At 38.7% G+C, this 71,729-nt stretch overlaps 2 non-coding genes across 2 annotated transcripts; both read right to left on the bottom strand.

Annotated features, from left to right (window-relative positions):
- Positions 1 to 29,447: 29,447 nt before the first annotated feature.
- On the bottom strand, positions 29,448 to 29,551 carry LOC112774917 (small nucleolar RNA R71). The gene has a single exon (XR_003189371.1). It is a non-coding gene; the product is annotated as a small nucleolar RNA R71 (small nucleolar RNA).
- Positions 29,552 to 46,783: 17,232 nt separating this feature from the next.
- Positions 46,784 to 46,891, bottom strand: LOC112773900 (small nucleolar RNA R71). Its single transcript, XR_003188424.1, has one exon. It is a non-coding gene; the product is annotated as a small nucleolar RNA R71 (small nucleolar RNA).
- Between the last annotated feature and the right edge of the window lie 24,838 nt (positions 46,892 to 71,729).

Here is a 71,729-nt window from a genome sequence, read left to right as displayed (position 1 = left end):
ACAATAACTAAGTAAATCAGCAACATAAATAATATACCCAAACCTCACTTCACAAATACCATTCCTCAATACTTTACTAAGTTCAAAGCATCAACAAAAATATATAATCAAACACACAAGCAAGTCACCAAGACAAGCAGCACAATCACGAAGAAACAAGACAAGCAACACAATCAAATGCATATGCACAAACAATATGATGCATGTCTGTCCTAAGCAGGCCATGAGCTCACTTGTCGGTTTACACCCTGCAGCCCGACATTACCTAGGAACAAGTCCCAGATATGGCTTCCCTTTGTGTCCTTAGTTCATATGTGTCGGTGGTAAGAATACCACTCTTCGTGACTACCGGCAGTCGGCACAAAGCCCGACCCCATAATATACGCACAACGGAAAACAGTGATCCTCAGTTCGTGGGCATCCCCGAGATCAATTCACAAACTAAACAATGATCCTCAGTTTGTTGGTTTCCCCGAGATCAACATACAACAACAAACATGATCCTCAGTTCGTGGGTTATACCCGAGATCAATACACAACAACACAATGATCCTCAGTTCATGGGTTATACCCGAGATCAACATAGAACAGTTCGTAGGTTATTCCCGTAATCAATGATTATCAATTCGTGGGTATTTCCGCATCTAAAACAAATAACAATTTATAGGTTTCCCCGAGATCAATGATCATTCAGTTCGTGGGTACTTCCCGAATTTAACAAATCATCAACTCGTGGGTCTTCCCCGTAGTTAAACAACTAACGGCTCCTGGGGTTTTCCCGCCTTTTATTACTTTTCATTTTCCTTTCTAAAACTCAACAATCCATATATTAGTTCCCCATTCTCTTTTCCCCTTTAAATTCTTAATAATTTTCCTTAAACCTTTCTTAATTCCTCAGGCATTTGTCTATAAAAATCTTAATCATCAAATCATTTCATAATTTATACTTTAGCAAATCTTAACCCGAACCAACTTTAAAACTGTTTTCCAGTTTAATTCTCTATCAAAAGACTAAAGAAAATCATCTTTCTCTTTACTATTCCAACTCAAATGTTATAATATAAATTCACAAGTCTCTAAAAGGTTATCCTTTACTTTAAGTCCAAATCATAACCTTTTCATATTAAATTGATTTCAAAACATAGCTCCTTTCTTAAATAATTCAAACTTGAGACATAACCCTTTCCTTGGTATTTCAAATTCAAAATAGTATAATTCTTTTCTCATCTAAATAAATCTCAAATAATATAATCTTCCAAGTTCAAATCTTCTAAAATAACTTCTCAAATAAAACCTCAGATTTTATAAAATTTCAGCATCACCTCCCCTAAAACTCAGACTTAGCCAACCTTACGGGTCCCTTATTTCTCAACAAATCACCAGCCCTTTTCTCAATAATTTTCAAACAGACAATTCTCAATCAATCGGATATTCGCAATTCATAATAATTAACAAATTAATCATACTCCACAATTTCCGCTAATCCATCAATCCAATCTCACCAATTCATATTTACTTTTCAAATATCATAGAATCCTTTCAAAATTAAACACAATCAACTCGTAATCCCAAAAATCAGCCTTTCATAATTCTAATTATTTTAATGTCATTTACTTTTTAGCAAAGTCACTATTTTGTTTTACAAGTCAGATTTGAAGAGAATAATTTTGTAGTCAAATTTCAATCTTGTAATAGTTCTCGCGCTTAATTCTAATTAATCATGAATTAACTTTAACAACCATCAAAACCAATTCCAACTAGTCGTAACTCAGTATCACAGCCATTCTGTTACATCAGTTAACTGAAAACAACAACAAACACTTATTCTTAATAATTAGAATACAGTTACAACTCAACTAATTCAGCATAATCACATAAATTCAGAATTTTCAACAAGTCCATCAAAATCAGAAAACCAATATCAATTATAGCCTCAACCAGAACTAATCTTATCAATTAATCAATCACTCACAACAAGAACACCCAATGATATTCACAGCCACACTCTAAAATCAATAAATTAATTGAAATACTAGAAAATCATCTCAATACCAAGGTTAATCTAAATTTCACAACCTCAAATCAATCAAGCTTATTCCATTCAATTAATCATAATTATGAATTATTTGCAATTACTCACTAAACCTCATTAGCATTCATAAGTTAAAACTGTTAATTTTGAAATAAATCCCTTACCTCAATTAGCCGTAATTGAAGAATTTAAACGCGGTAAACCCAATATTACGAATCCACAGCAGCAGCGGTGCTCCATCAAATTCCAGCACCTGTTCTTAGCTTTTGGTGGTGACTTAGCAGCAGTCTCCAAATAGAGCCAGCAACTACCTCCAGTAATGGCAGTGGCAAGGTAATTTACAATAATCTCTTTATACAATACAAACAGTTTCAGGGACAAGCTTCAAAGTAAAAACAAATTGGTAGGACAAGGAAGCAGAAACAGGGGGCAGAGCTTACAAAAACAGTAGTGGTTCTAATGGTGGTTTTCTGGGCAGCTCGAACGTTGGTTCCCGGTGGCAGAGGGCTCCTGGAACTCGTAAAACCCAAAGGCAGAGGCAGAACAGGGATAAAAATGAGCACTAACATGGATGAATTGCTTTAGAACCAGAACAATATCCTCAGCAAGCTCCAACAACCTTCCCGGAGATAGCTACGACGGTACGGTGGTTTGGCGACGGCGCTACAGCCCTTGTCGAGCTCCGACGTCAACAACTGTGATGTCTCTCAGTACTGTCGCGTTCTGTTTGGTGATGGCCAAGCCTCCTTCCCAGCAATGGCGTTCGAGCTCCCTTCGACAGCGGCGACTGAAGCTTCATCGTCGGCGATAAACCCTAGTAGCAGCGGCGGTAGGAGTGGCTTCAACAGCAGCACCCAGGCGCGACAACGGCGAGGTGGCGATGCAGCAGAGACTCCCTCCCCCCTTCGGTCTCGTGCGGTTCCTCCTTCCTCCTTGAACAGCATCGATGACGTCCCTCTTCATCGCCAATAACGGCGGCAGTGGTGGCAAGGCGGGCTGGACACGATGTAACTCCGTTCACAGTGTGTGGATGTGAGATGGAAGGAGTGTAGGCTGAATGAGTGTGGTGTCCTAAGTGTGTGTGTGTGCCGCGGTGAAGCTGAGGGAGAGATGGTGAGTCTGTATGCTTGTGATGAGGGTGACAGCGCTGAGGAGAGTGGGGGAGGGTTAGGGTTTCTGATTAGGAACTTAGGGTTTCCAATTAGGGAAATTAGAGTTTCTGAGTTTGATATGGGAATTAGGGTTAGAAATTAGGGATTTTATAAAAGAATATGGATAGATATGAATAGATATTTTGATAAAATTGAAGGGTAGAGTAATTTTAAAACCAAATATACTCTATTAAAAATATTTAGAAACATTATTTATCAATATATTTCTAAGCTCAATAATTTATTTCTAAAATATAAAATGAACATATTAATCACATGTTTATAAAATATAACTTAAACTCAATATTAATTCTTCAAATTAAATGATATAACTTTTCATTAATTTTTTATCACTAGAATATTAATTTCAAGTTATAAAATAACTAATTATAATAAAAATTGTGCATAATTATTAACTGATTTAAACTTAAAGAATTTATAAAAATTAATCTAATCATTTCTAGTAAATTAATTTCTAAGAGTTCAAATTAATAACATAATTCATTCAAAATAGAATTTATTTATATTAAATCATACAATTCTTTCTTATTTTTCAATTACCAAAATTATAATTTCAATTATACCAAATATCTAATAAAGATTATACAAAAATTCTAATTAATTTAAACTGCAATTATCATGAAACTCCATTTAATTACCTTTAGTAAAATAATTTTCTTAAAATAAAATTATCAACAAATATAATAAATCACAAATAACTAATTATTTGATTTTCAAAAATAGGGTTGTTACATTCTACCCACCTTAGAAAAAATTTTGCCCTCCAAAATTGCTAGAATAAAATAAATTCAAACTTAAATCAAAGAAAACAGAATATATGAACAGAAACATAGGCTTTGCCAAGAATGAATATTCAAAGAGTCAGATTCATAGGTAAGCAAAGGTATACAAGAATGACAAAGTATGGTTGGGAAACAATCAAATCACATTATAAGGAAGAAATTCAAACCAGAGAAATCGACCAAAAACAATGAAGAAAGTGATAGCACGAGTTTGCGTGGCACGAATAAAGATTATACGTCGAATTGAAGCCAACTTTATAAACTCTAACGCTCCTAAACCCCGTGAATCGCATTACCTATTACTTCTATTTCGTTTATGATAACCTGTTAGTGTTGCCATGTACATAAATCATTAGTATAAAGTTGGCCAGACCTAATACCATGAGGCATGCAATGGTAGACTAACAACGTTAATCATCAGATAGTCATGTATATAAAACTCAAACTCTTGTTATCAGAACAAGTCACAAAGCATGACAGACACTCAGAGTATGCAATGAAGCATAGTCAGTCCATTCAAAAGGCTCTAACAGGAACGAACTGCTCTGATACCATTTATAACGACCCAACTTCCAGAACGTCATGATAGTACTGAAAGTAAGGCGTTACTAACTTTCTTTCCTTTATTAACTATTTACTATTGAGCCTTTAGTTCGATATCGCGATTTAGTTTTATAGAAAATTCCAGAAAAATTTTGTTTTTGATTATCAAAATCGTATATCAAACATTTCAAAGTAATAATAATCACATAATTATTAATAATAATATCTGTCATACAAAAGATTTCACATAAAACTCAGATACAAATCCTATCCCTCTGTATAAAATAAAAATCTTAAGCAATAAGGGCGAGGGAACTCTATGAAAGCAAATTAACTCACACTTAACTCATAAATAAATTCTATAATCGCCCGCAACTTCAAACTGTGTCTTCGAACCTGTGTCACTGAAAGGGTGGAAGATTTTGGGGTGAGAACAAACCACACGTTCTCAGTAGAGAATGGGAATGCCGTAAAAGTAATGATTAACATGCAAATAATTAACTCAAGTTTCCAATGTAGTTTTCTTTATCAAACCTTTTAAAAAATTTCTTAAGACTTACATGAAACCGTTTAAATCCCTTTCTTTAAATCATATTACTTAAATAAAGTCTCAACGGCATTAGCAACTCTTCAGCTACAAATAGCATTCCTCAACCATCACAATAACTAAGTAAATCAGCAACATAAATAATATACCCAAACCTCACTTCACAAATACCATTCCTCAATACTTTACTAAGTTCAAAGCATCAACAAAAATATCTAATCAAACACACAAGCAAGTCACCAAGACAAGCAGCACAATCACGAAGAAATAAGACAAGCAACACAATCAAATGCATATGCACAAACAATATGATGCATGTCTGTCCTAAGCAGGCCATGAGCTCACGTGTCGGTTTACACCCTGTAGCCCGACATTACCTAGGAACAAGTCCCAGATATGGCTTCCCTTTGTGTCCTTAGTGCATATGTGTCGGTGGTAATAATACCACTCCTTCGTGACTACCGGCAGTCGGCGCAAAGCCCGACCCCATAATATACGCACAAGGGAAAACAATGATCCTCAGTTCGTGGGCGTCCCCGAGATCAATTCACAAACAAAATAATGATCCTCAGTTCGTGGGTTTCCCCAAGATCAACATACAACAACAAACATGATCCTCAGTTCGTGGGTTATACCCGAGATCAACATAGAACAATTCATAGGTTATTCCCGTAATCAATGATTATCAATTCGTGCGTTTTCCCGCATCTAAAACAAATAACAATTTATAGGTTTCCCCGAGATCAATGATCATTCAGTTTGTGGGTACTTCCTGAATTTAACAAGTCATCAACTCGTGGGTCTTCCCCGTAGTTAAACAACTAACAGCTCCTGGGGTTTTCCCGCCTTTTATCACTTTTCATTTTCCTTTCTAAAACTCAACAATCCATATATCAGTTCCCCATTCTCTTTTCCCCTTTAAATTCTTAATAATTTTCCTTAAACCTTTCTTAATTCCTCAGGCATTTGTCTATAAAAATCTTAATCATCAAATCATTTCATAATTTCTACTTTAGCAAATCTTAACTCGAACCAACTTTAAAACTGTTTTCCAGTTTAATTCTCTATCAAAAGACTCAAGAAAATCATCTTTCTCTTTACTATTCCAACTCAAATGTTATAATATAAATTCACAAGTCTCTAAAAGGTAATCCTTTACTTTAAGCCCAAATCATAACCTTTTCATATTAAATTGATTTCAAAACATAGCTACTTTCTTAAATAATTCAAACTTGACACATAACCCTTTCCTTGGTATTTCAAATTCAAAATAGTATAATTCTTTTCTCATCTAAATAAAACTCAAATAATATAATCTTCCAAGTTCAAATCTTCTAAAATAACTTCTCAAATAAAACCTCAGATTTTATAAAATTTCGGCAGCACCTCCCCTAAAAAAACTCGGACTTAGCCACCCTTACGGGTTCCCTATTTCTCAACAAATCACCAGCCCTTTTCTCAATAATTTTCAAACGGACAATTCTCAATCAATCGGATATTCGCAATTCATAATAATTAACAAATCAATCATACTCCACAATTTCCACTAATCCATCAATCCAATCTCACCAATTCATATTTACTTTTCACATATCATAGAATCCTTTCAAAATTAAACACAATCAACTAGTAATCTCAAAAATCAGCCTTTCATAATTCTAATTATTTTAATGTCATTTACTTTTTAGCAAAGTCACTATTTTGTTTTACAAGTCAGATTTGAAGAGAATAATTTGGTAGTCAAATTTCAATCTTGTAATAGTTCTCGAGCTTAATTCTAATTAATCATGAATTAACTTTAACAACCATCAAAACCAATTCCAACCAGTCGTAAGTTAGTATCACAGCCATTCTGTTACATCAGTTAACTGAAAATAACAACAAACACTTATTCTCAATAATTAGAATACAGTTACAACTCAACTAATTTAGCATAATCACATAAATTCAGAATTTTCAACAAGTCCATCAAAATTAGAAAACCAATATCAATTATAGCCTCAACCAGAACTAATCTTATCAATTAATTAATCACTCACAACAAGAACACCCAATGATATTCACAGCCACACTCTAAAATCAATAAATTAATTGAAATACTAGAAAATCATCTCAATACCAAACTTAATCCAAATTTCACAACCTCAAATCAATCAAGCTTATTCCTTTCAATTAATCATAATTATGAATTATTTGCAATTACTCACTAAACCTCATTAGCATTCATAAGTTAAAACTGTTAATTTTGAAATAAATCCCCTACCTCAATTTGCCGTAATTGAAGAATTTAAATGCGGTAAACCCAATATTATGAATCCACACCAGCAGCGGTGCTCCATCAAATCCCAGCATCTGTTCTTAGCTTTGGTGGTGACTTAGCAGCAGTCTCCAAATAGAGCTGGCAGCTACCTCCAGTAACGGCAGCGGCAAGGTAATTTACAATAATCTCTTTATACAATACAAACAGTTTCAGGGACAAGCTTCAAAGTAAAAACAAATTGGTAGGACAAGGAAGCAGAAACAGGGGCAGAGCTTACCAAAACAGTAGTGGTTCTAATGGTGGTTTCTTGGGCAGCTCGAATGTTGGTTCCTGGTGGCAGAGGGCTCCGGGAACTCGTAGAACCCAGAGACAGAGGTAGAACAGGGATAAAAATGAGCACTGACATGGATGAATTGCTTCAGAACCAGAACAAAATCCTCAGCAAGCTCCAACGACCTTCCCGGAGACAGCTACGGCGGCGTGGTGGTTTGGCGACGGCGCTACAGCCCTTGTCGAGCTCCGGCATCAACAACGGTGATGTCTCTCAGTACTGTCACGATCTGTTCGGTGACGGCCAATCCTTTTTCCCGATGACGGCGTTCGAGGTCCCTTCCTCAGCGGCGACTGAAGCTTCATCGACGGGGACAAATCCTAGTAGCAGCAGCGGTAGGAGTGGCTTCAACAGCAGCACCCAGGCGCGGCAATCTCGAGGTGGCGATGCAGCAGAGACTCCCTCCTCCCTTAGGTCTCGCGTGGTTCCTCCTTCCTCCTTGAACAGCATCGACGGCGTCCCTCTTCGTCGCCAATAATGGCGAAAGTGGTGGCAAGGCGGGCCAGACACGATGTAACTCCGTTCACAGTGCGTGGGTGTGAGACGGAAGGAGTGTAGGTTGAATGACTGTGGTGTCCTGAGTGTGTGTGTGTGTGTGCCGCGGTGAAGCTGCGGGAGAGAGGGTGAGTATGTATGCTTGTGATGAGGGTGACGGCGCTGAGGAGAGTGGGGAGCGTTAGGGTTTCTGATTAGGAACTTTGGGTTTCTAATTTGGGAAATTACAGTTTCTGAGTTTGATTTGGGAATTAGGGTTAGAAATTAGGGATATTATAAAAGAATATGGATAGATATGAATAGATATTTTGATAAAATTGAAGGGTAGAGTAATTTTAAAACCAAATATACTCTATTAAAAATATTTAGAAACATTATTTATCAATATATTTCTAAGCTCAATCAATTATTTCTAAAATATAAAATGAACATATTAATCACATGTTTATATGATATAACTTTTCATTAATTTTCTATCACTAGAATATTAATTTCAAGTTATAAAATAACTAATTATAATAAAAATTGTGCATAATTATTAACTGACTTAAACTTAAAGCATTTATAAAAATTAATCTAATCATTTCTAGTAAATTAATTCCTAAGAGTTCAAATTGATAACATAATTCATTCAAAATAGAATTTATTTAAATTAAATTATACAATTCTTTCTTATTTTTCAATTACCAAAATTATAATTTCAATTATACCAAATATCTAATAAAGATTATATAAAAATTCTAATTAATTTAAACTTCAATTATCATGAAACTCCATTTAATTACCTTTAGTAAAATAATTTTCTTAAAATAAAATTATCAACAAATATAATAAATCACAAATAACTAATCATTTGATTTTCAAAAATAGGGTTGTTACAGAAATGGCAATAATGTAAAGTGCAGAAACATAAATGACTTAATAGTAAATGGGAATGAGGATTGACAAAATGTAAAGAAAGCTATAAAGAAGGTGGAAGATAAGCATAGGGGGAATTCACTGAGATCAGGAGATGTTGTTCTCTTTTGATTAAATCAAGTTCATCTTATCTTCAATCATGCAACTCATTGACCTCTTGGCAATCATGATTGATTGAACCCCAATCCCTTGGTGATTCAATCTCTCAGATCTTGATTAATAGCCAATTCCTTAGTCTAATTGCTCATGAAGAGAGATATGCTTGGTCCCTGATTATACCATACATCATCCTAGGTCCAAGTAGAGGGAGGATTATATGTCACCATATCCAAACACCAAAACCTAGATCCTACTCAAATGTGAGAAGGGATTTCTAGCATGGTTTCAAGTTTCCTTTTCCAAGTTTCCTTTTCCAAGGTTCCCAAGTGGCATGCCCAGGCCTTTTCCTTCTTCTTCTCCTTTCTGGGAAATTGAACCAGTGTGGCACACCTAGGGTCTGGCATGCCATGCCCATTACGTGTGCTTGGTTCTTCCTTCTGGTCAATTGAACTAGCGTGGGGAGTCTTGGGTCTGGCGTGCCACGGCCCTTGTATGTGCTTCACTCTCTTTTCTGGATAATAGAACTAGCGTGACATGCCTAGTGTGTGGCGTGCCACACCCAGCATTCTTCCTTGGTCCAGTAGCTGGCGTGCCACGCCTGGGTCTTCAGGTGGCACGCCCAAGTAAGGATTGAGAGCTGGTGTGCCATGCCTTCGACACCAAGTGGCATGCCCAGCTTTTTTTGGACCTTCAACCTCTTCTCTGGAAACTTGTACTGGCGTGCCACGCCTTGATGCTCAAGTGGCACGCCCACTTTAATGTGGCTACTTTAAGCTTGGCATGCCACGCCTGGGTCTTCAAGTGGCACGCCCAAGTGATGATTTGAAGCTGGCGTGCCACGCCTTCGATACCAACTGGCACGCCCAAGTGACGATTTGAAGCCAGCGTGCCACGCTTTCAATACCAAGTGGCACGCCCAAGTGAGGATTTAAAGCTGGCGTACCATGTCTTCAATACCAAGTGGCATGCCCATAGTTTGTAGTGGGCTTGGCGTGCCACGCCCAGCTTGGCGTGCCACGCCCCTTTTTGTGGCTTTCAGCATTGCACTCTGGAAACTTACACACTAGTGTTCCACGCCCAGCTCCTGCCGTGCCACGCCCATGTAAAAGATCAACTCATGCTTATTTGGAAAACTATACTGGCGTGCCACGCCCATCTTCTGGCGTGCCATGCCCATGTAAAGGCTTTGAGGATCCTTTATGGAATTCAATACTGGGGTGCCACGCCCAGCTCCTGGCGTGCCATGCCCATACATTTTCATGGCGTTTGTTCCAAGTAGCACGCCAGTTTCACACGCCCAGCTTTGTTTTTTTGTTTTCTTCCCTTTTTGTTGCTCTTTTCACCTAAAATTCAGCACAAACCTATTTCATAAAAGGTGCATAATCATGTCACAGAAGAAAGGGTAAATGATGCAACCTTTGAGAAGTCTCTAATGAACCTTCTATAGAAGCCAGCATGTCCTAGAAAACTTCTAACTGCTTTGACATTGCAAGGTAGGGGTAACTTTTCAATCACCCCCACCTTGGCCTTGTCCACCTCTATGCCTCTTTTTGAGATTTTGTGGCCAAGAACCACCCCCTCTGTAACCATAAAGTGGCACTTTTCCCAATTCAAAATGAGGTTAGTTTCTTGGCATCTCTTTAGCACCAAGGCTAAGTGGTGCAAGTAGTTAGAATATGAATCACCAAACACAGAGAAGTCATCCATAAACACTTCAATAAATCTTTCAATCATGTCTGAAAATATGCAGAGCATGCACCTTTGGAATGTTGCAGGTGCATTGCACAATCCAAAGGGTATTCTCCTATAAGCAAAAACACCATAGGGATAGGTAAATGAGGTCTTTTCTTGGTCCTTAGGATCTACAACTATTTGGTTGTAACCAGAGTAACCGTCCAAGAAGCAATAATATTCATGTCCCGCAAGTCTTTCTAGCATCTGGTCCATGAAAGGTAGGGGGAAGAGATCCTTCCTGGTGGCTTCATTAAGCTTCCTATAATCAATGCACATGCACCAGCCGGTCATTGTTCTTGTAGGTATTAGCTCATTCTTCTCATTTGGTACAACAGTGACCCCTCATTTCTTCGGGACTACTTGCATTGGGCTTACCCAAGGGCTGTCTAAGATTGGGTAGATCACCCCAACTTGCCACAATTTTAACACCTCTTTTTGGACTACATCATTCATGGTTGGGCTTAGCCTTCTTTGTTACTGTCTTGAGGGCTTAGCACCTTCTTCAATTAGGATTTTGTACATACACATTGAAGGACTAATTCCCTTCAGGTCTGCAAGTGTCCATCCTATAGCATCTTTATGTTGCTTCAGCACTTGGATAAGCTCCTCTACTTGTTCCTTACTAAAGCTTGAATTAATGATTACTGTGTAAGTGTTACTGTTACCCAAGTAGGCATACTTCAAACTTGGAGGCAGGGTCTTCAGCTCTAGTTTTGGTGCCTCCATTTCCTTGTTGTCCATGTGGTATTTCTCCATCTGATGCTTGTTGATCCAGCTCCATAGTTTCCTCGCATTGTTCTTCCTCTAAAACCCCTTGAACTATCTTTTCTATGGTATCTACCATCATGCATTCTCCTATGGATTCCTTAGGGTAACTCATTGCTTTGAAGACATTGAAGACCATCTTCTCAAAGGTTGCATCATTTACCCTTTTTTTTTGCACTTTATGTTTCTGCAATTTAATTCTTCTGCACTTTAAAATTTTGTCAATTTACCTTCTCCCTTTTATTTTCTTGCAATTTTACTTCTGTTAATCAAGTTTCACTCAAATCATCAACTATTCATTTAAATAAATTCATCACCTAACTAAAGTTGCTCAATCCATCAATCCCTGTAGGATCGACCTCACTCTTGTGAGTTATTACTACTTGATGCGACCTGGTACACTTGCCGGTGAGTTTGTGTGGAATCATTTTTCCCTCATCAAGTTTTTGGAACCGTTGCCGGGGATTGATATAGATTGACAATGATTAAGTAGAGTGATAATCTAGATTAATCATTTTTCTTTGTTTTTTTTTGTCAAGCACACTAACTGTTTGAGTTTTTGTTTAAGCTAACTTTAACCTCACTCTAGCAGTAGGGTGAATTACTTTTGGTTTCTGGTTTTGTGTGTGTTTTATGTTAGGAGGAAGAAGAGGTGAATCCACATCTTTTGATTCTGAGCTGGAGAGAACATTACTGAGAAGAAGAAGAGAAGCAAGAGGAAAGAGAATTACTGGAGAAGAAGAATCAGAAGAAGAGGATCAAGAGATGGAGGATAACACCCCAAATCACCCTGAGGGTGTGGCTAATAACAGTTGCCAGCCTCAAAGGAGAGTTCTAGCTTCCTACACCTTCCCCAATGCAAGAAAACTGTGGGAGTAGCATACTCACTCCAAATGTTCATGCAAACAACTTTGAGTTAAAGTGTCAACTCATCACTTTGGTGCAGAACAACTGTTCTTATGGGGGAGGTCCCTTGGAAGATCTAAACCAGCACCTATCCACCTTTCTGAGGATATGTGACACAGTAAAGACAAATTGTGTACATCCAGACATCTATAAGTTGCTGCTATTCCCATTTTCATTAAGGGACAAAGTTGTCCAATGGTTGGAGGCATTTCCAAAAGAAAGCATCAATAATTGGGAGGATTGATGAGTATTTTGGAGGAAAAATGAATCTCTCCCAAAACACACAAATCTAACCGGCAAGTGCACCGGGTCGCATCAAGTAATAAAAACTCACGGGAGTGAGGTCGATCCCACAGGGATTGAAGGATTGAGCAATTTTAGTTTAGTGGTTGATTTAGTCAAGCGAATCAAGATTTGGTTGATGGTTTTGTGACTTGCAGAATTAAATTGCATTGAAGTAAAGAGAACAAGAAATAAATTGCTGAAACGTAAAGAACAAGAAATTAAATGGCAGAAACTTAGAGTGCAAGAAATGTAAATTGCGGAATCTTAAAGTGCAAGGAATGTAAATTGCTTGAAATGTAAAGGGGATTGGGACGTGGATTTGCAGAAATTAAACAAGGAAAAGTTAAATTGCATCAAACAGAAGAGTAAAAGGGAATTGGGATTGGATCGGATCTGATAGCAGAAAGGTAAATGAACATGGAAAGCAAGAAACAGAATGTAAATTGGAAATTTGGATCTCAGGACCCAGAGACTAGAAAACTAAGTCTAGATCTCAATGCCTTCCTAGATCCAATAAGAACAATTGAAAGGAAATTGTAAATTGCAAGGAAAGTAGATGAGAAGCAAGTAACAGAAACGGAAATTCAATTAAGCAGTAAATAAACAGAGAGATCCAAGGATGAGATTGAAACAGAATTTCTTCAATTCTCCAACCCAAGATCCAAGACAATTGTAATTGAAATTTAAAGCAATAAAACTGAGAGGAAGAGAAGTGAATTCTCCTTCCCCAAGACAAGAAATTAAAGATCACTCAATATCCAAAGCTCTCCGAAAACTATTATGAAAATTCCCAAAAGAAAGCTCCCCCAAGAACTTGAATTCTATCCTATTTATACACTTTCTTCCAATGATCTTCAAGCCTTGAGTTGGGCCTTTGCCCTTGGTGGAATTGGGTTGAAAGAGGCCTTGGTTGATTGCTCTTGGAGTTTGAAGAAGAACCAAAGTGAACCAATTGAACCGGGTTGGAGTTTTGCAAAAGTTGGAGTAAAAGTTTGAGCCAAAGTTAGGGGTCTAACTTTGGCTCCAACTTTTCATATCAGCTAGCACAATTTGCTGATACCAACGTTGGTGCCAAAGTTAGGGGTCTAACTTTGGCTCCAACGTTGGCCCTTTCTAGTGCACTCATGGCGCCAACGTTAGCCTCCAAGTTAGGGGTCTAACGTTGGCGCAAACTTTTGCTCCTCTCCTTTGTATTTTCATGTGCCAACGTTAGCCTCCAAGTTAGGGGTCTAACATTGGCACAAACGTTAGGTGGCCAGGGAGGAGTTTCTCATGCCAACGTTAGCCTCAAAGTTAGGGGGCTAACGTTGGCGCAAACTTTTGGTGCCCAGGGGAGAAATTCATGTGCCAACGTTAGCCTCAAAGTTAGGGGGCTAACGTTGGCGCAAACTTTTGGAGCCCAGGGGAGAATTTTCAAGTTCCAACGTTAGCCTCCAAGTTAGGGGGCTAACGTTGGGGCTAACTTTTCAACCAAAAGTTTGTGCAAAAGTTTGATGCTAACTTTAGGTCCAGCTTTTTGCTTCCTGGTTCAATTTCACTTATTCCATTGTCTTCTCTTCACTCCTAGCCATTCCTTCTTGCTTCAACCTTTCTCCAAGCTTTCTTCACCTATCATTAATCAACCAAACACATCAAAGCTATGCTTAAAATCATGAGATATTCATTCTATCATAATATGCAACAATTATAGCATAAAACCTCATGAAATGGCATGAATTCATACATGGTTGATTCAATCAAGGGAAACATGAAAATCTACTCAATTAGCTTGCTTATGGTTCAAGAAAGTGCATAATTCTAATGAAAACAAAAGGAAAAGACTAGTTAAAATAGGCTAGGATGACTTGTCATCAAGGATCTACTGAGTAAATTTCTAGCCAAATTCTACCCACCTCAGAAGATGATAAGATTGAAGACAGAGGTACAAACCTTCACCCAAATAGATGGAGAGTCACTTTATGAGGCCTGGGAAAGATACAAAGCCTTAATCAGAAAGTGTTCTCCAGAGATGTTCAATGAATGGGATATGCTTCAGAATTTCTATGAAGGATTGACACTGAAAGCTCAAGAGGCCTTGGATTATTCTGTTGGAGGATAAGTGCAGCTCATGAAGACAGCTGAGGAAGCCCAAAATCTCATAGATACTGTGACAAATAATTAATACTTCTATGCTCATCAAAGGCAACGCCAACCAGCTCAAAGGAAGGGTGTATTGGAGCTGGAAGGTGTGGACACCATTTTGGCTCAAAATAAAGTGATACATCAATAGATCCAGCAACAAATATAGATGATGGCCAAAAGGATTGATGGTCTTCAAATTGTAGTAGTGAACACAACAAATCAACCACCAGCTGGGTGGGGGCAAAATGAGGAAAACTATGAAGAGCAGCAGCAAGAGCAAGTTAACTATATGCACAACCAAGGAGCTGGACAAAATGAGTTCCATGGAGACACTTATAACTCGTCCTGGAGGAATCATCCCAATTTGAGGTGAGGAGACAACAAAAACCAGCAGCCTTAGCAGAGAAACTCAAACCAGAACAATTCCAGAAACACAAACCATCAAAACACTAACCAAAACCAATATAGAAAACCACAAAACAATTAACCCCAACCCAACTACTATCGACCCAACAACCCATCCACTAACGAAAATAACTATCATCCATCCTCGACATCCCATAATCAACCACAACCACCCCAATAATCTCAAAGGATCTCCAACTTGGAGATATTGATGGAAAAGATGATGAAACATCAAGAGCTAACCAGTAACAACCATGAAGCTTCAATGCGGAATCTAGAGAGGAAATTGGACAATTGTCCAAGCATACAGCAGCTGAGAGACCAACCAATGCACTTCCAAGTAACACTATTCCCAACCCAAGGAAGAATGCAAAGCCATTCAACTTAGGAGTGGAAAGACCTTGGTAAATGACAAAGAAACTAACAAGACGCCTGTGGAGAATGATGAGGCCAGCAGCAAGGAAGAGGTGACACTTAAGGAGAAGGATGAGGAACCTCAAGCTTCAAAGAATGGGAAGCAGATTATTGAGGAACATTCATAAGCACAGAGGAAAGAAGTGAAGCCTTATACTCCTCCTCTACCACATCCTCAGAGATTGCAAAAGGAGCTAAAGGATCAACAATTCCCCAAGTTCTTAGAAGTGTTTAAGAAGCTGGAGATCAACATCCCATTTGCTGAAGCATTGGAGCAGATGCCTCTATATGCAAAGTTTCTCAAGGAACTTATTAACAAGAAGAGGAGCTGGAATGAAAAAGAGACAGTGATCTCGATCCAAGGGTGCAGTGCGGTCATTCAAAGAGGTCTCTGATGACTTGCATCATCTACCCTTCTTTCTTGCATAAAGAGGACCATAAAAGAGCATAAATCTCATTGATCAGTATAATTCATGCATTATTTGATGAATATTATGGTACACTACTTTGAAATGAGTTGTGTTGAATTTCACATGAAAAAGGCATCAAAAATGGGTAGAAAGCAACAAGAAGCTGGGCGTGTGAAACTGGCATGCCACTTGGGAGCAAACGCCACAAAAAATGCACTGGCGTGGCATGCCAGGAACTAGGCGTGGCACGCCAGTACTAAATTCCAGAGGAGAAGTCCAAGCATGCATGTGGGCGTGGCACGCCAGGGACTGGGCGTGGCACGCTAGTACAAAGTTCCAGAGAGCAACAATGGAGGACACAAAAGGGGCGTGGCATGCCAGGTTAGGCGTGGCACGCCGAAACTATCAGCTACTATGGGCGTGCCACTTGAGCAAAGGAGCGTGGCACGCCAACTCACCACTCCAGGAAGAACCCTCACTATGGCGTGCCACTTGGTATCGAAGGCGTGGCACGCCAGCTCCAAGAAGTCACTTGGGCGTGCCACTTAAGAATCCAGGTGTGGCACGCCAAGCTTGAAGAGTTCACAAATGTATGGGCGTGCCACTTGAGCTGCATGGCGTGGCACGCTGGTACAATAATCCAGAGAAGGGGATGAAGGCAATTGAAGACTGGGCGTGCCACTTGAGGTCGAAGGCGTGGCACGCCAACCTCTCAATCTCACTTAGGTGTGCCACTTGAGCAACCAGGCATGGCACGCCAATGCACAAAGAGACCAAAGCAAGGGCTGGGCGTGCAACTTGATGTCGAAGGCGTGGCACACCAACCCAAGAATCTCACTATGGTGTGCCACTTGAAGACTGAGGCGTGGCACACTAGCTACTGGAACCAAGGCAAGATCATGGGCGTGGCACACCAGCCTCTAGGCGTGTGATAAACCACTATTTCATGGTTTATCTTGTGCTTAATTGAATGGATTTTATCAACTCTTTACCCACTTATTCATACTATTTGCATGGTTTTACATTTGCCTTCCTAATTATGTGTTTTGATTGAAAACATGCTTCTTTGATCTTATATTTTCTTATTATTAATCCTCTCTTATTACCATTAGATGCCTTGATATGTGTGTTAAGTGTTTTCAGATATTATAAGGCAGGAATGGCCTGGAGGATGGAAAGGAAGCATGTAAAAGTGGAAGGAATACAAGAAGTTGGAGAAATTGCTAAGCTGTCCAGCCTGACCTCTTCGCACTCAAATGACTATAACTTTAGCTACAAAAGTCCAAATGACGCGGTTCCAGTTGCGTTGGAAAGCTAACGTCCGGGGCTTCAATTTGATATATAATATGCTATAGTTACCCTGACACTAGGTGACGCGACCGCGTGATCCATGCGGCCGCGTCGCAGTGACAAAAATCAGCGTGTTTGAAATCTTCTCCAGCGATTTCCGGGCTGTTTTCGACCCAATTCGCGGCCTAGAAAACACAGATTAGAGGCTATAAAGTGGGAGATCGCATCCATTCATAAGGAAGCTTTCATATTCACAATTTTAGCAGTAGATGTAGTTTATAGAGAGAGAGGTTCTCTCCTCTCTCTTAGGATTTAGAATTAGGATTCTTTTCACTTCATGATTATTTCGTCTTTTGCAATCACAGGTTCAATGTTCCTTTTATTTATTTTTGTAATTTAATTTATGAACTCTTCCATGTTACATTTGATATCTTTATTAGTGCTAATTTGAGGTATTTTCAGATCTATGATTGCTTTTCTTTATTTAAATAATTTAGGTTTTTCCCTTTTGGCTTTGGTTGATTTATTGGTAATGCTTGAGCTGTCAAATAAAGGGGTGGTTGAAATTGGGAGTTGCTCCAATAACTCTAGTCTTTCCATAGGAATTGACTAGGACCTGAGGATTAAGCTAATTAATCCACTTGATTTACCTTCATAGTTAGAGGTTAACAAAGTGGGACTAAAACCCAATTCACATCGCAATTGATAAGGATAGGACTTCCAGTTCTTCATACTTTGCCAAGAGTTTATTTTATTATTATTATTATTTTATTTTATTTATCATATAACATATTCTCACCTTACTTCCTAAACCCCAATTTACAAACTCATAACCAATAATAAGAACATACCTCCCTGCAATTCCTTGAGAAGACGACCCGAGGTTTGAATACTCGGTTATCAATTTTAAAGGGGTTTGTTACCTGTGACAACCAAAAGGTTTGTACGAAGGGATTTCTGTCGGTTTAGAGACTATATCTACAATGCGACTGTCTTTATGACATTCTTTACTGGCAAAAATCCCAACGTTAAAATGGCGCCGTTGCCGGGGAATTGCAAACGTGTGCCCTATTATTGGTTATTGTAAATATTTATTTTTTTTATTTTTGCTTGTTTATTTGTTTTTATTTTTGTTTTTATTTTTGCTTTTTCATAAATTAAGAGGTTATTGGTTTTTATTTAGTTATTAAAAAAAAATTTTTTTTTTCAAAAATTTGTTCTTAATGTTCATCTTGATCTTCAAGTTGTTCTTCGCGTTCATCTTGACCTTCAAGCTGTTCTTAGTTGTTTTCTTCGTTTTGATCTAAAAATTTGAAATTTGGTGTCATTTTATTGTTTTTCTCTTTCCTCACTAAATTCAAAAATATTTTTAATTAATTTTTTTCGAAAAAAAAATTTCAGATTTTTATTTTTAAAATTTTTATCTTATCTTATCTTATTTCAAAAATCAAATTTCAAAATTCAAATTTCAAAATTTCAAATTTTAAATTTCAAAATTTAATTTTCAAATTCAAAATTTAGATAACCTTTTAATTTAAATTTATTTTTATTTTTATTTTTAATTTTTATTTTGCTACTATGAACTCTCACCCCTTTGGCTATGAGTCTGGTTACAATTATGTTTGTAGGAAGAAGAAATTACAATGAGAACAGGCATCAAGGTTGGAACAATCAAAGATGGGAGGAGCCACAAGGGCTTGATCAACCCTCATGGCAACAACCACCTCCAATGGACTATCAACAATCACCATCATATGCCTATGAACCTCCACAATACAACTTGGGACCACCATACTCACAAGCCCTTTTCCACCATTCACCTCCATATGACCCTAACCCACATCCACCATACCAACCACCTTATGAACCAAATGAACCATACATAGATCCACCCCAAACCTCCATGGAGAAAGCACTTGCTGATCTAAACTCTACTATACAAGCTCTCTTCACCCAAATCAGACCACCAAATACCTTCAACAATCAACCCTCAAGCTCTAGTACACTTCTTTGTCAACCACAGAATAATCTCTCCATCCCAGCACCACCATCCATGGAAGAGCACCCACATCCATCAATCCAAGAGCAAGATGATCCCAATTATGCTATTGATATGGAACAGGAAAGAAGGAATCATCTTCACGAATCCATACTTCATAAAGAGCTAGAGGAGGCCCTACGGGTAAGTGTAGGAGAGACCCTTGAAGATGAAAGAATAGTTGAAAGGAGTTGTCATAGAAAGAAAAACATCGAGGATGAGTACGATTTTATACTTAAATAACTCGACAAAGCAGCAATTATTAAAAAGGAAGAAGTGGTTGCAGACTTAAGAGATGTTGTACCTCCATTGGAAAGTCCAGTCACAGAACCTCCTTCCACGGTGTTTGATGTTGATGTTGAGAAGAGCGTACAACCTCCAAGGTAGATCATGGTTGAAGATTTTGTAGAGGTTGATCAAGAGGTAGAAGATGTCAAAGAAGAGCACAAGGGAGTGGAGCTTGAAATTACCTTCCCAAAGTTGTTGAAAACCCCTCCCCCTAAGTTGCCATCATCATTCACAACATTCAAGTGGGTAAAATTCATATCCCATAGCTTTCTAATCCCACTTATATATGGGCTACTGGAGACGGATGGTCAACTTAGAGCTCTTTGTGACATTAAGAGTAAGAGGAAGATGGCCGGTGATAAGAATTGTCAAGCAAGGTTCATTATGGTTGGAAGCTTTAAGTTTAAATGCAAAGGTTGGTATAAAACTCAACTGAATGGGTCTAGGAAGCTGTTTGAATGTCTCAGTGAGAATTCCAACTATTCACCACCCAAGTGAAAAAATGATGATCAACAAGAAGATGGGTGCAAAGGCAAGGTCTGGGACCCCGGGATTCATCCCAGAAATCAACACTCTTGGGGCCTTGTTGTAAGACCCAAGACTTTCGAGAAGTCCTATTTGAACTAATCTCAAATCATATATTTATTTATATTTTTAATTTCATAAATTATCTTATTGAAGGTAATTAAAGGTAGTTTTGATTAATTGGATTTGAAATAAATTAAGGTTTTTATCCAAACTCTATGCTTATGGAGTATTTCTCTATTTACAACTTAAAGTTCTAGAAAACTAAAAATAATGAGTTTGGGCTATTTAAATTAAGATTTTATCTAATTTTATAATTATTGAGTTATTTTATATATTTAAATTATAAAGTTTGTAGTTGTGAAATAATAAGGATTTTTATATGATTTGGACTAAATAATTAATATTTTAAAATATTGATACTACTATTTTGGAAAATAAAGAAATTTAGTATATTATTTCTAATTTTTGGATTTGAATATTTTATTAAAAATAATTTGCAAAATGGATGATCAAATAGTATTTTATATATATTATTATTGTTGGATTAGAATTTATTTTCAATTACCATATTATCCCTATTTTATTTGAAATTACGAAGTTACCCTTGTACCTAATTTTACCCTAATCCTAAAACTCAACACACACAACCCTAACCCTGGAAACCCTACTCGGTTACCCGGTTCCCCTGATCCAGTGCACACTAGTGCACCTAACCCTAACAACAGCAGTAGTAGCTGTAAACAAAATGAAGAAAGGAAGAGATAGAAAGGGAAAAAGAGAAGAGGGGGAGGACCGGAGGGGAAAGAGAGGAGGAAGGAAAGGAGGTGGCGCCGGTGGGCGTCACTACACCGTCGCCGCCGTCGTGACGCTGCCAGGAGGTCGAAACGGGGAGAGAGTAAGGAATCGGGAAAGAGGGATGGTGCGGTGCCGGCGAGGAGCGCCGTCGCCGTTGCTGTCGCCAGGAGAGGGAAGAGCCGCTCCAGAGTTGCGCCGTCTTGCCGCTAGGTCACCACGCCATTGCGCTGAGGGAGAAAGCTTGTGGGAAGAGGACGCCGTCGAGCTTCTTCCCGTCGCCACCATCGCCAACCATGGAGGAGAGAGAAGAGGCGAGTGCGAGTCAAGATTCGCGCCGAAAAGCTACCGCCTGGGTTCTGTCGTCGTCATCTTGCCTCTGCCGGTGAGCATGACGAGAGAGAGAGATCGGGTAGAGAGAGAAGACTCGCGAGGGAGTCACCACGGGAAGGAGTTCGCCGCCGCGTCCCATTGCTTGCGCCGCCGCCATCCACCCTCCCTGCTGCCAGTCGCCATTCACAAATAAGAGAGAGAGAACCGCTGCAGAGCTCTATCGCCGCCGCATTGCTGGCCTCGCCATTGTCATGCTTGCGCTACTGCTGCGTCACCGGAATTCCATGCCGCCGCTGCTGCCGCCGGGAACGCCACGGCTGGTAAGGGTTTAAGTTGGTCTTCGTTTCCTTTGGGTTTCCGGAAGCTTTATTGTCGTTGCATGTTAATTTCAGTTGTTGTTGCTGAAGTCCGGGTCACCACTGCCATTTGAGGTGGCTGCCGGGCTGCCGCCAAGCCGGTTCGGAGACCACCGCTATTTCTGTTCAGCCGTTCCTTCTTCGTTCGGTAAGCGTCTCGATCTGAAAGCCCTCTAGTTACTGCTCCATTATACGTTGAGGTGTTGTAGCATTCGTTGTTATGAGAGTTAATCTCGGCTATTATATGTTGTGATTAGAGTGGTTGTGGTTGTTGAGAAAGCGGGTTGGAGCTGAGGTTTTGACTGTAGTCGATTCGGGTCAATACGAAAGGTGTCAGTTAGCGAGTTTGGGTTGTGATTTCAATGTATCTAGGTAGGGGATTTTTATTCAAACTGATTCATTTTAAAGTGGAAGTTGTTATAAATAGATATGTTGTACAAAATGTATTTCTGGTAGTTATGTGAGTCTTATGAATTGTCTGGTTTTATCTTGAATGAATATGGGTGCTTGTTTGATTGTAACAATGTCTGATTTTGGTAAATTGGAGATTTCTGGATTGGTTGATTCCAATGATTTTTGATAATTTGAAAGTTGAGTTTTGTTTTATTGGAAACTGATTTAGTCTTGAACCTGTCAGAAAGGATTGATGATTGGTTTTGTTGGGACCCGAAAAGGGTGGCAAAGACCAAGTTTTAGGGGAGATGCTGCCGAAATTTCAAGAAAATCTGAGATTTTGATTGGAATTGTTATTTTGGAAAAGAATGAATTATGCTTTGACTTAAATATTTGAGAAATAAATTATGTTTGAACTTGCCTTAGTACGAAAATCTCTATATCTTGGATGTAATTATTATGAAAGGAATTATGCCTTAAAAATCAATTTAAGTATGAAATTTTTATGTTTTGGAAATTGGTTTACGTAAACAGATTTTGGAGGGGGTTTTAATGGGTTTAAAATAAACGTGGTTTTCAATTAATCTATTTCACTTTACGACATTTAGGAAGAGCTTGAAGTATTTTCTGGAACTTTGATTTATTAAAAATGAAACACTTTCCGAGCCCTTGGAAACAGATTTAAGAATGAAACTGAAATTGGTTTTCGGTTTAAAAATGATTTGGTTTTGGCTTAAGTTTGGTTGCTTTTGAAATTGGTGCGAAATAATTGGAAACACGATTTGGTTTTGGGTTTAAACCCTATTCTATTTATTCAACTCAACAAGTTAAAGTTTCAGAGGTTTTCAAGGAATTTAAGAAAAGAGATAGGTTATTCTCCCCTGAAGTATTGAGACTCCGCCGAAGAATTTTACGACCAAATCTTGATTTAGAAATGAATGATTTTGAGTCTTTCAAAGAGATTTTGAACTTGGCATGGTTTTGAGATCTTTGGAAGTATTGGAAAGATGTGGAAAGTGGCTCCATTTTGAAAAGTGATTCTTGGCTAGCTGTGAATTGACTACGTTTGTTACTTAAAAGTAAATGGGCCAATAATGATTTTGAATTAAGATTTTGAGCCTGATTGATTGTAGATATCATCAAGATTGATGAGTTACTGTTTGGTAGGCATAAGGGCCGGGTTCGTCCCGCTTATGCTGAGAGATTTGATAATTGACGAGATTGTTGATAAGTCGTTTGCGCCTGGCAAGGATGATGGTTAATCCCGCTTGTCGAGGTTGCGGCGCCCGCGTAAGGACAGTGGTTAATCCCGCTTACGTGTAGATGTGAGGTCGGAGGCAAAGTATCCCGCTCACATCCTTTCGGATCATAGGAGTGTGCAGGCACTGACATTCTGGACCGTGTGGCGGGCACGTTATCCCAGAGGGTTCCCATTTATACGTGATCGAAACGCAACATTCCCATGGAAATGTGTCGGGTTGGCAATTGAACCGACAATATGATATCACAGCCAGTAGGACAGGCATTCATCATTTGCATCTAAGTGATATTGTTTGGGTGTGCATATTGTATTTGGTTTGCTTATGTGAATACTTATGTTAACTGCTAACTGTTATACTTGTTGTAATTGCTCTTGATTGTGCTTGAACCACATTAATTGTGATTGTGTTTGAATTGATTGGTTTGTGATGAGTTGGTTACTGATTGAGCTGTTTGGGCCGGGGGCCGTGTTGGATTGGATGGGCTTGAGGCCGTGATTGGTATATTGATTCCTAGTTCTGTATAAAGTATCTGATCGATTCAGTATAGACATAATGAACCTATGCTTGGAACGAGATGATCATTTATACCGCGTAGGTAACTGCTTTCATGGTTGCGGTCTAGAAAAGACTTTTCAGACATTTTTTTTAGGAAAAAGGTTTTATTTTAGAATATTTGAGAAATTTAGCAAGTTTTCAAAAAAAAAGGGGAATTTTCTGGATTACGAATGTGAACCTATGGTTTTTGGAAAGACTTATAAGACGAGCAATGATCACTGAACTCTAAGAATGATTTTATTTTTACGTATCTTGTTATAGAAATTTCTGTAATCCTATAGTGAGAACAAGCGAGGACGACGTTCTCACTCCTCTACAGGTTATTCCTTTTCAGGATATGGAAGGCGAAGCTTCAGGAAAGTTATGTTTATTTTCTGTTTATTTGGTCCTTTTGTATTACCGTAGCTATTGTTTTCCCTCGCCTTTATCCTTATTATGTTTGTAAGAGGGATAGGAAATTATGATATGTATAATTGTAAACTAGTGATATATATATGTATATATATATATCTTAAGGTTATATCTGAATTGTATGTGCATGTATGTTTAGGTTTTCACGAAAAAGAGTTATCGAAGTGTTATGCGGTTTTAAGTTTTAAACAGGCTCATATTTTTAGTCTTAAATATTATAAAAGTCGTGGAAATACTCGAGCTATGAGAGTGGTGCAGCCGGAAGCGTGACATTTTGATAGTTAGGGTGTTACATTTGTGGTATCAGAGCGGTCTTTCCTGTAGAGCCTGAGGAATGGACCGACTCTGCTTCAATTGCATACTCTGAGCGTTTGTCATGTAATAGGTCTTATTGAATGACGAGAATTAGAGCTTTATGCACATTACTGTCTATTGATTAATGCCATTAGTCTTGCGTTGCATAATTCCTGATATTAAGTTTGGCCGGCTTAATACTAGTGAATTATGTATATGAAAGCACTGATGCATTATCATAGATGATATACGAGTTTTGAGTAAAGTAAATCGCTGGTTTTGGAAACGTTAGAAACTATTTCTCGAGGTTACTCAGTTATGTGCTTTGGATTCTGTTGGATGTCATGTGACTTATTGTTTCTTAGCCTATTTTGATGTTCTTGTCAACTCTTTTGGGAAGCAGTTTGATGTTTTCAATCCTATTTTTCTGTTCATATGCATTCTTCTTGATTCTAAATTGCATATGCCGGTTTGAATTTCTTGGTGTATCTGTCTTTCTCTGTTTGAGCTCTTTTCTTGATTCATGTAATTTTTCGACATGATTTTAAACGTGTCTTGATGCAATGTGTCTTTTTATGTCCTTACTTCTAGTCTTAAAAAAATGGTGATTCAGTTTTTCTCTTAATTGACTATATTTATAACCAATTTTCAAAATTTTATAAAATCGCTTTTGATTTGATATACATCTATCTATATAAAACTTTGAAAATTCCTTATGCAATTTAAAAACTATTTATTTCTAATACCTCGCATGTTCTTTTACTGGTTTATGGAACTACACTTACTTTAAATACAATTTGACTTTTCAAAATAATTTTATTATGGTCCCTATACGTAACTCTATTTGATTACGTACTTAGGTATTTTTAAATTCTTAAAGGAAGGGCTTTTCACTTTATTTCCAGTTAGTTTTCGTTTGACAAATTGACTTTAATTTAGTATGATACATTATTTACGTAATTGTTGTTCTTTTGAAAATATTAGGTTCATACCTTTCCTCTCAAGTATGGGCTAATTCTTTAAGCTTGTGTTTCTATGGTCATGATACTTGATTTTGTTTTTAACTACTCTTTTTCTTTTATGAACACCACTAGTAGTCACAGTTTTCCTTCTCTAGTGAATTTCATGCTCCTCTAAGTCAACTTAAATTGTTTCTATCTAGTGTGTTGTTTGTCCTCCCAATTGTCCTTCTTTAGTCAAAGGTTCTTTCTTGAAAATTCACTGTTGATTGAGTTGTTTTTCCTGACGAGTGTTGCATCATTTTGAACCAATGGAAAGCTTGTTTGGTGTCCCATGCTTCGTGGATCTTGTTTGAACTCCCTTGGCTTGAGATCCTTTCTTGTTTGGTGATGCCAAGGCATCTTAGGCTAGTTTCACTAGCATTTTTCTGTTAGTTTTAGTTGTTTTATGCATTTTCTTGAGCTTAAAGTAACCAAGAATGGTCAAATGAATAACAAAGCAATGAACCATCCAAACAGTATGATTTTAATGCAAATTCCATGAGTTTTAGTTATATTACTTGAATGCTATGAATGGAAGATTTCTCATGAAATTTTGCAAGACTTTGATGCAATTGTTTAGATGATTTCAGGGAAGAAGAGGCTAAGCAAGGAAGCAACAAAATCAATAAAGGAAGCTTGAATATCACATGTGGAGTTTAAGTTCCAGTTTAAGCCTAAACTGGAGCTTAAACGCCAGAATCAGGAAGGCTAAGAAATGCTGGAATTGAAGCTTAACCTCCAGTTTAACCTTAAACTGGAGGTTAAACGCCAGAATGAAAGTCTCACCAAAGAAGCATTTCCATGTTTAACCTCCAATTTAACCTTAAACTGGAGGTTAAACGCCAGAAGTGAGAAGGGCACCAAGGGGGGTAGTTCCACGTTTAACCTCCAGTTTAAACTTAAACTGGAGGTTAAACGCCAGAAAAAGGAAAAGCACCAGGGAGCCATTTCCACGTTTAAGCTCCAGTTTGACCTTAAACTGGAGCTTAAACGTGTTCGACCAAGTTTCTCCTCCAGGGTTGCTTTCTCCATTTCCACGTTTAAGCTCCAGTTTAACCTTAAACTGGAGATTAAACGTGTTCGACACCTCCAGGGCTACCTTTCTCAGCTTCCACGTTTAAGCTCCAGTTTAACCTTAAACTGGAGCTTAAACGTGTTCGACCTCCAGGGTTGCTTCCTCCATTTCCACGTTTAAGCTCCAGTTTAACCTTAAACTGGAGCTTAAACGTGTTCGACCTCCAGGATGGCTTTCTCTATTTCCACGTTTAAGCTCCAGTTTAACCTTAAACTGGAGCTTAGAGGTGTTCGACCTCCAGGGCTGCCTTTTCTATCTCCACGTTTAAGCTTCAGTTTAACCTTAAACTGAAGCTTAAACGTGTTCGACTATATTACCCTCCAGGGCTGCCTTGTTCCATTTCCACGTTTAAGCTTCAGTTTAACCTTAAACTGAAGCTTAAACGTGCTTCCACAAAAGGCATCACTGGAAGTGTCTGGCGTTTAAGCTGCAGTTTAAGCTTAAACTGCAACTTAAACGCCACTCTTGGAAAAGGTTTCTGGGCCAAAAATATTGCAGTTTAAGTTAGTATTTGAGCACAAACATTAACTTAAACTTACTCTGGTATGAAACCCAATTGAATATCATGGTTTATGGGATTGGGCCTGAAGGATTGATGAGTCTGAAATTTCAATTTATTGAGTCATGTGTCATTATTTGATTATCACTAAGTTGGCTCAATGAATGTTACAGAATTTGGATCAACAGCCTCATCAAGATTATGGATCATAAACCCAAGGCAAAAGGAAAGCAGGGAGAGGCCTCAAAGCCCAAGAAACACAACAGAAGCTCAATATAGAAAGTGTATAAATAGGATAGAATTTAAGTTAGGGAGGACTTTTACTTTTTCATTTAGCTAGTTTTCATATCTTTGTAGTTGAATTCAGAGCTATGACTCACTAAACCCCTTTCATTGGGTTAGGGAGCTCTATTGTAATTCAATGAATCAATAATAGTTTATCTTCTTCTTCAATCTTTTCTCTTGAATTTTGTTAGAAAGCTTCTCGATCTAATTCCATTGGGTAGTTGTCTTGGGAAAGAAACTACCCATAATTGGAATCCTTCGGAACCTTGGGAAAGGAATGGAGGATTCATGCTAGAGAAGCTTTCTCACAGTGAATTGGATTGGGGTTTGGATGGATATTGTGACATGTAATCCTACCAAATTGTGGTTCATGAAACTGTGTGGTATAATCAGTGATCGAGCATAATCTCTTCTTATGAACATTTAAACCAAGGGATTGGGAATTTGTTTGTTTTTAGAGAGAATTGGTGAGCCAAGGGATTGGTATCCAATCATATAAGATTGCCAAGCAAAATTCAATGAACGCATTGGTTGAGGAAGAGATAAACATGTTTTGATTCGGAGATCTCAATATCTCCTAACACCCAATGAATTCCCCATTTCTGATTTCCACTTTCTCTTTATATTCTGCAACTCAATTCATGCAATCACCCCCATTCCCTTTTAATTTCAGCAATTTAGCTTCTGCTCTTTAATTCATGCAATTTAAGATTCCGCCATTTCAATTTCTTGTCATTTACTTTTCCCGCCAATTTTACATTCCGCAATTCTCATCTAAATCTTGATTCCGCTCAACTAGAACACACTTCTAATCCGAATTGCTCACTCAACCAATCCTTGTGGGATTCGACCTCACTCTATTGTGAGTTTTTACTTGACGATAACCGGTGCACTTGCCGGAAGGAATTTTGCCGATCGTGCAATTTCCTAAATCGTAGCATAACTAGTTTATGCGCATCAAGTTTATGGCGCCGTTGCCGGGGATTGGTTTTCGATTGACAATTCTCCAATTGGAAGTTAACTAGATTGAGCATTTTTTTTGTTTTGATTAATTCAGTACAAGTTACTTGTTGAATTTTAATTTCTGCACTCTGTTACATGCTTTCTTTCTTTATGCCTTTAAATTCAAGCAACTAACTCACTGACTCACTAACTGTTTGAATTAATTCCTCAATTGTTCTAACCATACTCTTCCATTAACCAAGAGTATTTCACTTGTTTGTTGCCTGTGCTGTGTTCTTGTATGACAGGTAGGAGAGGAGAGACATCAACTCCTCCATATACCGAACCAGAGAGGACCCTTCATAGACTTAGAAGGGAAGCAAGAGGGAAGAGAGTACTGGGAGAAGAAGAATCTGAAGGAGAATCTGAGGACAATTTTGAGGAAGCTCTAGATCTCAACATGGATAGAGAAGTTCACAACCATGAGAGAGCTGATGGAAACAATGCCATTCCTGAGAGGAGGGTTCTTAGTTCATACATAAACCCAACCTCTGGGAATTGTGGTAGCAGCATTCAGAAACCACCCATTCAGGCCAACAATTTTGAACTCAAACCACAGCTAATATCACTTGTGGAGAATCATTGTTCATTTGGTGGGAGTGCTAATGAAGATCCCAACCAACATCTCACAAAATTCCTGAGAATTTGTGACACTGTGAAGTCCAATGGAGTCCAGGAAGATGCCTATAAACTGCTTTTGTTCCCATTTTCACTTAGGGACAAAGCAGCTAAGTGGCTGGAATCATTCCCAAGGGGGAGTCTAACAACATGGGATGAGGTGGAAAGCAAGTTTCTGGCACGTTTCTACCCCCCACAAAAGGTCAATAGGCTTCGATCTGAGGTTCAGACTTTTAGACAACAAGATGGTGAAACTCTCTATGAGGCATGGGAGAGATTCAAGGATTTGACAAGGAAATGCCCACCAGACATGTTCCATGATTGGGTGCAATTGCATATTTTCTATGATGGACTGTCTTATGAATCAAGGAAGGCTGTAGACCATTCATCAGGAGGTTCATTGAACAGGAAAAAGACTGTGGAAGAAGCCATTGAAGTGATTGAGACAGTGGCTGAGAATGAGTACTACTATGCATCAGAGAGGCACAACACTAAGGGAGTCATGGAGCTGAACCATGTTGATACAATTCTAGCCCAAAACAAAGTGTTTGCCAAGCAACTAGCAGAGCTTACCAGGCAATTAGAAACAAAGCAAGTGGCTGCAATACACACACAAGATCAAGAGGAAGTAAGCATTGAAGGAGGTGATTGGGAAGAGGCCAACTTTGTGGGAAACCAACAAAGGCAATCATATGATCCACATTCCAACACTTACAACCCAGGATGGAAAAATCACCCAAACTTTGGGTGGGGGAACCAACAAACCCAACCACAAAACCACAAACCTTACAACCACAACCAACATAACAATTCCACATACCAAAACTCCAACCAAAGATCATACCAAGCCACACAAAACACTTACTCCCAACCATCATATCATGGCCAAAATAATCAACCTACCCAACCTAATCCGAACCAACAATTTCAAGACCAATTAAACCGGATAGAAGGAATGATGGCAACGATGAGTCAAGACATAACCGAATTGAAAAGCTTCAGGGATGATGTGAGAGCTACCTTAAGAAACCATGGTGAAAAACTCAAGAGGATGGAGTCTCAAGTAGGAGAGCTATCTCAACAGGCCCCCAAATCAACTGCAGTGTTCCCTAGTGACACAGAAAAGAATCCTAAAGGGGAACAAAAAAGAGTGAGATGGGAAGAATGCAAGGCCATCACCATATTGAAGGAAGTTTCAGAAGAAGAAGGAATCAGGCCCTCAGAGCAGGAGCCAGGAATCTTGAAGGAAGGTGTGGAGGAAGCTAAGCAGGAAAGTGAAACTGAGCAAGCCAAGGAACTGCAAAAAGGCACGATGGAAACATACCAACCAAAAGCACCATTTCCTCAGAGGTTAGGAGGAGGTGAAAAAGGGAAAACCTATTCAAGGTTTTTAGAGACATTTAAGTCTCTCCATATCAATATTCCCTTTCTTGAGATTCTCCATCAAATGCCTACACACATCAAGTATTTAAAAGAATTGTTGAGCAAGAAAAGAGTTTTGAAGGGAGGACAAACGGTAACAATGAACAAAGAATGCAGTGCCCTCATCAAGAAGGACACAGTCTCTAAGAAAACAGACCCAGGAAGTTTTCATATTCCTTGCATCATAGGAGAAACAAAAATTGACAGAGGATTCTGTGATCTAGGAGCTAGCATAAATGTGATGCCTCTAACTCTTATGAAGAGGCTACAACTGAATGAGGTGAGATCCACTGATGTAATCATACAACTGGCTGACAAAACTCAGAAGCAAGCTGAAGGGGTAGTTGAGAATGTGCTGGTGAAGGTGGGAGATTATTACTTCCCCACAGACTTTGTCATTTTGGACATGGAGGAAAGCTACCTACACCCTATCATTCTGGGAAGACCATTTCTAGCCACTGCTAGAGCACTCATAGATGTAGAACAAGGAGAGCTAATTCTGAGAATACATGATGAACAACTCATTTTCAAAGTTTTCAAACCTGCATCTGAGCCTGAACCAGAACCTGAAAAGCCTAAGGATGATAGTAGCCATCTGTGTTTGGAGGAAAGTAATCCAGCAGCTGAAACTCTAAAACAGCCTTTGGAAGGCAAACAGGAGTTACAAGAGTTAAAGCCACAAGAATCAATGGAAACAGATCAGAAGGATCCTACTGGCATAAGGGTCAATGAAGAAATCCTCAAGAGAAAGGGAAGAATGATAGGGAAATTGCCAAGAGGGTGGAGAAACAAGAAAATTCCCACTGAAGGTTTTTCTCCGGGAGATAAAGTGATATCAAGTCATTGTCTGCCAATCCCACCCGGCCTCAAAACCATTCCTTCCCAGCTCCCTCAAGTGTTCACAATCAGGAAAGTTCTTTCTATGGAACATTTAGAGGTCATGAAGGAATCAAGTGGGGACGTTTGCATAGTGAGAGGAGAAGACGTCAAGCACTACAATCCACCCTAACAAGGGACAACTGTCAAGCTAGTGACGTTAAAGAAGCGCTTCATGGGAGGCAACCCATGTTTTTAATATCCTTACTTTTTTTTTTGTTTTGTTTTGCATCTAATAAAGCATGGTTTCTTATGCATGAACTTGAATCCTCAGGACAACTGCTGAAAGAGTGCACTAAACATTGCATATAAAATACAATTTGTCTCTAAGTTTGGTGTGCCTGAAGGCACCCCAAACTTTATTCAAAATGCATTCAATTTTTCATGCAAAGAGCACAACCAAACATTAAGTTTGGTGTTCCTCTTTGAACACGGTTCATGAAAAGCAAGAAGTTTCTCTGGATTTCGAAATTCATGACAAGTATACCATTCGCATGTTTTAATACTTTGGTTTCAATTACTTAGGGTAGTAAATTTGTTTAGAATCAAAGAGCCAAAGTGACTATGATTTATTAGAATTATGCACATTCATTAAGGACAACCAATATGGATTTCATGTCATCAGGAGACTTTACCAAACACTAAGTTTGGTGTCCAGTAATAAGTGTGCATACATACAAAAGTCACGGCTATAAGCTCATGAAGTCAATCATTGATTTACATGTGCAAGTACTATTCATCATTCACATGGACCGAAAAATAATAGCAAACTTGTTTGTTTGTGCAGGTACAAAAGAAAAGACAAAAAGGGAGGAAAAAGACAAAGGAAGGTACGGTGCTTGGTCAAAAAGGAAGTTCACAAGTCTTTGAAGCTAACACATGGGAAAAGGAAGTTCTGCAAGAAAAGATTGCTACATGTACAACCTAATGCACCCAGAATACTTCCAAGAAAATGAAAGGCAATTCATCCTTCTCCCTAATCCATATATTTACCATCAAGCCACCCTTCACAAACCACCCTAGCCGTCCATTTTTCACTTACGGGCCCTATAAAGAACCACTTGGGAAACGAGTTCAACGCCACCAAATCTCCTTCATGCACATTTTCTTCATCATAGCATAAACTATCTCTTGCCGAAAACAACCTCCCCACATTTCCAACAACACTTCTTGCTTCACCTTGTCAACTTTAGCTTGTCACTTACCCCAAAACTAAAGAACCAATGGCAGCTTCATCTAGCCACAAAAGAAGAAAAGACAAGCAACCAATGGAGGAGAGCAGGGAATTCGATGCAAGGAGATACAAATCAGTTTTCCATGAGATTCAAGCCGAATGGATGAGACCTAAAAGGGTACTAGCTGAGGTCCCCTTTGACCTTGAAAAGGATGAGTTCCCAGGTGTTTGGGAGAAGATCAAAAAGAGGAAGTGGGAGCTCCTGACTAAGCCAATCACTAAAATCAACATCAACTTGGTGAAGGAGTTCTATGCAAATGCAGTGAGGGAAGACTCAACCAAGAAACCCACATACAAAAGCTATGTAAGAGGGGTGGAAGTTGACTTCAGTCCCAAAGAAATCATGAAAACTCTTGGCCTGAAAAACATACATTTCAGCCAAGCAAGTTATGAAGAAAGAATGATAGGAGAACCTGACTATACAACTATTGCTGAAGACCTTTGTGCCATCAGAGCTGAATGGGTGAGAAAAACAAGAGGGGCTCCAAGAGTCTTGAGAAGGGGAGACCTAACACCGGAAGCTAAAGGGTGGTATGCAATAGTTAGGAGATCCATCCTACCCACTGCAAACTCTTCAGAAATAGTCCCTAAAAGAGCCATCTTGCTACATTGCATTATGGTGGGAGGGGAAATCAAAGTTCATAAACTCATTGCTGAACAGATACAAGAGTTTAGTGAGAAAAGTGACCCTGAATCCTGGCTCCACTTCCCTAGTACCATCATTAGACTATGCATCGATGCCCAAGTACCACTTGAAGATGAAAGACCTAATTGGCTATATCCGGGACTGGCCATAACTGCATACAGAATGACTCTTGGCCCAACTGCTCCAAGACACACAAAAAGAAGAAATGAAGAAGGGCAACAAGCGGAAGAAGAGCAAGAAGCGGAACAAGAAGGACAGGAAGGAGAAGACAGAGAAGAAGAGCAAGAAGAGCAAGCAATTCCAGAAAGAAGACAACGAACTCCTATAGACCCCATGGATATGAGCAGAATGCAGGAAATCATGGAAGGAATGTCTCAACAATACATGAGGTCTCAGGAGAGACAAGAGGACTTTCACCTAAAAATGATGGATATGCAAAGGAACTTTGAATCAAGATTCTTGGATCTGCAAAGGGAACAGAATTTACACTTACAGGAATCCTTCAGCCACATATGCCAACACCAAGATGCCAATGTCTTGGCAATCAAGGAAGCCACCACCTTACAGAATGCAAGATACTCAGTCCAAGCTGATTACAACATCAGTTCGCAAATCAAGCTTAACTACATAGGGGAACATTTACACAAGATGGACCCAGCATTCCCAGCTTTTGATGAGTATTTCAAAGGGAGGAAAGAAGGAGAAATAAACAAGGCAATGATCCTTGAAAAAGGAGTGGAAGAAACAATGAAAAAGGCTGGATTCTGGAAAAAGCTCATAAGAAAAGACAAAGGAAACACAAGTGGTCAAAAAGAGGCAGGAAGCAAGAAGAAGCAGGATCCCAAGAATTAAGAAGAACCAAGCAATAAATAAGAGGTGGTCTCGTTCCTTAATAATCAAATGATAATTGGTGAATTGTCTTTATGAGCTTTCTTTCATCATAAGTCATTTAAGTGTTATGTGGAGTTTTTAGTCTGAGTGTCTGTTTATTGCTTTGAATAAAGTGAATGCCTTGATGTTTGGATATAACTTCACCTTCTTAATCAAATGCTTGCCATGCTTGTTCTGTTTCCAAAAATAAAAGAAAAGCTTTGAACAAAAGTAACTTGGCTCAATTAGTGACAAATCAAGTAGAATTAAGTGGTGGTATGCATGCTTGATTGTTTAGTCAGATCACTGGAAATAGAGTGTAGAATTATCATTTTTTATGTAGAAATTGAAAACTGTCTATGGATCTTGATGAATAAATGTCTTTGGCCATGAAAAAGAAAGAAAAAGAAGAAGAAAAAGCCACTGAAAAAGGGCAACCAAAAAGCAAAAAAAAAAAAAAAATTGAGAAAATAAGCTAGGCACCAATGGTTGAACTTCTGAGACAAATGCCTGTGGTGTTTATGTATTAAGGATATGCTTGGATGAATAGGTTCTGAGGAGTGTTTCAACACTCGGTAACTTGGGTTAACTAACCCGGGATTATCAACCAAAAGTCCATTATCAAGAGCAACCTAAATACAAAACATTTAGTCACACAAAGAGGTGCTGGGCACCAATGTCTCAAGAAGAAATGTGAACTAAAATGCCTAAAGTGGATATGTGTAGTGCACTGATATGAAAAAGAAAATGCCAAAGGCTTGTGCAACACATGACACTAAGCAAACAAGGAGCAAAGGAGCTCTAAGAAAAAGAAAAGAAAAACAAAAAAGAGAAAAGTGCCAAGGACATAAGAATAACAAGAGGCCATAGCAGTGTTTGATGGATGCAATGAAAAAGTGATAATCTTACCTGATAAGTATGAAAAAGTGATGCTGCAACTTTCTGCATAAAACCCTTCTGATGAACTTCAAATGCTTGCTAATAGAGCCAATGTAATTGCTTTCTGTTTCATACTTTCTTCTCAAATAACTCAGGACTTGCTTAGGGACAAGCAAGTATTAAGTTTGGTGTTGTGATGCCAAGGCATCTTAGGCTAGTTTCACTAGCATTTTTCTGTTAGTTTTAGTTGTTTTATGCATTTTCTTGAGCTTAAAGTAACCAAGAATGGTCAAATGAATAACAAAGCAATGAACCATCCAAACAGTATGATTTTAATGCAAATTCCATGAGTTTTAGTTATATTACTTGAATGCTATGAATGGAAGATTTCTCATGAAATTTTGCAAGACTTTGATGCAATTGTTTGGATGATTTCAGGGAAGAAGAGGCTAAGCAAGGAAGCAACAAAATCAATAAAGGAAGCTTGAATATCACATGTGGAGTTTAAGTTCCAGTTTAAGCCTAAACTGGAGCTTAAACGCCAGAATCAGGAAGGCTAAGAAATGCTGGAATTGAAGTTTAACCTCCAGTTTAACCTTAAACTGGAGGTTAAACGCCAGAATGAAAGTCTCACCAAAGAAGCATTTCCACGTTTAACCTCCAGTTTAACCTTAAACTGGAGGTTAAACGCCAGAAGTGAGAAGGGCACCAAGGGGGGTAGTTCCACGTTTAACCTCCAGTTGAGGTTAAACGCCAGAAAAGGGAAAAGCACCAGGGAGCCATTTCCACGTTTAAGCTCCAGTTTGACCTTAAACTGGAGCTTAAACGTGTTCGACCAAGTTTCTCCTCCAGGGTTGCTTTCTCCATTTCCACGTTTAAGCTCCAGTTTAACCTTAAACTGGAGCTTAAACGTGTTCGACACCTCCAGGGCTACCTTTCTCAGCTTCCACGTTTATGCTCCAGTTTAACCTTAAACTGGAGCTTAAACGTGTTCGACCTCCAGGGTTGCTTCCTCCATTTCCACGTTTAAGCTCCAGTTTAACCTTAAACTGGAGCTTAAACGTGTTCGACCTCCAGGATGGCTTTCTCTATTTCCACGTTTAAGCTCCAGTTTAACCTTAAACTGGAGCTTAAACGTGTTCGACCTCCAGGGCTGCCTTTTCTATCTCCACGTTTAAGCTTCAGTTTAACCTTAAACTGAAGCTTAAACGTGTTCGACTATATTACCCTCCAGGGCTGCCTTCTTCCATTTCCACGTTTAAGCTTCAGTTTAACCTTAAACTGAAGCTTAAACGTGCTTCCACAAAAGGCATCACTGGAAGTGTCTGGCGTTTAAGCTGCAGTTTAAGCTTAAACTGCAACTTAAACGCCACTCTTGGAAAAGGTTTCTGGGCCAAAAATATTGCGGTTTAAGTTAGTATTTGAGCACAAACATTAACTTAAACTTACTCTGGTATGAAACCCAATTGAATATCATGGTTTATGGGATTGGGCCTGAAGGATTGATGAGTCTGAAATTTCAATTTATTGAGTCATGTGTCATTATTTGATTATCACTAAGTTGGCTCAATGAATGTTACAGAATTTGGATCAACAGCCTCATCAAGATTATGGATCATAAACCCAAGGCAAAAGGAAAGTAGGGAGAGGCCTCAAAGCCCAAGAAACACAACAGAAGCTCAATATAGAAAGTGTATAAATAGGATAGAATTTAAGTTAGGGAGGACTTTTACTTTTTCATTTAGCTAGTTTTCATATCTTTGTAGTTGAATTCAGAGCTATGACTCACTAAACCCCTTTCATTGGGTTAGGGAGCTCTATTGTAATTCAATGAATCAATAATAGTTTATCTTCTTCTTCAATCTTTTCTCTTGAATTTTGTTAGAAAGCTTCTCGATCTAATTCCATTGGGTAGTTGTCTTGGGAAAGAAACTACCCATAATTGGAATCCTTCGGAACCTTGGGAAAGGAATGGAGGATTCATGCTAGAGAAGCTTTCTCACAGTGAATTGGATTGGGGTTTGGATGGATATTGTGACATGTAATCCTACCAAATTGTGGTTCATGAAACAGTGTGGTATAATCAGTGATCGAGCATCATCTCTTCTTATGAACATTTAAACCAAGGGATTGGGAATTTGTTTGTTTTTAGAGAGAATTGGTGAGCCAAGGGATTGGGATCCAATCATATAAGATTGCCAAGCAAAATTCAATGAACGCATTGGTTGAGGAAGAGATAAACATGTTTTGATTCGGAGATCTCAATATCTCCTAACACCCAATGAATTCCCCATTTCTGATTTCCACTTTCTCTTTATATTCTGCAACTCAATTCATGCAATCACCCCCATTCCCTTTTAATTTCAGCAATTTAGCTTCTGCTCTTTAATTCATGCAATTTAAGATTCCGCCATTTCAATTTCTTGTCATTTACTTTTCCCGTCAATTTTACATTCCGCAATTCTCATCTAAATCTTGATTCCGCTCAACTAGAACACACTTCTAATCCGAATTGCTCACTCAACCAATCCTTGTGGGATTCGACCTCACTCTATTGTGAGTTTTTACTTGACGATAACCGGTGCACTTGCTGGAAGGAATTTTGCTGATCGTGCAATTTCCTAAATCGTAGCATAACTAGTTTATGCGCATCATTTAGTCTAATTCCCAATACTCTTGAATATTCTTATGTGATGGCAACTTCAAGTGTATTCTTAGAGTTTTGATGTGAACTTTTGAAGCAAGTTTTGGATTCTCTTAAGAAACTTAAATCAATTCTTCTCGCTTAAAAATTGCATCCATAGCTATCCTTTAAATTGGAAAAGTTATTTTGGAGTTGACATGCATTATTTTAAATAAAGTTTTGAAACCGACTGATAAGTAAATTTTTACCTCAGGATTTCCTTTTCTAAATAGAGTTTAACTTGTTCCATATTTTCTATAAAATTTTATACACACTTGTTTGAATCTAGACTCTGAGTGTTCTTGAACAAACGTTTGATTTTCTTACAACCCTGCCAGAATATCAGTATATACTTTTAGCTGATTGAGTACCTAAATGTCTTTCAGGATTTTCGAAAGATTGTTTTGGCCTTAACCCAATTGACTTTCAATTTTCAACCCTCACCTATTCTATCTTTTACTTGGAAACTATTTGGACAAAATGCAATTTAGTTTTCTTTAACCATATTGCAGTTTTGATATATGTTTATGTTACCCTTTTGTGAACTGCGAGTTACATACTTTTCTTTTAGCACAGGAGGTGATCTTCTTTCAGTTTTTTCATACTTTATATTAAAATGTATTATGTGAACTTGATCAAAAATTTTAAATCTTGAGAGTGTCATCACTAGCTTTAGTTGACCTTCTTCTATGATTTTATACTTGTTAACTCAGCTTGATTTAGTTCCAAATTACTGTCTTGCTTATCCTTTTGTGTTCCTATCAGTTGTCTCTGATTCAGGAGTCATCTTTGAGGTTGTTAAACTGAATTTCTTTCCAATACTCTTCATCGATTGTACATCCTTGTTTACTTGTAGATTCAACAATTCTTTCAGAACTCTTGCGGAGATTATCCTTGTTGTTTGTCCTTCTATTTCAAAGTCTTTTACCTTTCTGAGTAAACTCGAGAATTGTTTTGATGTCACGTGCGATCTTTAGGTATAGTAATGCGATGCGTAGTTCTTTAAGGCCTGTTCGTAGATACGGAAGGTGAAGTGGTAAGAGTGCAACATTATGAGAAGTTGTGGGAGTTTCGTTTCTCGTGGAAGAGTCTACGGATGTTAGGTTTGTGACCGGTTATGGAGTTGTGAAGTGATTGATGGAGTTGGGAAGTGGAAGTTTCGAAGGGGTAAGAGATCTGTGAGGAAATGTTATATCCGTTGTTTTAATACCAACTTGTCTTGTAGCCTTTTGCCACATTAACTATATCTCTGCTTTGTGAACGCCTATCTTGACTTGCACCTTATATTGTTTCTCTAAGCTTTTGTAAGATTTTGAAACCATATAACCTTTTGCATTGAGCCTATCTTGTATCCTTCACCTTACACTATACCTTACCTTTATATTTAAATCTTATGGATATCAGGTATTTGAACTTATGTATATATATGTGTTAAGATCTCTTACTTTTCTAAAAGGTATTTAAGGCTATGTACTATATTATGTATTACTTTAATTTTCGAGGACGAAAATTTTTATAAGGTGGGTGGAATGTAAGACCCAAGACTTTCGAGAAGTCCTATTTTGAACTAATCTCAAATCATATATTTATTTATATTTTTAATTTCATAAATTATCTTATTGAAGGTAATTAAAGGTAGTTTTGATTAATTGGATTTGAAATAAATTAAGGTTTTTATCCAAACTCTATGCTTATGGAGTATTTCTCTATTCACAACTTAAAGTTCTAGAAAACTAAAAATAATGAGTTTGGGCTAATTAAATTAAGATTTTATCTAATTTTATAATTATTGAGTTATTTTATATATTTAAATTATAAAGTTTGTAGTTGTAAAATAATAAGGATTTTTATATGATTTGGACTAAATAATTAATATTTTAAAATATTGATACTACTATTTTGGAAAATAAAGAAATTTCGTATATTATTTCTAATTTTTGGATTTGAATATTTTATTAAAAATAATTTGCAAAATGGATTATCAAATAGTATTTTATATATATTATTATTGTTGGATTAGAATTTATTTTCAATTACCATATTATCCCTATTTTATTTGAAATTACAAAGTTACCCTTGTACCTAATTTTACCATAATCCTAAAACTCAACATACACAACTCTAACCCTGGAAACCCTACCCGGTTACCCGGTTCCCCTGACCCAGTGCACACTAGTGCACCTAACCCAAACAACAGCAGCAGTAGCTGCAAACAAAATGAAGAAAGGAAGAGATAGAAAGGGAAAAAGAGAAGAGGGGGAGGACCGGAGGGGAAAGAGAGGAGGAAGGAAAGGAGGTGGCGCCGGTGGGCGTCACTTCCACCGTCGCCGTCGTCATGACGCCGCCAGGAGGTCGGAACGGAGAGAGAGTGAGGAATCGGGAAAGAGGGATGATGCGGTGCCGGCGAGGAGCGCCGTCGCCGTTGCTGTCGCCAGGGGAGGGAGGAGCCACTCGAGAGTTGCGCCGTCTTGCCGCTAGGTCACCACGCCGTCGTGCTGAGGGAGAAAGCTTGCGGGAAGAGGACGCCGTCGAGCTTCTTCCCGTCGCCACCATCGCCAACCATGGAGGAGAGAGAAGAGGCGAGCGCGAGCCAAGATCCGCACCGGAGAGCTACCGCCTGGGTTGTGTCGTCGCCATCTTGCCTCTGCCGGCGAGCATGACGAGAGAGAGAGATCGGGCAGAGAGAGAAGACTCGCGAGGGAGTCACCACGGGAAGGAGTTCGCCGCCGCGTCCCATTGCTTGCGCCGCCGCCATCCACCCTCCCTGCTGCCAGTCGCCATTCGCAAAGAAGAGAGGGAGAACCGCCGCGGAGCTACTGTCGCTGCCGCGTTGCTGGCCTCGCCGTTGTCGTGCTTGCGCTACTGCTGCGTCACCGGAATTCCATGCCGTTGCTGCTGCCGCCGGGAACGCCACGGCCGGTAAGGGTTTAAGTTGGTCTTCGTTTCCTTTGGGTTTCTGGAAGCTTCATTGTCGTTGCATGTTAATTTCAGTTGTTGTTGCTGAAGTCTGGGTCACCGCTGCCATTTGAGGTGGCTGCCGGGCTGCCGCCAAGCCAATTCGGAGACCGCCGCTATTTCGGTTCAGCCGTTCCTTATTCGTTCGGTAAGCGTCTCGATCTGAAAGCCCTCTTGTTACTGCTCCATTATACGTTGAGGTGTTGTAGCATTCATTGTTATGAGAGTTAATCTCGGCTATTATATGTTGCGATTAGAGTGGTTGTGGTTGCTGAGAAAGCGGGTTGGAGCTGAGGTTTTGACTGTAGTCAATTAGCGAGTTTGGGTTGTGATTTCAACATATCGAGGTAGGGGCTTTTTATACAAACTGATTCATTTTAAAGTGGAAGTTGTTATAAATAGATATGCTGTACAAAATGTATTTCTGGTGGTTATGTGAGTCTTATGAATTGTCTGGTTTTATCTTGAATGAATATGGGTGCTTGTTTGATTGTAACAATGTCTGATTTCGATAAATTGGAGATTTCTGGATTGGTTGATTTGAATGATTTTTGATAATTTGAAAGTTGAGTTTTGTTTTATTGGAAACTGATTTAGTCTTGAACCTGTCAGAAAGGATTGATGATTGGTTTTGTTGGGACCCGAAAAGGGTGGCAAAGTCCAAGTTTTAGGGGAGATGCTGCCGAAATTTCTAGAAAATCTGAGATTTTGATTGCAATTGTTATTTTGGAAAAGAATGAATTATGCTTTGACTTAAATATTTGAGAAATACATTATGTTTGAACTTGCCTTAGTAGGAAAATCTCTATATCTTGGATGTAATTATTAAGAAAGGAATTATGCCTTAAAAATCAATTTAAGTGTGAAATTTTTATGTTTTGGAAATTGATTTACGTAAACAGATTTTGGAGGGGGTTTTAATGGGTTTAAAATAAACGTGGTTTTCAATTAATCTATTTCACTTTACGATATTTAGGAAGAGCTTGAAGTATTTTCTGGAACTTTGATTTATTAAAATTGAAACACTTCCCGAGCCCTTGGAAACAGATTTAAGAATGAAACTGAAATTGGTTTTTGGTTTAAAAATGATTTGGTTTTGGCTTAAGTTTGGTTGGTTTTGAAATTGGTGCGGAATAATTGGAAACACGATTTGGTTTTGGGTTTAAACCCTATTCTATTTATTCAACTCAAGAAGTTAAAGTTTCGGAGGTTTTCAAGGAATTTAAGAAATGAGTTAGGTTATTCTCCCCTGAAGTCTTGAGACTCCGCTGAAGAATCTTACGACCAAATCTTGATTTAGAAATGAATGATTTTGAGTCTTTCAAAGAGATTTTGAACTTGGCATGGTTTTGAGATCTTTGGAAGTATTGGAAAGATGTGGAAAGTGGCTCCGTTTTGAAAAGTGATTCTTGGCTAGCTGTGAATTGACTACGTTTGTTACTTAAAAGTAAATGGGCCAAGAATGATTTTGAATTAAGATTTTGAGCCTGATTGATTGGAGATATCATCAAGATTGATGAGTTATATCAAATCAACATTCCACTCCCAACCCCAACCATCAAACAGGCAACCATAGACCCTACCATAACTCACAAAACACATCATACAATAGCAACCAACCTACACACAACAACCTCAATCAAGACACACCCCCCTCAACTATGCAACCATGTGAAATCAAGAGCAACATTGAGAGGATGGAGGCTGCAATAGCACAACTGTCATCACAGATTATAGGGGCAGTCTCCACCCTTATGGAGAGACAAGCACAGACTGAAAAAAGGATAGATGCTAATCAAGAAGAATACAGGTCAAATCTAAAAAATCAAGGCGCAGCAATCACAAAGTTAGAAGCACAAGTGGGGATCTTATTGATGAGCGGATAATTTATACGCTTTTTGGCATTATTTTTACATAGTTTTTAGTATGATTTAGTTAGTTTTTAATATATTTTTATTAGTTTTTAAATAAAATTCACATTTCTAGACTTTACTATGAGTTTGTGTGTTTTTCTATGATTTCAGGTATTTTCTGGTTGAAATTGAGGGACTTGAGCAAAAATCAGATTCAGAGGTTGAAGAAGGACTGCAGATGCTATTGGATTATGACCTCCCTGCACTCAAAGTGGATTTTCTGGAGCTACAGAACTCCAAATGACGCTCTCTCAATTGTGTTAGAAAGTAAACATCCAAGGCTTTCCATCAATATATAATAGTCCATACTTTGCCCGAGTTTAGATGACGCAAACTCGCGTTCAACGCCAGCTCCCTGCCCTATTCTGGAGTCAAAGGCCAGAAACAGGTTGCAAAGTGGAGTTAAACGCCAGAAACAGGTTATAAAATGGCATTTAACTCCAAGAAAGAACTCTCCACGTGAAAGCTTCAATGCTCAGCCCAAGCACACACCAAGTGTGCCCCGGAAGTGGATTTCTGCATCATTTACCTATTTCTGTAACCCTAGTAACTAGTTTAGCAAAAATAGAACTCTTTACTATTGTACTAGGGGTCCTTTTCCCTTAATTTCGAATTCATATGCCATTTGGGGAGGCTGGCCATTCGGCCATGCTTGGGCCTCGTTCTTATGTATTTTCAACGGTAGAGTTTCTACACACCATAGATTAAGGTGTGGAGCTCTGCTGTACCTCATGAATTAATGCAAAGTACTATTGTTTTTCTATTCAACTCAAGCCTATTTCTTATCTAAGATATACACTTGTTCTTCAACCTGAGGAAGGTGATGATCCGTGACACTCATCACCATTCTCACCCATGTACGTGTTCCTGACAACCACCTCCATTCTACTTGCAATCGCTTAAGTGCATATCTCTTAGCCTTCTGGTTCATGACGCATGGTTGCCTCGCCTGACAACCGAGCCTTCCATTCCATGAGATCAGAGTCTTCGTGGTATGGGCTAGAATTATTGGTGGCCATTCTTGAGATCCGAAAAGTCTAAACCTTGTCTGTGGTATTCCGAGTAGGATCTGGGAAGGGATGGCTGTGACGAGCTTCAAACTCGCGAGTGTTGGGCGTAGTGACAGATGCAAAAGGATGACTGAATCCTATTCCAGTATGATCGAGAACCGACAGATGAATAGTCGTGCGATGACAGCACATTTTGGACCATTTTCACTGAGAGGACGGGATGTAGCCATTGACAACGGTGATGCCCTGTATAAGCTTGCCATGGAAGGGAGTAGGAATGATGCGATGAAGACAGCAGGAAAGCAGAGGTTCAGGAAGAACGAAAGCATCTCTATACGCTTATCTGAAATTCTCACCAATGAATTACATAAGTATCTCTATCCTAGTTTATATTTTAATTATGTTTTAATTATCAATTCTCTATAACCATCTGAATCCGCCTGACTGAGATTTACAAGGTGACCATAGCTTGCTTCAAGCCGACAATCTCCGTGGGATCGACCCTTACTCATGTAAGGTTTATTACTTGGACGACCCAGTGCACTTGCTGGTTAGTTGTGCGAAGTTATGACAAAGTGTGTGAATCACGTTTGAGAGTACCAAGTCATTGGCGCCATTGTTGATTATCACAATTTTGTGCACCAATTTTTTGGCGCCGTTGCCGGAGATTGTTCGAGTTTGGACAACTGAAGGTTCATCTTGTTGCTCAGATTAGGTAATTTTATTTTAATTTTATGCTTTTTGTTTTTATTATTCTTATTTTTGAAAAAAAAATTTTAAAAATAAATTATTTTATGTTCTACATAATTTTTAAGAAAGAATTCTAGAGTTTTATGAAACATGTTGAAGCCTGGCTGGCTGTAAAGCCATGTCTAATTCTTTTGGAACGAGGCTTCCACTCATCAGCACAGAAGCAAGTTGAATGAAGTATCAGTTGTTGTATGTCTGATTTGTATTTGCTAAAGCTTGGCTGGCCATTGGCCATGTCTAGTGTTTTGGACAGGAGCTTTCACTGAAAGCTTGGCTGGCTTGACTGGAGCTTTAGACTAACATTGCAAGATTCCTGGAATTCCTATTAAAAATTTTAAAATCCTTATTTTGCTTTTTCCAAATAATTTTCGAAAAATGCCAAAAAATTTTAATAAAATCATAAAATCAAAAATAATTTTGTGTTTCTTGTTTGAGTCTTGTGTCAATTTTTAAGTTTGGTGTGGAAAAAGCATCTTTTTTAATTTCATTAAAATTTTTCGAAAATTCATGCATTGCATTCTTCATGATCTTCAAGTTGTTCTTAGTAAGTCTTCTTGTTTGATCTTCATATTTTCTTGTTTTGTGTCTTTTCTTGTTTTTCATATGCATTTTCAATATGTTGGTGTCTAAAGTTTGAAAATTTCTAAGTTTGGTGTCTTACATGTTTTTCTTTTCTCAAAAAGTTTCAAAAATAAGTTCTTGGTGTTCATCTTGACATTCAAAGTGTTCTTGGCGTTCATCTTGACATTCATAGTATTCTTGCATGCATCATTTGTTTTGATCCAAAACTTTCATGCATTAAGTATTTTTCATGTTTTTCTCTTCCATCATTAAAAATTCAAAAATCAAAAAAATATCTTTCCCTTTTCTTCTCATAAAATTCGAATATTTGACTTGACTTTTTCAAAAATTTTTAAAATCTAGTTGTTTCTTATGAGTCAAATTAAATTTTCAATTTAAATATTCTATCTTTTTCAAACCTTTTTCAAAAATCAAATCTTTTTCACTTTTTCTTTTATATTTTCGAAAATTTCAATTTGATTCTCAAAAATCTTTTTCTTATTTTGTTTCATAATTTCAAAATCTTTACTAACAATTAATGTGATTAACTCAAAAATTTTAAAGTTTGTTACTTGCCTCTTAAGAAAGGTTCAATCTTTAAATTTTAAAATCATATCTTTTTGTTTCTTGTTAGTCAAGTAATCAACTTTAATTTTCAAAATGAAATCTTTTTAAATTTCTTTTTTAAATCTTTCTCAAAATAAGTTTCAATCACATCTTTTTCAAAATCAATTTCAAAATCTTTTCTAACCTCTTATCTTTTCAAAATTGATTTTTAAATCTTTTTTCAATTAATCTTATCTTTTTGTTTAATTCTTATCTTTTTCAAAACTACCTAACTAATTCTCTCTAATTTTCGAAAATCACCCTCCTCTTTTTCAAAATTCCTTTTTAATTAACTAATTGTTTTAAATTTTAATTTAATTTAATTTAATTTTTCTTTTTTTTAAACTTTCGAATTTTAACTTTAAATTTAAATTAAAAACAAAAATATTTTTTCTTTTCAATTATTTTCGAAAATTCTTCTCTCTCATCTCCTTCTAATTATTTATTTATTTACTAACACTTCTCTTCTTTTAAAAAATCTGAACCCTCTTTTCCTCCTGGTGTTCGAATTTCTCTTCTTCTATTCTTTTCTTCTTCTACTCACATAAAGGAATCTCTATACTGTGCCATAAAGGATTCCTCTTCTTTTCTGTTTTCTTCTTTTTCATACGAGCAGGAACAAGGATAAGAACATTCTTGTTGAGGCTGATCCTGAACCTGAAAGGACTCTGAAGAGGAAGCTAAGGGAAGCTAAAGCACAACTCTCTGGAGAAAATCTGACAGAAATTTTCGAAAAAGAAGGAGACATGGCCGAAAATAATAACAATGCAAGGAAGATGCTTGGTGATTTTACTGCACCAAATTTCAACTTACATGGAAGAAGCATCTCAATCCCTGCCATTGGAGCAAACAATTTTGAGTTTAAACCTTAATTAGTTTCTCTGATGCAACAGAACTGCAAGTTTCATGGACTTCCATCAGAAGATCCTTTTCAGTTCTTAACTGAATTCTTGTAGATCTGTGATACTGTTAAGACCAATGGGGTTGATTCCGAGGTCTACAGGCTTATGCTTTTCCTGTTTGCTATAAGAGACAGAGCTAGAATATGGTTGGACTCTCAACCTAAGGAAAGCCTGAACTCTTGGGATAAGCTGGTCACGGCTTTCTTAGCCAAGTTCTTTCCTCCTCAAAAGCTTAGTAAGCTTAGAGTGGATGTTCAAACCTTCAGACAGAAAGAAGGTGAATCCCTCTATGAAGCTTGGGAGAGATATAAGCAACTGACCAAAAAGTGTCCTTCTGACATGCTTTCAGAATGGACCATCCTGGATATATTCTATGATGGTCTGTCTGAGCTATCAAAGATGTCACTGGACCATTCTGTAGGCGGATCCATTCACCTAAAGAAAACGCCTGCAGAAGCTCATGAACTCATTGACATGGTTGCAAATAACCAGTTCATGTACACTTCTGAAAGGAATCCTGTGAGTAATGGGATGCCTCAGAGAGAAGGGGTAAGAACTGGGGAGTTCTTAGTAGGGTTGGGGTTGTTAGTTACGTTCATTTATTTATTTTCGATTAACAGATGGATAATAGAATACAGTATTGTAGTAAACAGAAGTTAGAAATAGATAGAAAAACAAAGAACATAACACAAGCAGAAGAATAAGAAGATAGAGCACAGACATAACACTCGAGCAAACAAACATAAAGAAATAGATCAAACACAAGTAGGAATGCAACAGAGAATAATACGCAGACAAGAATGATGCATGCCTAGTCCTAGTACAGGTAATGAGCTCATTTGTCGGTTTCTACCCGCTCCCGACGTAACCCAGCATTACCAGCTGGATATGGCTTTCCTGTTGGCTATACCCTTGTGTACAGGAAATAACACCTTTGCCACCACAGGGTCCACTGCACGCAGGAAATAACACATCTGCCACTGCAGGGATGTATGCCGAAACACCTTCTGTATACAGGAAATAACCCCTCTGCCACTACAGAAATGGAATAGGTGGTCACGGTACTCTGTAGCAGGAAATAACCCATCTGCCTTACAGAAATAAAATATGGATCTGTACCGTAGGAAAGCGTTTCTCAGTGGTTGCACCATTATCTATCTGACTGCCACAATGCAGCAGATTAACATATAGATATCTCTGAGGTTGCCTTAATGCAACAAATGACCTCTCAATAGGTCCTCTGCTCTTTATCATATTACTCTCTTTGCTTTGTCTCTTTATTCTGCTCTGTTTGTTCTTTTTTCTGTGCTTCTTTACTTTATTCTGCTTTCTCTGTTTAACGTATGTATTTAAAGCTTATGAAAATTTCGGTATGATTAGTTAGCCTGCCCCAAGTGTAGGTTCATTAAGTCTATACTGAAACAGTTTAACTTTTCATATAATACCTAACTCTATTCGCAATTCAAGGACTAACTACATTGCCCTAGTTCGTTCACTAGTCTCTGTCTGTTTTTCTGTCATTAAAACATTACAGACTTTTTCTTCGATTTTTATCTTTTCTTCAATTTTTTATCTTTTATTTATCTTTGCCTCACTAATATGTTTTTACCACTCGCTAAGTGTTTTATGAAGGTAATTATGAGATTCTGCGCTTAAAGTTGTCCTTCTAATGCTTTTATAGAAAACTGTCTTTTTCGCATTATTTTATTATATTTATTAAAATATTATTTTTAATTAAATATTATTATTTAATATTTTTTTATTTTTTTATTATTTTATCATTAAATTTTCGAAAATTAATTTACTTTTACTTTTAACCTTTAAAATTCACTTTTTACCACCTGTAACTTTTAATATTTCTACTTTTACCGCCATAACTTTCAGAAATTACCAAACAACCCCTAAAACATCAAAAATTTTACTTCCTTGCCCTTTTTAAGATCTAAGGCCGGTTCTTCATTGTTCTTCATCACACTCAAAGTGTTCTTCATGTTCTTCATAAATTCTTCAGATTCTTTCTCTGTTTTTACCCGTTTTTCAGTCTTTTCAGCAACCAATTTTTACCATAATTCAAAATAAAATTGCAGCCACTAAAACCCCATCTTTTCTACATGATTTCAACATAAATTGAACCTCAATTTAAGCTTAGGATTTCGTTTTTCCAGCTGCCCAAGAACATGAACTTTAAAGCTTGAATTTCATCAAATTTCATCAAAATTTCACCAAATTTTCACCAAGAATCAATCATATATGCAACCAATTTTTAGCACAGCCAAATAATACAACATTCAAAAAACTCAAACACAAATAATCAAGATTAATTTCGTGACACCCTACCTGGTTTTGCTGCTCCTAATTTATTCAAACTTTTAGGTGGTCCTTAAGCACTTTTTCCTCCTAAATCACATCAAGAAAACACATATTTAAACATGTTTCCTTGAAACCGAATCAAAAGAGAGATGGTGCAGCCAACTCACCTTGATCCCAGCCTTGATAAGTCATATGATCATGTAGAGAAAGAAGAGAGGATCATTTTGGTCGGATTGGAATTTTGATTTGAGTTTTAGTTCAGCAGAAATCAAGCTTTGAAGATTTGGAACTAATAACTTTTCTCTCTTTTTCTCTCTACCTATTTTCGGCCACAAAGTGAAAATGAGCCAGCCTTGGGGGTTTTGGGGGTGTAGGGTGAGTTGTGATTGGCTGGCTTAGAGGCGGATTAAAATAATATTAAAATATCTCAGGTGTATAACTACTAAAACTAGATGTATCGGAACACTTGCAAAAACATCTCTAAAAATTATTTTCTGAGCTACTAGCATAAATGACACTATTAACATATTTATTATGAGAATAAAATATGAATAATGAGGCCTTAGCATTGCTAAAGTCATCAAAGAGTGCTGGTGCTAAGCTGCACCAGTAAATTGTGAACCCGGTTAAACCGACTATTCTGTTTTTAACTAAAACTGATCAGGTAACCTTATAATATCATTCAAGAAGCTTCTAATACTAATATAATGATAATATCATCCTATTATCTCTCTTCTCTCATAAATTGGGTCCGATTTGTCAAACTGAGACTATTTACAAAAAACCGAATCAAAACTCCTAACCGATACGGTTCAAAAACTAGGTTCTTCGCGACCGCGTTATCCAGCTTGTCTCGGAAAAGGTTCTAACTTAAAGATGACATAATGACAATGAGGATTGAGATACTTGATGATATATCAAAGGTTTTGCCCTTACTGATCTTCCGGAGAAATTCGTACTTTCAGAAAAGATCTCATGTACTCGAAAACCGGGGTTGTTACATTCTATCCTCCTAAAAGAAAATTTTGCCCTCAAAATTTCAGTTACCTGAGAATAGATGCGGGTAATCAACTTTCATCTTATCTTCCAGTTCCCAAGTGTGTTCTTCTTCTCCTCTTTGTCCCCAAGCTACTTTGACCAAGCGAACAATTTTGCCTCTTAGCTGCTTATCACTTCTTTCTACGATCCGAACTGGTGATGCTTGATATGTCAAATCGTTTCGTAACTGTACTGTCTCAGGTTGTAAAATATGACTCTTGTCGGGAATATATTTCTTAAGTTACGAGGCATGAAAAACATCATGAAGGTTTGACAGATATGGAGGAAGGGCTACTTGATAAGCTACTAGATCGACTCTTTTAAGTATTTGGAAAGGTCCTATGTATCGAGGGTTAAGCTTTTTAGTCTTAAGGGCTCTACCTATTCCAGTAGTCGAGGTTACTTTAAGAAAGACATGGTCTCCCTCACTAAACTCTAAGGGTCTACGCCTATTATCGACATAGCTCTTTTGACGGCTCTGTGCTGTCTGGATCTTCTGGCGGATCCCCTTTATCTTCTCAATAGTTTCTTGCGCTAAGTCTGGACCTAAGACACTAGCTTCTCCATCGTCATTCCAAGACAATGGTGTCTGACATCTCCTTCTGTAGAGAGCTTCATATGGTGCCATCCCGATACTTTGTTGGTAACTGTTGTTGTAGACGAACTCGACCAATGGTAAATACCTATCCCAACTTCCTTGGTTATCCATCACACAAGATCTTAGCATGTCTTCCAAGTCTGGATTGTCCGCTCTGATTGTCCGTCTGTCTGAGGATGGTATGCTGTACTCATATGCAATTCTGTTCCAAATGCTTTCTGGAATGCTCCCCAGAATCTGGAAGTAAACCTCGGATCTCGATCTGAAACAATTGACGAAGGTATTCCGTGCAATCGTATGATTTCTTGAATATATATCCGTGCCAGCCTTTCTAATGTATAGTCAACTCGAATCGGAAGGAAGTGCGCTGATTTTGTCAACCTGTCCACAATTACCCAAATGGCATCGTGTTCTGTTGAGGTCCTTGGCAATCCCATGACAAAATCCATAGTGATCTGCTCCCATTTCCATTGTGGTATTTCTAAGGGTTGCAGGGTTCCTGACGGTTTCTGGTGTTCTACCTTCACCTTCTGGCAGGTTAAACATTTTGAGACATAATCAGCTACCTCTTTCTTCAAGCCCGGCCACCAGAACATTTGTTTCAAATCCTGATACATCTTTGTTACTCCAGGATGCATAGAAAATCTACTTTGATGCGCTTCGGCAAGAATCCTTTGCCGCAAATCTCCAGAGCTAGGCACACAAATTCTGTTCTTGTATCTCCAGAGGCTGCTATGATCTAGTCTTACAGCTTCTGGTTCCTCTACTTTCATCCGTCTCAGCATCGTCATCATTTCTGAATCCTGTGCTTGCGCTTGCTGAATCCTAATCTTAAAATCTGGTGTTATATGCATTTGGGCCAAACGGACTCCACTTGATGTCTTAGTCATAGCCAACTTAAGGTCCTCAAATTCCGCGAGTAACTTTTCTTCCTTTATCATCATCCAAGAGATATTCAAAATCTTCCTGCTCAAAGCGTCTGCCACCACGTTCGCTTTTCCTGGGTGATAACTTAACTTAAAATCATAGTCCTTTAGGAACTCCATCCACCTTCGTTGTTGCATATTAAGATCCTTCTGGTCAAAGATATACTTTAAACTTTTGTGGTCAGAGAAAACTTCTAGTTGAGCGCCATACAAATAGTGTCTCCAGATCTTCAGAGCAAACACTACTGCAGCCAACTCCAAGTCATGCGTCGGATAATTTCGTTCATGAGGTCTCAGCTGCCGGGAAGCATAAGCCACCACATTTTTGTCTTGCATCAGCACACATCCAAATCCTTTATGAGAAGCGTCACAGTATACTTCAAAAGGTTTCTGCGGGTCGGGTAGTACTAATACAGGTGCAGTTGTTAACTTCTCCTTAATCATCTTGAAACTTCTATCACACTCAGCCATCCAAACGAACGGAACTTCCTTTCGTGTAAGGTAAGTCAGAGGTAAGGCTATCTGTGAAAACCCTTTAATAAACCTCCGGTAATATCCAACAAGTCCGAGAAAACTCCGAACTTCTGTAACGGTCGTAGGTGGTTCCCATTGCACTACTGCTTCAATTTTTGAAGGGTCCACTGCAATTCCTCCCTGTGATATAACATGTCCCAAAAATGTCACCTTTTCTGTCCAGAACTCGCACTTTGATAGTTTAGCATATAACTTCCGAGTCCTTAGTATCTGAAATACAGTCCTTAGATGCTCTTCATGCTCTCTTTCTGTCTTCGAATAGATGAGAATATCGTCTATGAAGACTACTACGAACTGATCAAGGTACGGATGGAAAATACGATTCATGTAATCCATGAAAATCGCAGGAGCATTAGTTTGTCCAAACGACAAAACCGTATACTCATAGTGACCATATCGAGTTCTAAATGCAGTCTTCGGTATATTTGACTCTTTCACTCGAATCTGGTGATAGCCCGATCGCAAATCAATCTTCGAAAACACAGTTGCACCTTTTAACTGATCCATTAAATCATCTATTCGTGGAAGTGGGTACTTGTTCTTGATAGTGACTTTATTTAGCTGTCGGTAATCTACACAAAGTCGCATTCCACCATCCTTCTTCTTTACTAGCAACACCGGGGCTCCCTAAGGTGATGCGCTGGGACGAATAAATTTTTTTCCAAGCAGCTCATCCAATTGCTTCTTCAACTCTGCAAGTTCCAGTGGTGACATCCGGTACGGTGCTATGGAAATCGGTCCGGTTCCAGGTACAAGTTCAATGCTGAATTCTATCTCTCACTGAGGAGGAAACTCAGGTATATCATCCGAGAAAACATTAGGAAATTTCTTCACAACTCGAATTTGTTCTAAGCTTAGTTCACTGTCACTTGAGCTAACCGCTAACAGAACGTACCGCTCACAATCACTCCCGTCTAATGCAACTCTTACAGAATTTAGATATAAAGTATGAGACAGAAATGGTTTAATATCTAAACTATCAGATGGAATAACAGTAGTTCTTTCATAGCAATCAAGGAAAATATGATACTTAGATAACCAATCTAACCCTAGAATAACTTCTAAACCACATAGAGGCAAACATATTAGATCATGTATAAAAGTTCTGTTCCTAATAGTGAATGGTACTTGCAGGCACACTAAACTAGTCAAAGCATTTTGGGACGCAGGTGTATGGACAATTAGAACAAAGTTCAACTCAGAGCAACAGTTAAAGAGGTAAAGGAATACGATGCACCCGAGTCATATAGTACAGTTAGAAATCGATTCTTGATATAACACTGACCTTGGATCAGGGCATCTGATTGCATAGTATCATCAATAGTAATGGCAAACACTCGACCTTGTTGCTGGGTTCGTATTGGATTTCGAGAAAGTCCTTTTGGGCAACTCCTCGCCAAGTGTCCCGGTTCCCCACAATTGTAACAAGTAAATATTCTGATTTGGCAAGGCCTGGTACCATGATCCTTTCCACACTGTCTACATGCAGTATTCACCTGTGCCTGTTGAGGTCGTTTACCATTATCCTGCCTTGGCCTACCTCCGTTTCCACCCGTAGGGCGAGCAGGAACGTTACCAGCTTATGGGTTCCTTCGCTGTGGCACACCAGGTGTCTTGAAGTTTGTCCTTCGTGGTTGCCAATTATAACTATTGTAGTTCCTTGGTGGAAATCCTTGACGACTTGCTTTAGAGGCACTTACCTTCTTAGCACATTCTTCCACTAACTTACACTTATTAACCAGCTCAGCAAAATTTCGTATCTCCAATGGAACTACTGAACTCATCAGATCCTCACGAAGGCCCCCTTCGAACTTCAAACACTTCCATTCTTCAAAGTCAGCAGGATTCCCTTGGAAGATCTTGGAGAAACGGCACAAGTCATCAAACTTACGGGCATATTCTGCAACAGTTGTGTTACCCTGTTTCAGCTACATAAGTTCCATCTTCTTAGCGTCACGAGCTGCCCTCGGAAAATACTTTTTATAAAATTCATCCTTAAAAGTATTCCAAGGAATATCGCCTTCATCTTGTTGCAACAGTCGCTGTATCCCCTGCCACCAATGCTCAGCTTCTCCTTCCAGCATATAAGTAGCAAACTCCATGTGTTGGCCTTCCGGAATATGCTACGCTCGCAATGATCGTTCAATAGCTCGAAACCAGTTGTCAGCATCCGTCGCAACGAGTGTACCTTTAAACTTAGGCGGTTTAACCTTCAAAAAAGTCGCAAGGGTCATAGGTCTTTCGAAATGCCCCAAGTTATTCTCATCATTTCCACTATCTTCCCCATGCTCATTCTCATTCTCGTTTCTCACTCCAAGACGATCAACAGCCCTAGCCACTGCTACTGCAGCCTCACGCACTGCCTCAGCCACAGCGTTCATGGTAGTCATAAACGTCTCCTGTTCCCTCTCGTAGTTAACATTAGGAATTCCTTCCCGTACGCCTCGTCTCCGTGAACCCATCGTGGTCCTGTTCACACCAAACAATTATTATTAAGGTGATCAATCTTAACACTTCAAGTCAAGTGTGAACACTCCCAGAATGAAAATACAGAGACAATCCTGCAACACATATCACATAGATATCCTATAAGCATGAGACACACAACACAGTATGCAATGAAGCATAGTCAGTCCACTCCCCAGGCTCTATTGGGAACGAACTGCTCTGATACCAAATTGTAACGACCCAACTTCCAGTATGCCATGGTCCTACAAGAAGCTAAGTGTTACTAACTTATCCTTCCTAATTATTATTATTTATTTAATATATGAGCCTGTTCCTTGTTAGAGCGATGCCAATTTTACGAGTAACTATTTTTTTTTGTTGCGGATATTCAGGTAAAATAAACAAGCATACATTGGGAGTAATAGAAAAGCGGCATAAAGAAACATAGAAGTACAGCTGATAATATACATCATGTACACTATAACAAAACATGTAGCGTTTACAGAAGATCAAGTCAGTTTACATCCTCGTCATCCTACGTAGCTAATATTTACAGGACACTCCCAGGGCCTGGCCCATACAAAAAGCCACTAAGCTGGCGCCCAGGCTAGCCTAACCACTATATAGCTCCTAGCTCTCGAGTGTACTAACACAAGTGAGAGACTAACTATCAGATAATGTCAAACTAGAGTGTCATCAAAAGAATGCCCCTTCCGCAGTCAAACTATATCTACACGTGGCCGTTCAGAGAATCGCCGTGAGGCTTGTCCATCTCCTCATCCTGCTATATCTCTATCTCGGGATCCTCCTCCTCCTCATCATCCGCAGCTACAGCTATACCCTAAGATCCACCAGAAACACTGCTGTCACTATGTACAAAACCATTCGCGAGGGCAATCCCCTTGAAGACACGTGTGTAGTATCTTCCTTTTGTGTTATCTGAACCCTTCAATTGCCCCATCAATGCTCCTACAAAATAAAAGAAATGTGATTAAAAACACACTTGTAGAAAGTGGTGGCAAAATTAAAAGGCTAACTACTTTTTAAAGTTTTTGTTTTTAACTAACTAAGTGCTATTCATGAGTGCAAACCAACTGACTAACTCAACATCCATGTATGCAACATTGGCAACACCAAACTTAGTTTGGTGCCATGTGGTGTAAAAGATTTGTTCAAGGCCTCTAAGAGTGACATGATGTGGGTTACATTTATGTTCTCTTAGTGTGCCTTGAACACCAAACTTGTTCCTCACTATATGTTGCACACAAGGATTCATTCAAGTGCATATCAAGTTGATTTGAAATTTATGAACCTTGCAATATTAACTATTTTTAAGAGCATGTAAAACATGAGTTGCCTCCCATGAAGCACTTCTTTAGCGTCACTAGCTTGATGTTCTGCCTTTATCAGGGTGGTTGGTAGTGCTTCAAGTCCTTTCCCCTTGCAGTAAATCTATCTCCATTGGCTTCATCAAGGATCTCCACATGTTCTAGGGAGAGAACTCTGTTGATGGTAAAGACTTTAGGTAGGTGAGATGGGATGGTAGGGAGATTAGGGGGAATGGTTGGGACATAAGCTGAGATTACTTTATCCCCTGAAAAGAAGTCTTCTGTAGGGATCTTCTTGTTCCTCCACCTCCTTGGTACCTTCTTCTTTGTTCCTTTTGATGTTGCCTTGCTCTTTGTGACCTCCTCTTCCAAGAAGATTTTGTTGCTGGTCTCATATAACTCTGGTGGTTTAGGTTCCTCCTGATTTTCCTTGAGCTGTGACAGCTGCTGATTGCTTGTTCATCAACCAAGGGGACTCCCAGATGTGCTGGTTGTGCTTTAGTGCTTGTTTCTTCTATCAGTATCTCACTGTGATCTTTCCTTAGTTCCTGGTTCTCTTGATCTGTTTCTTGTGAGGGTTTGAAAACATTGAATGTGAGTTGTTCATCATGGATCCTCAAAATTAGCTTCCCTCGCTCCACGTCTATAAGTGCTCTGGCTGTGGCTAGGAATGGTCTTCCCAATATGATTGGATGGAGATGACTTTCCTCCATTTCCAATATGACAAAATCTGTTGGAAGGAAGTAGTTTCCAACCTTCACCAGCACATTTTCAACCACTTCTACTGCTTATTTTTGAGTCTTGTCAGCCAGCCTGATGACTATACCTGTAGGCATTATCTCATTGATCTGCAGCCTCTTCATAAGGGATAAAGGCATTAAGTTGATGCCTGCTCCCAAATCACAGAGTCCTTTATCAAACATTATTTCTCCTATGGCACAGGGGATGTAAAAACTCCCTGGGTCCTTCCTCTTTGTAGGCAGCTCTGGTTGAATGAGGGCACTGCACTCCTTATTCATTACTATTGTTTGTCCTCCTTTGAGTAAGCTTTTCCTGGTCAGCAGCTCCTTCATATACTTAATGTATGAGGGCATTTGTTGGAGGGCCTTGATGAATGGTATGTTTATATGGAGAGATGCAAATATGTCAAGAAACCTTGAGTATATTCTCTTCTCTACACAGCCATTTAGTAATTGGGGAAAGGGTGCATAGAGTCTCAGCAGCTCCTTCTGTGTCAGCTCCTTCTGTGTAATTGTGGTTTCTTGATGATTCTCCCCCTGCTTTCCTGCTGAAGTATCTTCAGATTGTTCTAATGGGTTGTTCAGCTCTTCCTCAGTCTCCTTATCACTTATAGTAACCATCTTGCAGTCTTCTCATCTGACTTTCTTTTTTTTACCTCACGGATTTTTCTCTGTGTCACTTGGGAAGCTATCAGTAGGTTTGGGAATCTTTTCAGATAAGTATCCCACTTGAAATTCCAGCCTCTTGATGGTGTCTCCCTAGTTCTTGATAATGGCTCGCACCTCCTCTTTGAACACCTTGTTATCTTGAATCTCTTTGCATATGCCTTCAAGTAGAGTCTCAATCCTTGAGAGTCTGTCATCAAATGATGGTGAGTTGAGAGTGGAGGGGTTAGTTGGGTTATTTTGGTCTTGGTATGGATGTGGAGAGGTGTTGTTAGGGTGGTGTTGATATGATCTCTATGTGGAATGTTGGTGAGCTGCATGATTGTTGGGGTTGTGACGTCTCTGATCTTGGCCTTGATCCTGTTGATTTCCCCACCCAAAGTTTGGGTGATTCCTCTAACCAGGGTTGTAGGTCTTGGAGTACAGACCATGGGTCTGCCTGGGTGAGTTTCCAATGTAGTTGGCTTGTTCATGCTCACCTTCTGCCTCTGTATTCACTCCATCTTGGGTTGCTGATGACGTGGTGATTGCAGCTACTTGGTTCCTCTCCATCTTCTTGGTATGATCAGCCAGCTGCTTGGTGATAAGCTTGTTTTGGGCCAGCAGTGCATCCACATTGTTTAGCTCCATCACTCCTCTAGTGTTGCCTCTTTCAGAAGCATAGAAGTAGTCATTCTCTGCTACAGTCTCAATAACATCTATGGCCTCCTCAATGGTCTTCTTCTTGTTCAGAGATCCCCCGGACGAGTGGTCTACTGCCTTCTTTGATTCATATGAAAGGCCTTCATAGAAAACGTGCAACTGCACCCATTCATTGAATATATCTGGTGGGCACCTTCTTGTCAGGTCCTTAAACCTTTCCCATGCTTCGTAGAGAGTCTCACCATCCTACTGCCTGAATGTTTGTACCTCAGCTCTCAACCTGTTGATCTGTTGAGGAGGATAGAATCTTGCCAAGAATTTGTTCACCACATCTTCCCAGGTTGTTAAGCTCTCCTTCGGGAAGGACTCTAGCCATTTAGATGCCTTGTCCTTGAGTGAGAAGGGAAATAAGAGTAGTCTATAGGTGTCAGGATGAACACTGTTAGACTTCACAGTATCACATATCCTCAGGAAGGTGGTTAAATGTTGGTTGGGGTCTTCTTGGACACCTCCTCCGAACGAACAGTTGTTCTGAACAAGGGTGATAAGCTGTGGCTTTAGTTCAAAGTTGTTGGCAGGTATGGTTGGCTTTTGAATTCTACTCGCACAGTTTCCTGGGTTTGGGTTGATATAAGAGCCTAAAACTCTTCTCTCCTGCCCAGCATGATTTGCTAGACCTTCTCTGCCATGGTTGTGAGCCTCTTCTTCATGATGGTTCTCCATATTTTCATCCATATTTGGTTCAAAATGCTCCTCCTCTTCCTCAGCACCAACTACTCTCTTTCCTCTTGCTTCCCTCCTTAATCTAAGGAAGGTCCTCTCAGGTTCAGAATCAAAGGAAGTTGAAGCCCCGCTTCTTCTCCCTGTCATACAACCAACAAGGCACAAGCAAGGAAATAGATGCATAAAGTATTTCTATTAGAATTTCTATTAGTGTGAGTGATGCAATATATCAAACAGTTAGTGGGTTAGTGGACTGAATTGTAAACAACCAAGGAAATGGGTAGGAGAAAGGGGAGAAAATAACTAAAACTGAAAGTAAATTACTCAAACAGAATTTTAAATCAAACAAAAGAAAAATGCTCAATCTAGATATCCTCTAATTTAATCATTGTTGATACAAAATCAATCACCAGCAACGGCGCCATAAACTTCATGCATGGAAACTTGTCTCTCAACAATTTTTCTTCGGCAAGTATACCGAATTGTCGTCAAGTAAAAACTCACAATAGAGTGAGGTCGAATCCCACAGGGATTGATTGGTCAAGCAACTTTAATTAGAGGAACGTTCTAGTTGAACTAAGCAGAATTAGATTTGAGATTTGCAGAAAATTAAATGGCGGGAAAGTAAATAGCAGAAAACGTAAATGCTGGAAATAAAGAGCTGAATGTAAATAGCGGAAAGTAAATTGCAGAATCTTAAATGGGAATGGGGAAGATGCTCATAAAAGTAAATTGCAGAATTTATAGAGAATGGGTAAGATCAGAAAGGGGGAATTCATTGGGCTTAGGAGATGTTGCATTCTCCGGATCAAGTTCATTTTCATCTCTTCCTCAATCAATGCATTCATTGATCTCCTTGGCAATCTTAAGTGATCGAATTCCAATTTCCTGGTAATTCAATCTCTCAAATCTTGATCAATAGCCAATTTCTTGGTCAATTGCTCATGAGAAGAGATGAAGTATGGTCACTGATTATACCACATATATTTCCAAATCAAGTGTTGGTAGGATTATAGTCACCATACCCATCCAAACACCAATTTAGTCCAACATGAGAAAGCATTTCTAGCATGATCTCTTCATTCTTCTTCCAAAGTTTCGAAGAGATCCAAGTATGAATAGCTTCTTTTCCAAGATAACTACCCAATTGAATGAAGATTGAAAGCTTTCTAGTAAAATCAAGAGAAAATATAGAAGAAGAATAATGAAAACTAATATTGATCCATCAAATTACAACAGAGCTCCCTAACCCAATGAAAGGGGTTTAGTTGTTCATAGCTCTGGAAATGGGAAACAAAGATGGAAAATACATTCTGAAAAGTAAACTAGAAGTGCAGAGAAAGTAAAATTATACAGAGAGTAGTTCTCAAATTTCCAACCCCCTTTTTGATTCAAAACTACCCCTATATATACTACTCTTCTGATCTTCTAGTTGGTTCTTCAAATCTTGGATATGGGCCTTTGGATCTTGAGTTTGAAGCAGTTATCCTCTTCAGTGGGCTTAGCTTTACTTGCAGAGAGAAAGTATGAAGTTGGCAGGGACTTTTAGCTTAGGACGTTAGTGGCGTTAACGTTAAGTGAAAGTGTGGGTTCGAGAACGTTAGTGGCAGTCACCTTTTTCACTAACGTTCCTAACCCAATGGTGACCCACGTTAACTTCAACGTTAGTGGCACCAACGTGACCACTAACGTTGCCTCTTGATCCTTCACACACGTTATTGGGTCTTACCTTTTCCAATAACGTTGAGAATCCTCCCTTCCCTACGTTAGAGTTCACGTTAGTGTGGTTAACGTGACCTTTAACGTAGGCTTGCCAAATCTTCGAAAACGTTAGTGACACTTACTTTTGTGACTAACGTTTCAAAACGCCCCTACTTCCCACGTTAGAGTTCACGTTAACTAGGTTAACGTGGCTTCTAACGTGGTGGTGATAGCCATCTCCAACGTTAGTGACAAAGGTGAGTGTCACTAACGTGGACTCATCATTCTTTCATCCACGTTAGCTTCCACGTTAACTAAGTTAACGTGGGAGTTAACGTTGCTCATAGTGGCTCATTCCAACGTTAGTGACAAAGGTGAGTGTCACTAACGTTGGCGATTCTTGCTCCCTCTACGTTAGCTTCCACGTTAACTAAGTTAACGTGGCAACTAACGTAGCTCAAAGTGGCTTAGTCCAACGTTAGTGACAAAGGTGAGTGTCACTAACGTTGGCCATTCTTTTGCTTCCCCATGTTAGAGTCCATGTTAACTGAGTTAATGTGGCTCTTAACGTGGCTAATATGAGCTTGGTCCAACGTTAGTGACAAAGGTGAGTGTCACTAACGTTGGCTTCATTTCCTTCTTCCACGTTAGAGTTCACGTTAACTTAGTTAACATGACTCTCAACGTGGGCTATGATGGCTTCGAGGACGTTATTGGCAATTACTTTTCTCATTAACGTTGCCAGCTAGCTCCCATTTCACATTAGAGGTCACGTTAGTTAGATTAACGTGGCTGCTAACGTGGTTCTTCCTGGCTTCCTTTGTCCTGAAATCAAGCAATAAAGTGCATCAAAGTTCTAGTCCATGTTATGAGATATGCATCATCCAATTTGTCATTCAATTTATGCATAATTCTTATGAATTCATATAAAACTCACAATGTTTGCTTGAATCAAGATGTAAGTGAAATTCTATCCAAAACTTGTTTATTTCCTAAGAAAGTGCATGAAACTACCCTAAAACCATAAAGAAAAGGTCAGTGAAACTGGCCAAAATGCCCTGGCATCAAATCCCCTCCCTCCATACCTCAAGTATGCTTACCTTGAGGATAAGCAGAAGTTTTCAGTTAACATTGCAAGGGAACTCACTTCTCAACAAGAAGAACAACTACCCAGTGTGCTGAGAAAACACAAGAAAGCAATTGGATGGAGCCTAGCGGATGTAGTAGGCATCAGCCCTCAAGTTTGTGAGCACAGAATATTCCTATAAGAGGGAGAAAAGCCTGTCTGTCAACCTCAAAGAAGATTGAATCCCACCATCTTAGAAGTTGTCAAGAAAGAAGTGACTAGGCTACTTGAAGCAGATATCATTTACCCCATCTCAGATAGCGAATGGGTCAGTCCAGTACAAGTGGTGCCCAAGAAGTCTGGAATCACTACAGTAAGAAATGAGCATGGAGAGCTTCTGACAACTAGAGTGCAAAATTCATGGGGAGTTTACATTGACTATAGGCGTCTCAACCAAGCCACTCGCAAGGATCATTACCCCTTGCCATTCATTGATCAGATGCTTGATCGCCTGTCAGGTAAATCCCATTATTGCTTTTTATATGGTTACACAGGCTATTTTCAAATTCATATAGCTCCTGAAGATCAGGAAAAGACTACTTTTACATGTCCGTTCGGAACTTATGCTTATAAGAGAATGCCCTTTGACTTATGCAATGCACCAGCTAGTTTCCAAAGGTGCATGATGAGTCTTTTCTCTGACCTTATTGAGAACTGTATGGAGGTTTTTATGGATGATTTTAGCGTTTATGGTGATTCATTTAGCCTTTGCTTGGATAGTTTATCTAGAGTATTAGATAGATGTGTCAGTACAAACCTTGTATTGAATTTTGAAAAATGTAACTTTATGGTAAAACAAGGGATTGTACTAGGACATGTTGTGTCTAATACTGGCATTTCTGTAGATCCAGCAAAGGTGGATGTTATTTCTATTTTACCTTACCCCTCCTCTGTGAGGGAAGTTCGTTCGTTCCTTGGCCATGGAGGTTTTTACCGGAGATTCATTAAGGACTTTAGTAAGGTAGCACTACCCTTATCCAGACTACTACAGAAAGATATTGAGTTCGAGTTCAGTGAGGATTGCAAACAAGCATTTGATAAACTGAAGACCGCCCTGACTCAAGCTCCAATTGTGAGAGAACCAGACTGGAACCAGCCATTTGAAATCATGTGCGACGCCTCCAACCATGCAGTAGGAACCGCACTGGCTCAGCGTGAAGGTAAGGACCCTTTTGTAATTGCTTATGCGTCTAAGATTTAGACGCCGCTCAGTCTAATTACACTACTACTGAGAAAGAGCTTCTTGCTATTGTTTTTGCTCTGGATAAATTCCGAGCCTATTTACTTGGTGCTAAAGTAGTATTGTATTTAGACCACGCAGCTCTAAAGTATTTATTAGCTAAAAAGGAGTCCAAACCAAGGCTTATACGTTGGATACTGCTACTACAAGAATTTGATTTAGAAATTAAGGATAGGAGTGGTAACCAGAATCTAGTGGCAGACCACTTGAGTCGCCTTGAGCACATTAAGGATACCTCTACTCCTATAAATGATAATTTCCCATTCGACAACTTACAAGCAGTATCTGAAGTAGTCCTTTGGTATGTGCCTGTAGCTAATTATCTAGTTAGCCGCACTTTTCCTCCAAACTTTACTAAGGATCAAAGAGACAAGCTGAAAAGTGAGTCCAAATACTATATATGGGATGACCCATATTTATGGACTTGTGGCGCTGACCAGGTAATTAGACGGTGTGTGCCTCAATCAGAATTCCAATCCATTTTAGAGGCCTGCTACTCATCTGAGAGTGGAGGACATTTTGGCCCTCAAAGAACAGCTAGAAAAATTTTAGAATGTGGATTCTGGTGGCCTACTCTTTTTAAAGACGCTGCTGGATTTTGTAAATCTTGTTCCCCATGCCAAAGGTTTGGTAATATATCCAAGAGGGATGAGATGCCTCAACAGACTATGCTATTCTCTGAAATTTTTGATGTTTGGGGCATCGACTTCATGGGTCCATTTCCAAATTCTAATGGTTCTTTTTATATATTGTTAGCTGTAGATTACGTTTCTAAATGGGTGGAAGCAATTCCTACCCGCACTGATGATGCTAACACCGTTGTTTCCTTTGTTAGAACCCATATTATTTGTCGCTTTGGATCGCCATGAGCAATCGTGAGCGATCAAGGCACCCATTTCTGTAACAGGAGACTAACAGGATTACTGAAGAAGCATGGGATAGTTCATAAAGTGGCAACAGCCTACCATCCCCAGACTAATGGGCAAGCTGAGGTGTCTAACAGAGAGATAAAGAGTATATTACAGAAGATAGTCAAACCTCATAGAAGAGACTGGAGCACTAGGCTACAAGATGCACTCTGGGCATACAGAACAGCATACAAGACACCCATTGGGATGAGTCCCTTCCGCTTAGTTTATGGAAAAGCCTGTCACCTCCTAGTTGAGGTAGAGCACAAAGCCTTTTGGGCAGTGAAGGAGTGCAATATGGAATTTGAGAAAGCCAGAGCTGAAAGGAAGTTGCAACTGCAAGAATTAGAAAGCCTTCGCCTAGAAGCTTTTGAGAACTCAAGGCTGTACAAGGAAAAGATGAAGGCTGTGCATGATAAGCTCATCAAGAGGAGAGAGTTCCAACCTGGGGACATTGTCCTCCTTTACAACTCTAGACTGAGGCTCATGCCAGGCAAGTTGAGATCAAGATGGGAAGATCCATATAGAGTAGACAAGGCTGAGCCATACGAAGTTTTCCACCTGAGTCATCCTTCGAGCTCTGAGTTCATCAAAGTTAATAAACATCGCTTAAAGCTATATCATGGTGAGAAGGCGATGAAAACCAAGGAGCTAGAGATCTTCCTCTTGGAGGATCCACAAACAGCAGAAGACTGAGCCAGTGGAGCATCCAACTTAAGGACGTTAAAGCAAAGTGCTGGGTGGGAGACAACCCACCATGGTATGATCGCTTCTTTCTTTTATTTCTTTATTTCCTTTTCTCAATAACTCTTCTCAGTACTAGTGCCTATAGTTTACATCCTCATTTGCATATTGCATAAAAAAAAAGCGAAAGGAAGAAAGCGGCATGCGACGCGACAGCGTTACCGACGCATCTGCGTCGTATTGGCCATGGGAAGCAAACGCAAACTTAATAGAAAGTCACGCGAGAGAATGGCTGGAGGCGTCCCTTTGGTACAAATTGACGGACGCATCCACGTCATTTATGAAAAATGACTCCCACGCATCCGCGTCACCCACGCAAACGCGTGACCTGAAAATCGGCGTAAAAAGGGGTGCATGGCAGCAAGTTGTGATGGAATGGGGCTAGAATGGTGCTAGGCGCACAAGCCCTACGACGCGACCGTGTGCCCTACACGTCCGCGTCGTCTTCCAATATTGGCCATTCACGCGATCGCGTCCACCACGCGAACGCGTCACCCTGAAATTTGGCAACAATAAGTTTAGAACAGAGAGTTGTGCGAGCACGAGGCTGCCCTCGCGCCAGTAGCACCGAACGAGTCACACGTCTGCATGACCGACACGTCCACGTCGATTTATCTAAGCACAATTCGTGCGAATGCGTACCCCACGCATCCGTCCTGCATAGCTCACCCAAATCTACCAAAATATCTTATCCTTTTCTTCCCCAAATCCTACTTTTCTTTCCCCTTCTTATTTCTTCTCCTTACTTCTTTCTCACTTTCTACTCTCTCTCTCTCTCTCACCACCATTAACAAGGTTTTTCTTTTCTTCCCCCTCCTAACTTTTCTATTCTTCTTCTTATTTTTATGTTTTCTTCTTCTTTTCTTTTTCTTTTCACTTTCATTTTTCTTTTAAATTGGTGTTGGAAATTTATTAGGGTCATTATTATTCGTTATGATTTTCTTATGGATTGTTAAGGAATTGTTTGGTAATTATATGTCAATTTTTAAGGGTTGCTTGCATGTTCAATTTATTATTTTCATTAGCTTATTTACCATGCATGCTATGTGTTTGTGAAAATGCCAATATGGCATTATGCACTGATTTTTGATATCTTTTATTCTACCACTCTAAATGCTTGCTTTTCACAAAACCCTTTCTATATTATATTATTCAAATATAATTGTTATTACAAACAGGTTATTAGTTTGAAAGACTTGGTAATCTAACTTTGACATTGAATGCTTGATCTATGCTACTCATGCCTTTGCCTGCATGCCAATAAACACCTTGCATTTAATTGTCATCATATGCACTTGCTATATTTCCATTGATGATTTCTCACATGTAGTCATGACCATGTGCTAACATCATTCATCTTTTAATGTGTATTGATTACCACCTTTCCCGCCCTCTTCCTTGCTCTAACTCTTGACATTTTAACATACTTTCTCTTTTCTTTCTTTTAGGATGGCCACCAAGAAAGGTAAGGAGAAAGCTACACCCAAATCAACAGCAAGAAGAGGAACAAAAAGAGTATTAGTGGCAGAGCCATCTTCAACTATGGTTAAACCCTCAACAAAAAGAGTTAAGAGGATTATAAAGGTTGATGAAAAAGAGAAAGCCTTCCCTGCAAAGGACACTGCGCGATTTAACAACCGCTACTGTGAGCAGATGTTCCCCATCCTGGCAGAAAGGAGTTACAACAACGAATACCTTCTTATCCTTCCGACCCGTATTACTGAATTTGTTGAGCCGCAAATTGAACGAAGACAATGGGGTTTCCTACTGAGACAGCCACGACAGGTTAGTCTTTCCTGGGTAATCGAGTTCTACTCTAATTTCCACCTGCCAACCGTGCAGTCTGTCTATGTCCGTCAGAAGCAAGTCCCCATTATAGAAGAGGCCATTCAACGAGCTTTAGATCTTCCCCCATACTCTAGATGGACTGGACGCATTTCAAGAAGCCTCACTCAAGCGCCAGACGTACCAATTTGGCTGGGACGCTGTTCTCAGAGTTATCACACTACTTGGCAGCAGATGGATTTATGGATACCATCGTTCCCGTACTAAGGGAATATCGGCTTCCACACTTACCTTGGAGGCTCACGTATGGGCACAAATTATGTCCCATTACGTCTTTCTGAGCACCCACGAGTCCTCCTTCACTACAGACATGGCTGTTTTACTATGGTGCATCCTTACAGAGCAACCTCTAAACTTACCAAGATACATCCGGAATCCCATGGGACACGTACACATTGCGGGCAACTTACATTTTCCCGCCTTGGTCTCTTATCTTGTCTGAGCAGCTGGAGTCTCCTACAAAGCTGGAGACACCAAAGCCATGCTCCCATGGGATGATCAGTACGTCCCTAACGGAAAATATATCAGACCTTTAGCAGCCACTACAGGCCGGCCTACTGAACCTGCTGAAGACATCCCTTCTTCAACACCTCAAGCACCTACAACAAACCAACTGCTCCATCAGATACTTGAAAGGTTGGATCGGCAGGAACACAAAGCAAAGCTAAGAGAGCGTCGTAACAAGCGCCGATTCACATACCTTAAGGAGCTACTTATGGGAAAATACAAAGACCCAAACACCCCGGACTCCACTTCATTTACCAGCACAGGGAGCCATGACGGTCCCGACTGTGGAGATATTGCTACCATCCCACCTTTGTTCCTGACAGATGGCACCGAGGACAGTACAAAGCCTTAAGTGTGGGGAGGTCGGTCAGTACCTGACTTTCAGAGGTAATTTCTCTTCCTTAACACCAATAAAATAGGATATTTAGTTAGTTTTTTTTCTCTTTTGTAAAATAGGATAAATTGCATAGTAATAAGTTAGTTGCATGAATGTTCTACTTGATTGAAAAGATAATAAGTTTCTTCTAAGACCCTATTTTTGTTAGAACAAAATTTCACTAATTTTAATCAAAACTTTATGTTAAATTTGCTTGAAGTTGTATTTGGAACAAGGTTTTTTAGCTAAAGAACACACAACATGTGAGACTTTGAGCCTAAATACATGGTTACATTATTTAACCATAAATATTTTATTCTTGTGTGTTTACTTCTCTATGACTATAATCTATATTTTGTTTCATCCTATATGTCCAATGTTTAATATATTTATATGCTTGCATATGATTGAGGCCATTATTTGTTTAGCTCACTTATCCCAAATAAGCCTACCCTTTCAATTACCTTTGTTAACCATTTTGAGCCTTTAAATCCCATTTGTTCTGTATTTTACCACACCACTAGCCTTAAGCGGAAAAACAATTATATATCCCAATTGAATCTTTGGTTAGCTTAAGATAGAATTATGTGTTAATTGAATATGGGAAGATTGTGGGAACAAAGGATAATAAGGGGATGTGTCATGATAATATAATGGGAATTTGGGTACCTACTCTTGTGAACTTATAAAAGAATTAAGAATCCATGTGCATTGATAAGCTATGTTTATTTTCATCTTAAAAAAAATCCAAAAATATTCAATAATTAAATAATGGGACAAAATTACCCAAATGCTAAGTTAAAATTCAAGGATCAATGTATATATGATAAAATTAAAATAAAAGTTGATACATGAGTATGGAATGTGAAAGGAAAATTTTGGATAGCTAGGTATGAAATTTAAGTTATATAGAATACATATATGTGTGTTAGGTGAAAGCTTGGGTTAATTAAAGATTCAATTTATAAGCTTACTTAGCCATATATGTACCTTTACCCTTACCTTGGCCCTATTACAACCTTGAAAAGACCTCATGATGTTTGCATTGGTACATTAAATGTTGTTGATTGGTTAGGGTAGAACAAATTTTAGAAAGCATGATTAGAGAAGAGTAGAGTGATCACCCTATACACTTGAGAGATTAGAGTGTACATATATCATCAGTGAGGGTTCAATGTTTAAATTCTATGTTTCCTGCTTTCATGAGATACCTTCTTGCATTTTTATTTGTTGTTACTGTATAAGAATCGAATTAGTGCAATTTGATTTTTGATTGTCTTGAAGAGCTTACTTACTTTTAACCAAGTGGACAAAAATCATATAGTTGCATTCATATGTATAGGTTGCATTGCATTGCATGAGTTTTACATGTTCCTACTCATTTATTTTATCTCCTTCAACTAAGCATGAGGACATGCTAATGTTTAAGTGTGGGGAGGTTGATAAACCATTATTTTATGATCTATATTGTGTTTAATTGTCTGGTTTTATCAAATCTTTACCCACTTATTCATATAATTAGCATGTATTTACAACTCCTTCCAAAAATTACTCCATGGTTGAAAACTTGCTTTCTAGAGACTTTTAATTATGTATTTTAATTCTCCTTTATTCCATTTGATGCCGTGATCCGTGTGTTGAGTGTTTCAGGCTTTATAGGGCATGAATGACTTGGAAATTGGAGAGGAGGCTTGCAGAAATGGAAGGAACACAGGAAATTGAGGAGATGACCAGCGAGAAGTGACGCAGGCGCATGGCTCACGCGACCGCGCGAAATAGAGGAAATTTTAGTGACGCGCTCGCGTGCTCGACGCGAACGCATGGATTGGAAACTGCACAAGTGACGCGAATGCGTGGACGACGCAGATGCGTGGCAAGGCAAAACCCTGAATGACGCGAATGTGTGGATGACACAATCGCGTGACGTGCGCGATTTGCAGAATCTGCAGAATTCACTGGGGGAAATTTTGGGCCATGTTTTGACCCAATTTTTGGCCCAGAAAAGCAGATTAGAGCCAGAGAATATGCAGAGACGAAAAAACAACATTCATTCCGCATAGTTTAAGTTTTAGATCTGAATTTACTCCTCCTCTAGGTTTTCTCTCTACACATTCATAGTTCATAGGATTTTGATTTTTATTGCTTTTTGGATAGGGATATTGAGAAGAGATATTACCTCTGCCAAGACTTCATCATTCTAGTTTGTTTCCTTACTTGTCACTTACTCTTTCATATCTTTAATTTGTTCAGAATTACTATTGGATTATTTTTAGAGTTTATTAATACAAGAACTATTTTCATTTTTAATTGATCTTTTTAATTATTATTTATCATGTCTTCCTTTATTTCCCTTTCTTATTTCGCGAATTTTACATTCATAACTTGATTGGGAGTTGGTTGAAAGGAGAACCTTGAGTTGGAATGCTCAAGAGTAAAATTATAATTGGGTTTATCGTTGGGTCGCCCTCTAATCACTGACACTAGTTCTTCCCAAGGGAGAGGATTAGAACTTGTGAATAGAAACTGACTTCCAACTTGCTTGACTTTCCTTTATCTGATAAAGGATAACTGAGCAGACAACATTCAATTATCAATTAATCTTGGGAGAACTCCAACAAGGATAGGACTTCCGACTAATCTACTCCAGGTCAAGGTTTTTATTTAAATTACACAAATTCTCTGATTAATAAAATAGCACATCTTTCTACAACTCATTGGGAGATGACCTAGGATTCATACTCCCAGTATTTTAATTCTAATTTTTGTGACAACCCTTCTAAATTGATAGGCGGATTTTTGTTGGTTAAGAACTGTACTTGCAACGTATCTCTTATAATAATTTCTTAGCTCGCCTATTTCCACCACATCACTTGTCCATATGGTGTTTTTTCTTGTAGGAGAATGCCCTTTGGATTGTGCAATGCACCTGCAACATTCCAAAGGTGCATGCTCTCCATTTTTTCAGACATGATTGAGAAATTCATGGATGACTTCTCTGTATTTGGGAACTCATATTCTGATTGCCTATACCATCTTGTTCTTGTGCTAAAAAGGTGTCAAGAAACCAACCTAGTTTTAAACTGGGAGAAGTGTCATTTTATGGTGACTGAAGGGGTGGTTCTTGTCACAAGATTTCAAAAGATGGAATAGAAGTGGACAAGGCAAAAGTGGAAGTAATTGAAAAATGACCTCCACCTTGCAATGTCAAAGTAATCAGAAGCTTTTTGGGACACGCTGGGTTCTATAGGAGATTTATTAAAGATTTTTCAAAAATTGCAAAACCCCTTAGTAACCTACTTGTCTCAAATACTCCCTTTGTTTTTGATAGAGAGTGCATGATAGCCTTTGATGAACTTAAGAAGAAACTCTCCTCTGCACCTATTATAGCACCACCAAGCTGGGATCTTCCCTTTGAACTAATGTGTGATGCATCTGATTTTGCTGTTGGTGTTGTTCTAGGACAGAGGAAAGACAAGCTAGTACATGTTGTTTACTATGCTAGCAAGGTTCTCAATGAGAATCAAAGGAACTATACCACCACGAAGAAAGAACTTTTAGCCATAGTTTTTGTTTTTGATAAGTTTAGATCATATCTTATTGGCTCAAAAGTAGTTGTGTTCACTGATCATGCAGCACTTAAATATTTGCTTACCAAACAAGAATCTAAGCCCAGACTAATAAGGTGGATCTTGTTGCTCCAAGAATTTGATATTGATATTAAAGATAGGAGCGGAGCAAAGAACAAGGTAGCTGACCACCTCTCAAGGATCCCACAAGAAGAGAAGATGCAGCAAGTAGCAGTCAATGAAAGCTTTCCGGATGAACAATTGATGATGATTCGAGTAGCTCCTTGGTTTGCAGACATAGCCAACTTCAAGGCTATTGGGGAGTGATAAACGCATATTTTATGACAAACATGTTTTACTTTCCCTTCCTTATTATGTAATGTATGTGAAAAACATGTTTCTTATGCTTTAAAATTAATTATTTTAATTACCTTTATTTCCATTCGATGCCATGAATAGTGTGTTGAGTAGTTTCAGATCTTCAAAGGAAGGAATGACTTAAAGAATGAAAAAGGAAACATACAAAAAATGGAAGGAAAGCACAAAACGGAGTTTTTAAAGAAACTGGCATCCACGCGATTGCATGGGCGACGCGGACGCATGCCAAGCGCAAATTGATGAGTATTTTGGTGAAAAATAAATTTCTCCCAAAACACACATATCTAACCGGCAAGTGCACCGGGTCGCATCAAGTAATAATAACTCACGGGAGTGAGGTCGATCCCACAGGGATTGATGGATCAAGCAATTCTAGTGGGTGATTAGTTTAGTCAAGCTGACATTTAGTGAATTGTGTGAAATTGTAGCCAACAGAAAGTAAATGACAATGAATTTAAAGTTGCAGAATGTAAATTGGCAAGTAACTTAAAGAGCAAGAAATTAAAATTGCAAGAATCTTAAATGACAAGAAAAATAAATTGCATTAAATGTAAAGGGAATTGGGAATTGGATTTGCAGAAATTAAACAAGGAAAAGTTAAATTGCAACAAGCAGAGAAGTAAAAGATGGATTTGATTGATTCGGAACCAAAACAGAAATGTAAATAAACATGAAAAGCAATAAACAGAGAATGTAAAATTGGAATTAAGATCTCAGGACCCAAAAGACTAGATAACCAAGTCTAGATCTCAATGCCTTCCTAGATCCAACAAGAACAATTGCAAAGGAAATGTAAATTGTAGAGAAAGTAGATGAAGAGCAATTAACAGAAACTTCGA

The sequence above is a fragment of the Arachis hypogaea genome, chromosome 18, assembly GCF_003086295.3.
Source record: "Arachis hypogaea cultivar Tifrunner chromosome 18, arahy.Tifrunner.gnm2.J5K5, whole genome shotgun sequence".
NCBI classification, from domain to species: Eukaryota; Viridiplantae; Streptophyta; class Magnoliopsida; order Fabales; family Fabaceae; genus Arachis; species Arachis hypogaea.
Note: the sequence above shows the minus strand (reverse complement) of the source record. Positions and strands in the feature narration are given on the sequence as shown.